Consider the following 70,739-nt stretch of genomic DNA (forward strand, 5'->3'; position numbering starts at 1 on the left):
TAAATTGGGGCAGCAGACCCGCCACTGCCATTTACCTTATAGAAAGTTTATGATTAAATTGGGGCAGCAGACCCGCCACTGCCATTTGTCTTATAGAAAGTTTATGATTAAATTGGGGCAGCAGACCCGCCACTGCCATTTGTCTGATAGAAAGTTTATGATTAAATTGGGGCAGCAGACCCGCCACTGCCATTTGCCTTATAGAAAGTTTATGATTAAATTGGGGCAGCAGACCCGCCACTGCCATTTGCCTTATATAAAGTTTATGATTAAATTGGGGCAGCAGACCCGCCACTGCCATTTGCCTTATAGAAAGTTTATGATTAAATTGGGGCAGCAGACCCGCCACTGCCATTTGTCTAATAGAAAGTTTATGATTAAATTGGGGCAGCAGACCCGCCACTGCCATTTGCCTTATAGAAAGTTTATGATTTAATTGGGGCAGCAGACCCGCCACTGCCATTTGTCTTATAGAAATTTATGATTAAATTGGGGCAGCAGACCCGCCACTGCCATTAGTCTTATAGAAGTTTATGATTAAATTGGGGCAGCAGACCCGCCACTGCCATTTGTCCGATAGAAAGTTTATGATTAAATTGGGGCAGCAGACCCGCCACTGCCATTTGCCTTATAGAAAGTTTATGATTAAATAGGGGCAGCAGACCCGCCACTGCCATTGCCTTAAAGAAAGTTTATGATAAAATTGGGGCAGCAGACCCGCCACTGCCATTTGCCTTAAAGAAAGTTTATGATAAAATTGGGGCAGCAGACCCGCCACTGCCATTTGCCTAATAGAAAGTTTATGATTAAATTGGGGCAGCAGAACAGCCACTGCCATTTGTCTAATAGAAAGTTTATGATTTAATTGGGGCAGCAGACCCGCCACTGCCATTTGTCTTATAGAAAGTTATGATTAAATTGGGGCAGCAGACCCGCCACTGCCATTTGCCTTATAGAAAGTTTATGATTAAATAGGGGCAGCAGACCCGCCACTGCCATTGCCTGATAGAAAGTTTATGATTAAATTGGGGCAGCAGACCCGCCACTGCCATTTGCCTGATAGAAAGTTTATGATTAAATTGGGGCAGCAGACCCGCCACTGCCATTTGTCTTATAGAAAGTTTATGATTAAATTGGGGCAGCAGACCCGCCACTGCCATTTGCCTTATAGAAAGTTTATGATTAAATTGGGGCAGCAGACCCGCCACTGCCATTTGCCTTATAGAAAGTTTATGATTAAATTGGGGCAGCAGACCCGCCACTGCCATTTGCCTTATAGAAAGTTTATGATTAAATTGGGGCAGCAGACCCGCCACTGCCATTTACCTTATAGAAAGTTTATGATTAAATTGGGGCAGCAGACCCGCCACTGCCATTTGTCTTATAGAAAGTTTATGATTAAATTGGGGCAGCAGACCCGCCACTGCCATTTGTCTGATAGAAAGTTTATGATTAAATTGGGGCAGCAGACCCGCCACTGCCATTTGCCTTATAGAAAGTTTATGATTAAATTGGGGCAGCAGACCCGCCACTGCCATTTGCCTTATAGAAAGTTTATGATTAAATTGGGGCAGCAGACCCGCCACTGCCATTTGCCTTATAGAAAGTTTATGATTAAATTGGGGCAGCAGACCCGCCACTGCCATTTGTCTAATAGAAAGTTTATGATTAAATTGGGGCAGCAGACCCGCCACTGCCATTTGCCTTATAGAAAGTTTATAATTAATTGGGGTAGCAGACCCGCCACTGCCATTTGTCTTATAGAAATTTATGATTAAATTGGGGCAGCAGACCCGCCACTGCCATTTGTCTTTTAGAAAGTTTATGATTAAATTGGGGCAGCAGACCCGCCACTGCCATTTGCCTTATAGAAAGTTTATGATTAAATGGGGCAGCAGACCCGCCACTGCCATTTGCCTTATAGAAAGTTTATGATTAAATTGGGGCAGCAGACCCGCCACTGCCATTTGCCTGATAGAAAGTTTATGATTAAATTGGGGCAGCAGACCCGCCACTGCCATTTACCTTATAGAAAGTTTATGATTAAATTGGGGCAGCAGACCCGCCACTGCCATTTGTCTTATAGAAAGTTTATGATTAAATTGGGGCAGCAGACCCGCCACTGCCATTTGTCTAATAGAAAGTTTATGATTAAATTGGGGCAGCAGACCCGCCACTGCCATTTGTCTGATAGAAAGTTTGATTAAATTGGGGCAGCAGACCCGCCACTGCCATTTGTCTAATAGAAAGTTTATAATTTAATTGGGGCAGCAGACCCGCCACTGCCATTTGCCTTATAGAAAGTTTATGATTAAATTGGGGCAGCAGACCCGCCACTGCCATTTGCCTTATAGAAAGTTTGATTAAATTGGGGCAGCAGACCCGCCACTGCCATTTGTCTAATAGAAAGTTTATGATTTAATTGGGGCAGCAGACCCGCCACTGCCATTTGTCTTATAGAAAGTTTATGATTAAATTGGGGCAGCAGACCCGCCACTGCCATTTGTCTATAGAAAGTTTATGATTAAATTGGGGCAGCAGACCCGCCACTGCCATTTGCCTTATAGAAAGTTTATGATTAAATTGGGGCAGCAGACCCGCCACTGCCATTTGCCTGATAGAAAGTTTATGATTAAATTGGGGCAGCAGACCCGCCACTGCCATTTGCCTGATAGAAAGTTTATGATTAAAGTGGGGCAGCAGACCCGCCACTGCCATTTGTCTAATAGAAAGTTTATGATTAAATTGGGGCAGCAGACCCGCCACTGCCATTTGCCTGATAGAAAGTTTATGATTAAATTGGGGCAGCAGACCCGCCACTGCCATTTGTCTAATAGAAAGTTTATGATTAAATTGGGGCAGCAGACCCGCCACTGCCATTTGCCTTATAGAAAGTTTATAATTTAATTGGGGTAGCAGACCCGCCACTGCCATTTGTCTTATAGAAATTTATGATTAAATTGGGGCAGCAGACCCGCCACTGCCATTTGCCTTTAGAAAGTTTATGATTAAATTGGGGCAGCAGACCCGCCACTGCCATTTGCCTTATAGAAAGTTTATGATTAAATAGGGGCAGCAGACCCGCCACTGCCATTTGCCTTATAGAAAGTTTATGATTAAATTGGGGCAGCAGACCCGCCACTGCCATTTGCCTGATAGAAAGTTTATGATTAAATTGGGGCAGCAGACCCGCCACTGCCATTTACCTTATAGAAAGTTTATGATTAAATTGGGGCAGCAGACCCGCCACTGCCATTAGTCTTATAGAACGTTTATGATTAAATTGGGGCAGCAGACCCGCCACTGCCATTTGCCTTATAGAAAGTTTATGATTAAATTGGGGCAGCAGACCCGCCACTGCCATTTGCCTTATAGAAAGTTTATGATTAAATTGGGGCAGCAGACCCGCCACTGCCATTTGCCTTATAGAAAGTTTATGATTAAATTGGGGCAGCAGACCCGCCACTGCCATTTGTCTAATAGAAAGTTTATGATTAAATTGGGGCAGCAGACCCGCCACTGCCATTTGCCTTATAGAAAGTTTGATTAAATTGGGGCAGCAGACCCGCCACTGCCATTTGTCTTACAGAAAGTTTATGATTAAATTGGGGCAGCAGACCCGCCACTGCCATTTGTCTCATAGAAATTTATGATTAAATTGGGGCAGCAGACCCGCCACTGCCATTGGTTTTATAGAAAGTTTAGGATTAAATTTGTGCAGCAGACCCGCCACTGCCATTTGCCTTATAGAAATTTATGATTAAATTGGGGCAGCAGACCCGCCACTGCCATTTGCCTTATAGAAAGTTTATGATTAAATTGGGGCAGCAGACCCGCCACTGCCATTTGCCTGATAGAAAGTTTAGGATTAAATTGGGGCAGCAGACCCGCCACTGCCATTTGCCTGATAGAAAGTTTATGATTAAATTGGGGCAGCAGACCCGCCACTGCCATTTGTTTTATAGAAAGTTTATGATTAAATTGGGGCAGCAGACCCGCCACTGCCATTTGCCTGATAGAAAGTTTATGATTAAATTGGGGCAGCAGACCCGCCACTGCCATTTGCCTTATAGAAAGTTTATGATTAAATAGGGGCAGCAGACCCGCCACTGCCATTGCCTTAAAGAAAGTTTATGATAAAATTGGGGCAGCAGACCCGCCACTGCCATTTGCCTTAAAGAAAGTTTATGATAAAATTGGGGCTGCAGACCCGCCACTGCCATTTGCCTAATAGAAAGTTTATGATTAAATTGGGGCAGCAGAACAGCCACTGCCATTTGCCTTATAGAAAGTTTATGATTAAATAGGGGCAGCAGACCTGCCACTGCCATTTGCCTGATAGAAAGTTTATGATTAAATTGGGGCAGCAGACCCGCCACTGCCATTTGTCTTATAGAAAGTTTATGATTAAATTGGGGCAGCAGACCCGCCACTGCCATTTGTCTTATAGAAAGTTATGATTAAATTGGGGCAGCAGACCCGCCACTGCCATTTGCCTTATAGAAAGTTTATGATTAAATAGGGGCAGCAGACCCGCCACTGCCATTGCCTGATAGAAAGTTTATGATTAAATTGGGGCAGCAGACCCGCCACTGCCGTTTGCCTGATAGAAAGTTTATGATTAAATTGGGGCAGCAGACCCGCCACTGCCATTTGTCTTATAGAAAGTTTATGATTAAATTGGGGCAGCAGACCCGCCACTGCCATTTGCCTTATAGAAAGTTTATGATTAAATTGGGGCAGCAGACCCGCCACTGCCATTTGCCTTAAAGAAAGTTTATGATTAAATTGGGGCAGCAGACCCGCCACTGCCATTTGCCTTATAGAAAGTTTATGATTAAATTGGGGCAGCAGACCCGCCACTGCCATTTACCTTATAGAAAGTTTATGATTAAATTGGGGCAGCAGACCCGCCACTGCCATTAGTCTTATAGAACGTTTATGATTAAATTGGGGCAGCAGACCCGCCACTGCCATTTGTCTGATAGAAAGTTTATGATTAAATTGGGGCAGCAGACCCGCCACTGCCATTTGCCTTATAGAAAGTTTATGATTAAATTGGGGCAGCAGACCCGCCACTGCCATTTGCCTTATATAAAGTTTATGATTAAAGTGGGGCAGCAGACCCGCCACTGCCATTTGCCTTATAGAAAGTTTATGATTAAATTGGGGCAGCAGACCCGCCACTGCCATTTGTCTAATAGAAAGTTTATGATTAAATTGGGGCAGCAGACCCGCCACTGCCATTTGCCTTATAGAAAGTTTATAATTTAATTGGGGTAGCAGACCCGCCACTGCCATTTGTCTTATAGAAATTTATGATTAAATTGGGGCAGCAGACCCGCCACTGCCATTAGTCTTATAGAACGTTTATGATTAAATTGGGGCAGCAGACCCGCCACTGCCATTTGTCCGATAGAAAGTTTATGATTCAATTGGGGCAGCAGACCCGCCACTGCCATTTGCCTTATAGAAAGTTTATGATTAAATAGGGGCAGCAGACCCGCCACTGCCATTGCCTTAAAGAAAGTTTATGATAAAATTGGGGCAGCAGACCCGCCACTGCCATTTGCCTTAAAGAAAGTTTATGATAAAATTGGGGCTGCAGACCCGCCACTGCCATTTGCCTAATAGAAAGTTTATGATTAAATTGGGGCAGCAGAACAGCCACTGCCATTTGTCTAATAGAAAGTTTATAATTTAATTGGGGCAGCAGACCCGCCACTGCCATTTGTCTTATAGAAAGTTATGATTAAATTGGGGCAGCAGACCCGCCACTGCCATTTGCCTTATAGAAAGTTTATGATTAAATAGGGGCAGCAGACCCGCCACTGCCATTGCCTGATAGAAAGTTTATGATTAAATTGGGGCAGCAGACCCGCCACTGCCGTTTGCCTGATAGAAAGTTTATGATTAAATTGGGGCAGCAGACCCGCCACTGCCATTTGTCTTATAGAAAGTTTATGATTAAATTGGGGCAGCAGACCCGCCACTGCCATTTGCCTTATAGAAAGTTTATGATTAAATTGGGGCAGCAGACCCGCCACTGCCATTTGCCTTAAAGAAAGTTTATGATTAAATTGGGGCAGCAGACCCGCCACTGCCATTTGCCTTATAGAAAGTTTATGATTAAATTGGGGCAGCAGACCCGCCACTGCCATTTACCTTATAGAAAGTTTATGATTAAATTGGGGCAGCAGACCCGCCACTGCCATTAGTCTTATAGAAACGTTTATGATTAAATTGGGGCAGCAGACCCGCCACTGCCATTTGTCTGATAGAAAGTTTATGATTAAATTGGGGCAGCAGACCCGCCACTGCCATTTGCCTTATAGAAAGTTTATGATTAAATTGGGGCAGCAGACCCGCCACTGCCATTTGCCTTATATAAAGTTTATGATTAAAGTGGGGCAGCAGACCCGCCACTGCCATTTGCCTTATAGAAAGTTTATGATTAAATTGGGGCAGCAGACCCGCCACTGCCATTTGTCTAATAGAAAGTTTATGATTAAATTGGGGCAGCAGACCCGCCACTGCCATTTGCCTTATAGAAAGTTTATAATTTAATTGGGGTAGCAGACCCGCCACTGCCATTTGTCTTATAGAAATTTATGATTAAATTGGGGCAGCAGACCCGCCACTGCCATTTGTCTTTTAGAAAGTTTATGATTAAATTGGGGCAGCAGACCCGCCACTGCCATTTGCCTTATAGAAAGTTTATGATTAAATAGGGGCAGCAGACCCGCCACTGCCATTTGCCTTATAGAAAGTTTATGATTAAATTGGGGCAGCAGACCCGCCACTGCCATTTGCCTGATAGAAAGTTTATGATTAAATTGGGGCAGCAGACCCGCCACTGCCATTTACCTTATAGAAAGTTTATGATTAAATTGGGGCAGCAGACCCGCCACTGCCATTAGTCTTATAGAACGTTTATGATTAAATTGGGGCAGCAGACCCGCCACTGCCATTTGTCTAATAGAAAGTTTATGATTAAATTGGGGCAGCAGACCCGCCACTGCCATTTGTCTGATAGAAAGTTTGATTAAATTGGGGCAGCAGACCCGCCACTGCCATTTGTCTAATAGAAAGTTTATAATTTAATTGGGGCAGCAGACCCGCCACTGCCATTTGCCTTATAGAAAGTTTATGATTAAATTGGGGCAGCAGACCCGCCACTGCCATTTGCCTTATAGAAAGTTTGATTAAATTGGGGCAGCAGACCCGCCACTGCCATTTGTCTAATAGAAAGTTTATAATTTAATTGGGGCAGCAGACCCGCCACTGCCATTTGTCTTATAGAAAGTTTATGATTAAATTGGGGCAGCAGACCCGCCACTGCCATTTGTCTAATAGAAAGTTTATAATTAAATTGGGGCAGCAGTCCCGCCACTGCCATTTGCCTGATAGAAAGTTTATGATTAAATTGGGGCAGCAGACCCGCCACTGCCATTTGCCTGATAGAAAGTTTATGATTAAATTGGGGCAGCAGACCCGCCACTGCCATTTGCCTGATAGAAAGTTTATGATTAAAGTGGGGCAGCAGACCCGCCACTGCCATTTGTCTAATAGAAAGTTTATAATTAAATTGGGGCAGCAGACCCGCCACTGCCATTTGCCTGATAGAAAGTTTATGATTAAATTGGGGCAGCAGACCCGCCACTGCCATTTGTCTAATAGAAAGTTTATGATTAAATTGGGGCAGCAGACCCGCCACTGCCATTTGCCTTATAGAAAGTTTATAATTTAATTGGGGTAGCAGACCCGCCACTGCCATTTGTCTTATAGAAATTTATGATTAAATTGGGGCAGCAGACCCGCCACTGCCATTTGCCTTTTAGAAAGTTTATGATTAAATTGGGGCAGCAGACCCGCCACTGCCATTTGCCTTATAGAAAGTTTATGATTAAATAGGGGCAGCAGACCCGCCACTGCCATTTGCCTTATAGAAAGTTTATGATTAAATTGGGGCAGCAGACCCGCCACTGCCATTTGCCTGATAGAAAGTTTATGATTAAATTGGGGCAGCAGACCCGCCACTGCCATTTACCTTATAGAAAGTTTATGATTAAATTGGGGCAGCAGACCCGCCACTGCCATTAGTCTTATAGAACGTTTATGATTAAATTGGGGCAGCAGACCCGCCACTGCCATTTGCCTTATAGAAAGTTTATGATTAAATTGGGGCAGCAGACCCGCCACTGCCATTTGCCTTATAGAAAGTTTATGATTAAATTGGGGCAGCAGACCCGCCACTGCCATTTGCCTTATAGAAAGTTTATGATTAAATTGGGGCAGCAGACCCGCCACTGCCATTTGTCTAATAGAAAGTTTATGATTAAATTGGGGCAGCAGACCCGCCACTGCCATTTGCCTTATAGAAAGTTTGATTAAATTGGGGCAGCAGACCCGCCACTGCCATTTGTCTTACAGAAAGTTTATGATTAAATTGGGGCAGCAGACCCGCCACTGCCATTTGTCTCATAGAAATTTATGATTAAATTGGGGCAGCAGACCCGCCACTGCCATTGGTTTTATAGAAAGTTTAGGATTAAATTTGTGCAGCAGACCCGCCACTGCCATTTGCCTTATAGAAATTTATGATTAAATTGGGGCAGCAGACCCGCCACTGCCATTTGCCTTATAGAAAGTTTATGATTAAATTGGGGCAGCAGACCCGCCACTGCCATTTGCCTGATAGAAAGTTTAGGATTAAATTGGGGCAGCAGACCCGCCACTGCCATTTGCCTGATAGAAAGTTTATGATTAAATTGGGGCAGCAGACCCGCCACTGCCATTTGTTTTATAGAAAGTTTATGATTAAATTGGGGCAGCAGACCCGCCACTGCCATTTGCCTGATAGAAAGTTTATGATTAAATTGGGGCAGCAGACCCGCCACTGCCATTTGCCTTATAGAAAGTTTATGATTAAATTGGGGCAGCAGACCCGCCACTGCCATTTGCCTTATAGAAATTTATGATTAAATTGGGGCAGCAGACCCGCCACTGCCATTTGTTTTATAGAAAGTTTATGATTAAATTGGGGCAGCAGACCCGCCACTGCCATTCGCCTTATAGAAAGTTTATGATTAAATTGGGGCAGCAGACCCGCCACTGCCATTTGCCTGATAGAAAGTTTATGATTAAATTGGGGCAGCAGACCCGCCACTGCCGCTTTTCTGATAGAAGCATATGTTATTATTTAATTGGAATAGGAAGCCCCGCCCACTACTCGTGCAACGTTTGCACCTGGCTGCATTCCACAGCTCCAAATTGTTGAATACTAATTAATCATCTGTGCGCTGACCAATTAAAAGAACGCTACGCGTGCTGGACCACGCCCGCTCACGCGCTAATGCGGTCCAGGCTTCTTTTCATTGGTCACAACAATTGCGGTCCAGGTGTTTGCTTTAATTGAGTTGCTTACTGAATTTGGGTCGCGCAGCTAAAGCTAAAGAGAACGTTTTTCTTCTAACACAAAAGATGATTAGGCCTAAAGCCATGGAGGTAGGAAAAAAAGCAACAAAAGGGCAAAAGGCATAGACGGCCCTTTCTTTGAAAAAAAGCGCATTCTGTTCTTATTTACCGACAAAACATTCGCGACTCATGGATTTATCTTTCACGATACTTTAAAAAGAAATGCGAAATACTTTACGACCGTTTGATAATTATTCATTTGGACAGCAGACTCGCCACTGTCACTTTTATTATAGAAATTTATACTGTGACACCCGTTTTTTTCAAAATGTTCTTATTTACCGACAACAAACATACGGCGTAAGGTTTTGAAGCAAACATAAGGTTTTGTAACAAACATACGGCGTAAGGTTTTGAAACAAACATACGGGGTAAGGTTTTGAAACAAACATACGGGGTAAGGTTTTGAAACAAACATACGGCGTACGGTTTTATCTTTCAAGGTACTTTAAAAAGAAATGCTAAATACCTTGACAACCATTTGATAACTATTCACTTGGACAGCAGACTCGCCACTGTCACTTTTCTTATAGAAATTTATACTTTGACGCCCGTTTTGTATTTTATTTCATACGTTTTATATTTTTCAAAATGTTGTTATTTACCAACAAAAAACATACGGCGTACGGTTTTGAAACAAACATACGGCGTACGGTTTTATCTTTCAAGGTACTTGAAAAAGAAATGCTAAATACCTTGACAACCATTTGATAATTATTCACTTGGACAGCAGACTCACCACTGTCACTTTTCTTATAGAAATTTATACTTTGACACCCGTTTTGTATTTTATTTCATACGTTTCATATTTTTCAAAATGTTGTTATTTACCAACAACAAACATACGGCGTAAGGTTTTGAAACAAACATACGGCGTACGGTTTTGAAACAAACATACGGCGTACGGTTTTATCTTCAAGGTACTTTAAAAAGAAATGCTAAATACCTTGACAACCATTTGATAATTATTCACTTGGACAGCAGACTCACCACTGTCACTTTTCTTATAGAAATTTATACTTTGACGCCCGTTTTGTATTTTATTTCATACGTTTAATATTTTTCAAAATGTTGTTATTTACCAACAACAAACATACGGCGTACGGTTTTGAAACAAACATACAGCGTACGGTTTTATCTTTCAAGGTACTTTAAATGTAAAATACTTTGACTCCCATTTTTATGTCTTTTTTGAGATTCGGAATATAATTTAGACCGTACTGCTCCGTACATTTCAATTTCAATACCAATCAACGAAATTTGAATGGAATTCATTTGCTCACCTCGGTTTCTTCTTAGAAAAGATACAACTCACCGAGTCTGTCCATCTCCAAAATCGTCATTCAGATCATTCGACACACAAATCACAAATTCATTCCAATCGCAAGATTCCCATTCCATAGTTGGTTTTCAAGAGTCACAAAATATTCAGGCTCAGTGCCAAATGTTTAAAACTAATAGTAGGCCTACTTTTCAGTTCTGTTTGTCAGAAGTTGTTCAAGTGTTCGAGCCTTTCGAAAAGTACTTGTAGAAATGCAACGCCGGCACTCGAAGTTCCGAAGTGTACAGGGAAGTGTCTCACAAACTCCGCCGAGTTCCCACCGTGCGTTACGGCGTTGGACTGGGGCGTGGCCGCTAGTTTGGAAGCATCCGGCCGAGCATTTCTGTACTTTAAATCCAACACGAGCAAATAAGAAGAGAAACTGCCACTCAAGCCTTGCAAGTGCCAGTTAGTCACTTGCACAGTGAAGGCGAATGGGTAGTGTCTTATTAGCTTCAGTGACGAAAACAATTCAATGCGAAAAATGGCAAAAATATACCCAGCGATACGTGGGTTGCGCTGGAGATCCTTCCCGTGTGAACTCCAATGTGGGTAATGAAGGGCTCATGCAGAATGCAGGCCACGTGCGCGCATCTGAATAAGCTCTTGATTTTGGCGAGTGCTCCATGTATTGCTACGCACGGCATATTCCGCGATTCTCTCGTTTAGTTTTTGGGGAAAACATTTACATAAATTATTAAAGTGAATAATTTTCAAGAAAATATAGGAAATGTCTAACTTACGCAAAGAATCATATTTGTTTTTAGAAAGGGCTGGGCCCTACTTTGATTTAAGGGAAATTATTCAGAGGGAGTAAATGTAGCTGACTGAACTGATGATTAGCCATTGGTCAGATTTTAAGAGGTGACCTCGGCCTGTTTCAGTATCAGTTTCTGGCCAATTTGATTGGATAACCAGGCTATTATTTAAACAATAGACCTTTCTTCTGTCTGTAAACATTGGCGCCATTTATGCCGCAAGCGCATAAATTGAAGCCGTGGTTGGCAACATATTTTTCCAAAATAATAATTAAAAAAAGTCCCCATAACGCCCTCAATACAAAGTAAAAAGGCATGTTTAAGAATTATGTTGTGGCTTTGTTGACAATGTTGTATTTCCATCAATCAAATAATGTTTTGGTTATCTGTAATAACTCTTCTTCATCTTTGCAGTGTTGGACCTTCCGTAGTTTTGCAACCCGTGGTTGGACGTGTATATTTTTGATTACATTTTTTTTTTACTCCAATGATTAGCCTAGTGCGGGACTCAAGAATGTTGCAACCTGACGCCACTTCAGCGGTTGTGTACAAAGTCTATGGAGAGGCCAGACAATTTTTTAAGAATTTCCTAACAAAATTAGAAATGTTTCTCAGTCCCAGATTAATGCCGTCTTATCGTCCGTGATTTTTGCAATTACTGACCTTTATTAAAAGTGTTGTCAGGTTGCAACCATTTACAAGTAAGTGCGCCCTCTTTCGACTACGTTTTCGTCAGGAAACAGTCGTCGAAGATATTTAAGATGGCGACTTCCATACGCAAGCTGGCGAAACTGCGGAGTGACCACGTGGGAGAGGACGATTCAGACGAATTCGATTCCAGTTCGGCGGAAGAAAGCGAGGATTCCGATGCTGAGGTTTATATTTATTAATAAATTACCTTTGTTTGCGAAAGAATGTCGTTTTTGGATCAAAGATTTCGGGGAATATTCGAAATATTTTTTTGTCCATGATGTGCATTATTTACCTTAACCAGTAGCGGTATTACGTAATGTATGATTTTTCATGTCTTTGGATCTGCGCTGTCGGTCGGTCGATTGCACACTGTGCTACCACGCAGTATGCCTATGGTTGATTGCACAAACATGATCAGTTGATGTTGTTTAAAATCCACTGCCACTGAAAAACACTCACTCAGTAACTGTGTTCAGTGTCATGCCGGTAACGGTAAACCCCGGTAACTACTAAAAGAGCTAAATTGCCTAAAAAAAGGAGTAATTGCAGAATACCCGCCACTCAAAAATACACCCCTAAATTCTCTGGCTACGAGGTTGGAATCACTGGAAAAGAAACAATTTAATTTCAAGTCCATTGCCAGCTATGCGGAGTGGGGGCCCCCTACTCCTAGAACTATGGTAGTGGAGCCTCATAGATTTAGAACCCCGCAAAATTGTTGTCAGCACAAAACACTAATTAAGTACAAAAACGTCCATCAAAATGCAGAAATTTCCCACAGAACCGCTGCACAGTTTGCCCCCAAACTCTGTACTACACCTCATGACATACTCACAAAATATGCGCAGAACAAACATCGCTGGATTTTGTCGTTTTTTGGCTAAAATGATGAAATATATGCCCTTTCCGCACTGACATGACTGAGCCAACCTGACACTTGAAACGTGCACGCATATGATCGAGCGATGATTTTCGGAGCGCGCCGCGGGGGGTACGGTACAAGCGAAATGATAGTATGCGCATGCCTACAAGTGCGTGTACCGTACCCCCCGCAGCGGGCTCCAAACGAACCAAAAATCATCGCTCGATCATATGCGTGCACGTTTCAAGTGTCAGGTTGGCTCAGTGCGGAAAGAGCATATTTTTCATCATTTTAGCCAAAAAACAACAAAATCCAACGATGTTTGTTCTGCACATATTTTGTGAGTATGTCATGAGGTGTAGTACAGTGTTTGGGGGCAAACTGTGCAGCGGTTCTGTGGGAAATTTCTGCATTTTGATGGACGTTTTTGTACTTAATTAGTGTGTTGTGCTGACAACAATTTTGCGGGGTTCTAAATCTATGAGGCTCCACTACCATAGTTTTAGGAGTAGGGGCCCCCTTGAGAACGAAGCAACACAAAAGTAATGGGAGTTGCTGAAAAAATTTAAGTCCAAACCAACTACCCTGTTGCCGGCTGCCCGGATATGGAGTGGGAGTGAAGTGGAGCATGACTGCATGACGCATAGTACATACATGTAGCGCTGAGAACGTTTATTGAGGGCATTCAACCGTGACTCCGTAGCCGGCTACAAGGTGCATAGATTGAGTGGCGGGGTATTCTGCAATTGTGCCCTAAAAAAAATCGGGGACCAGTTCACGGTCAAATATACACTGCCATAATTCAACCATGGAGAAATAAGTATGATTCAACTGATCAGGTAGCCAAGAAACTGCTGACTGCTGTATCAGTTGATTGGTAGTTGTGCTGGAACTTGGAAGGCAGGTAATGCAGCCTTGCAAGATCTTGCACGATTGATCTATCATTCAAGCAAACCCATGCCTGCAAGGTCACTATTGAGTTGACAAACATGCTTGAAATCGACATACCAAAAACCAAGTTATATTAGGCGAAGTAAAAAGAAAACCAAGTTTCTCGTCCCCGCCCGCTTCCTTTTTGGAGGCCGCCTGGATTTTTTAATTATTTTTGAAAAATGTAGTAGAAAAACAATGAAAAAGTCTACAAATTCATCGAAAAATAAATACCAATACCAATACAACTCTAAATGACACTGTAAATATGTTCAGTTCTCTTGTCCAACTTGTCTTTCATCTTTAAAAGTTTCTTTGAACAGTGGAACACCAACGGTTGCAGGAAATTTTGAAAAGGCGGTCATCTTGGAAAAAATAAATAAATAAACAAAAAGCCCCGCTTCCTCCCTTTTTAAAAAAAACCCGGACGAGAAACTTTTTTTTTTACTCGGCCTTAACTATGAATACTTACCTTTTTTATAAATGCATTCCTCCACAGTTGCAGAAAGCATTTGCAAAAGGACAGCTGAAGCCTGGTCTAAATGTCGTGACCCACGGACCAAAGAAATGTATCAATGACGTGGTAAGGCAGCAACAAACAGGGTGAAAATTGGATCGTAGGGGCGGTTGTGGCATTGAGTCCACAGATGAAAATGTCTTCGGAAAGAACGTTGCAACCATATGCCACTTTCTTTTCGTATATGATGTATCATCTCAGTAAAAGTCAGTCATTGCAAACATTGTTATAAAGACATGAATCTGGGACTGAGAAACATTTCCAATTTTTTTAGGAAATACTTAAACATTTTGGAATGAAGTTTGCACCTGACACTGCTTTTTCTTCATATATTATCTCAATGAAGGTCAGTCATTGCAAAAATGATGATAGGAATCTGTGACTGAGAAATATTTCCACTTTTGTTAGGAAATACTTAGACAATTTTCTTGACTCTCCATAGACTTTGTACACAGCCGCTGAAGTAGCATCAGGTTGCAACGTTCTTTCCAACATTTTCTTGACTCTCCTTAGATTTTGTACACGACCACTGAAGTGGCATCTGGATAAATTACCTTTCCACTTCTTTTATTATTTCCTGACATTCTTTCCATGTCCGTTTACAAGCACATGCGTCTTCATCAGCTGTTGTGTGTTACCATTCAGCACTCCAGACTAAAGAACCCTCCAGTTTCATGAAAAAGCATGTTAGAATGAAATAAGGAGATTCTTGGATGTCCATGCCAACCTATATATTTGGGGAAGGGGGGGGGGGAATTGAAAGATGCTGACAATCTGGCATGGTAAAATGCAAAAAAAATTTGAAGGGGGGGGAACTCTGTTTTCTATCTATCATAATAATTGAAGGATCCTTTAATGGGATATTAGACTACAGGGTGAGTAAAATAAAACGAAACCCAAATGTCGGGACTATTGTTTTAGTGAAGTGCTTCATGTAGCACTTTGAAAATGTAGGATATGAAAGACCCAATTCATAAGCTTTCTTTTAGTACAAGAATCATTCAAATCACTCATGTACTTTTCAAGTTACGGAATTTTAAACACAACCACCGTTTTAAAGTTCTGTCCACGGATCATAAAAAAGGTGTGCGTTCTTTCAGCAAAACGAAAACAATTCACACACATCCCTATGTGATTTGTTTTCGTTTTGCTGAAAGAACACTGCACTTTTTTTGTGATCCGTGGACAGGACCTTAAAACGGTGGTTGTGTTTAAAATTCCGTAACTTGAAAAGTACATGAGTGATTTGAATGATTCTTGTACTACAACAAAGTTTATGAATTGGGCTTTCATATCCTATATTTTGAAAGTGCTACATGCAGAACTTCACTAAAACAATAGTCCCGACATTTAGGTTTTGTTGTTTTTTTACTCACCCTGTATAGCTTTGATTTAAAACAATTTGAGTTCTTTCCTTCTGTAGTTTAATTAAAAAATAGAAAACCGATATTTTTCTTTGGGGGGGGGGCGGTAGATTACCCCCTTGGAACCCTTTCTGATAATTTGAACCTCTTATCGTACAAATGCAGTCGGGGATTAAGGAGGCCCTCGCTGAGCTTCAGAAGGATCTTCCGTGGATCGAGAGGCTTGACATGGTCAGCGAGGACGTCAGAACAAGCTCCGCAGACAAAGAAGAAGAAGAAGAACAGTTGAAGAAGATGACTTCAGCTGACGATGTACACAATGACTTCAAACGAGAGATGAAATTGTGAGTGAGGTCTGCAATTTGTGATTCAAAAAGATATTGTGGTACAATTTGCAGGCACAAAACATCAAGGCCTGAAAATTTAATTTTGGGTTTACTCTTCATTCACATTATTTCCATCAGCTAAGATCGATGAAAAAAATGATGCACCATTCTGGAAAAACTGTGCAGACATGGCAAAAATAAATCATTTTGTCAATATTGGATTTTGACCTTCACCGATGTATTTTTATTAGCACTGTATGTATACTGTCAGTGTTGCCCCCGAGTGATTGTGAGAAAAAATCGCTTGTGCGGGACTCGAACCCACGACCTCCTGCTTACTAGCGCAGACGTCATACCAATCAAGTACCGAGCTTGCCGGGGTCGGCTGGCTGGATCGAATCTGATATAGCATTTCTGCTTCCACCAGCTGTACAGAAATGTCCCCAACCTTTTATTTTGTCTAGAGCTATGATTTTAAATTCCCCCAAACATGAATAAATTTACTATTGATACCACTGCTTGACAACAATGTTTCACAGTTTCACCGTTCATGACAACTTGTGCATTGAGTGCTAAAGCATATTTGATTATTATTTGGTCCGTTGATTTTGCCAGCTATCGCCAGGGTCAGGCAGCAGCTCTTGAAGCGATCCCTCGTCTACAGAAACTCGGTCTGCCCACGAAGAGACCTGAAGACTACTTTGCAGAGATGGCCAAGACTGATGAACACATGAGAAAGGTAAAAGTGTCTAGAATAGATTGCAGGCAAAAAAATATGGTTGAGCATAGTTTGACTATCTTCGCTCGAACCATTGACTAAAGTTGAATTAGTCTGGTTGATTATTGATTATTCGGGACGAGCCTAATTAGGTTTGTCACATTGTTGGTTAAAGGCATATTAGGATCATTTGCATTTATCTCAAATGTTACCTACTAAATTATCATTTAAAAGGCGTACTTGGATTAATGATCGTACTGATACTAAACACCCCGTGAAATTATTCTGGCTTGCTGTCATTTAGAAGAAATCAAGAAATGTAGGTGATTTCCACAATCAGGCAATTGACTGATCGTTGCAAATCAAGAGTTCTATTGACGAATCGTGTTTCGTGACCAACCAGGTTGAGCATGGTTTTTCACTGTTTTTTCAAAAATTGCAATATCTACTGAGCTGAAACTTCAACGGGTTAGGTTTTGAACATTCTTCTTTGGAGTTTGAGTGATGTTATTATTGGAAATGATGAACAAAATGCATTAACAAAACAAATGATGCTAGATGCCTTCAAACCAGCTGCGGGCATAATATTACAAAGCAAGGAGCCAGGACCTTGTGTTTGATGAATATGATAACGGGTGAATGTTCCCTAGCATAATCACCTCAACGCTCTCAATCTGTTTCTTTTGGCAGGTCCGGAAGAGACTCATAGGCAAGCAGTTGACCATAGAGAGATCTGAGAAGGCCAAGAAATTACGAGAACTGAAGAAGTTCGGTAAAAAGGTGAGTATATTGATGTGTGAACATTTGGCTTAGATTTTCCCATTCATATTTGTGTGCTTTCTGGAAGGGGAAGTGCGGGGAAGTGCAAACAAGGCAAGCGTATATTTGTTATCGTCTGGTTGGTTTTTTTTTCTTCACAGGACCACTTGGTTCTGTTGATGCGTGTGGTTCTGTCCATGTCCATGTTTAAGTATATATATTTTAGTTAAGCATAAATCATTTTCAGGAAAGACTTTTTTGGTTAGATGGACGTTGGAGCTGTCCATTTTCGAATAATCCAGTATTTGATAACTCGACACTGCATTTGAGTGAATATTAAAAAACTTCCCAATCAAGTTTTACACATGCCAGCTGCAACTGCGTGCTCCGCCAGGCAAATGCTGCTCGCAAAGTGTGCTGGTTACATTTTGCATGCAGCAATCAGTAGCATCGGCCGCTAGAGAGTTTTGCAGTGTTTCATAATTGTTAAGAGCTTTAACCCGCTAAAAGGATGGGAACAATGAACCACCGTCGACAAAAAAATTACCTTGGACAAAAGTGGCATCTGACAAAGCATCACAACTTCACGATTAAACTAACATTGCAGTCGTGTTTGTACGTGCGTGGATTTTTTTGGAATATTCGATCAGGCAAAAAGCTATTCAAATATTCGGTTAATGATCGAATATTCAAATATTCAGTGTATTCAGGACAGCCCTAACGGAAATAATCATTGTTAGGCCTATATTTTAAATAACTTTGTTGGAAAGTTAGCCCACTGTATTTTACATTTGAAAGGCCTATATATTGTTAATGTGGTTGTCTATTTCTAGATTCAACACGAGGTGCTCCTTAAGCGACAAAAAGAGAAGAAAGAATTGATGGAATCCGTCAAGAAATTCAGAAGAGGTAAAAATGTGAAACACATCTTATGGAATAAGAGGATCATCACCTAGTGACTGAAAGTCCGCAAAGTGTTTCCTGAAATTTTAAGCTTGCACAGTACTTGTGTAATTTTCCAAAATGTTTATCTTTTTCATAATTCGTGGATATCATCAATCTCCTTGAGATAGGCTGCCCCAAACAAAAGAAAACTGATGTCAAATTTGACTTACTTGCTTATGGCGACTCTGAAGGTCTGACTCCAGTGATAGATCTCCAAACCACTCTATCCATCATACAGGTCTTGATGTCTTGCCCAGTTAAGCCCGTAAGCCCGTAATTTGACTGAAAATGGCTTTTAACCCCAAAACGTGAAACTGTAGATTTGACAGTGTGTGTAACATGCAATTGCAATAAAGTATGTTGCCCATGGACAGCAGTTATGGTTCCCTAGCTTTCCTCCAGTGCCTATTCTGAAGCTACTTCCACAGTGTCTACCAAAAGCCGCATCCGAAATCCAAATTACTTGGCTTGAAATTACACACGCGCCTATGGTAAGCAGCTGCAGCCACTTCCTATAGACTTGTGTACTACTGCTAGCCATAGCCAGGTAGATGCAGCCTTAGTCTGACATTAAGTCTATTTCTATTCCCCTTTCTGTATAGGCAAGAAGGATGCTCTAGACATCTTAGAAGATCTCGATAGAAAACCAGGGAGCAGCAAGATTGGAAAACGAGGAGTTCCAGATGAACACTCGGTCAAGAAATTTGGGTAAGCAATCAATGTCTGGCATCACAAAATGAGCTTTAAAATCAGATTTTTTAAAAATTGAGATATTTGCATATCTGGGGCGGATTGCAATAAACGCGGTCTTAGTCGGCTGGCTAAACCAGTCCGATTTTAGCCGGCTATTGTTTTTAGACGGTCTTGGTTAAGACACCAAACTTAGCCCATTGCAATAAGCTGGTCTTTAATAAGCCCGCTTAGAGTAATGATTCACAAACAAACATTCCATGGTTACGGGCGAATACTGGAGAGACTGCACAATTATTTTTTTTTAGGTTTGTGTGATTCATATCATGCAAAGTCAAATGTCAATTCCGAAATTTTATGTTCAGAAAATTGTATTTGCAGTACAACTCAGTGTCATTACATTTTTCCAGAAGATCCCTTCTATCTCAGTGAATTTTCCTTCCAAGCAGTGTTCTGTTATTTTAAGATTGAATTATCAAACACTCATCAACTTAAAAAAAAAAAAATTTGGGAAAGAATAATTCAACACACCAATGATTTCCAAAAATCCTAACTATAGACCGTTTTAAGCCAGCCCAACCCAGGCTAATTATTTTAAGACTGTCTTAATACTTAAACTGTGTCATTGCAATGGTCTAACTTACAGACTGACTGACAGCCAGAGCTTTTAGACTGTCTAATGCGCATAGCCAGCTTTAAGACCGGTTATTGCAATCCGCCCCTGCAGTAATGGAAATATAGACCACCAACTTTACTTGAGTGGTAAAACCGATTCTTGAGAAAATGGCATTTAAAAACCTTGAACCTGTGGAGAAAGGTAGCACAGGACTTGCAGATTAAGGTTCACTTGAAAACACCCCAAAAAAATTACCACCCCTTCAAATTTTGGCTTTTTCCCACTGTACTGCAAAATGACAATTTCCGACTTTTAGCTCATGGTGACAGGTCACAAATGCTTCTCATTCATTCATCTTGTAATAAATTATGGCTATTAATTATGAAACAAAAAAATTACACATTGCTGACGGGAAATGGATAAAACAAGAACGGTTTAAGAATTTGTTTAGAGGTAAATTTTCAATGTCTCTTAACTATGCGGTCAATCCAGTCAACGTCCTGCCTTTTGATTGCACCAATTTTTTTAAGCCTGTCCTTTTTTAATGAAAAATCTCAGAACAGCCTGAATGTTAAAGTAATATTTTCCTCCTGTGATGTTTTTCTTCCTTTCAGAAAAGGCAAAAAGCGGGAATACAGAGACAAGAAATTTGGCGAAGGTGGAAAGAAGAGAGGAACAAAGAGAAACACGAAAGAGAGCGCCTATGACGAAAGCCGCGGAAATACGTCCAAGAAAATCAGGGAACAGGGATCCACATTATTTAAGGTACAAGTTTTGTTTTACCCGAAGTCAGTCAGAGTTCCTAGCTTTACTTTAGGTTTGAGAAGTTGAAAGCATAAAATATCACATTGACTCATTTTATGGGCTTTACTTGTGCAGAATTGAGAATAAATTTGAGGATGGAAAATGTTATGTGGTTATTAATTTTACATTAAGAAACTATTTTGCATTCATTTGAATATTTAAGTTAAGAGTTTTATCAGTTTTAATGGACTTCTTGTTTTGAAGAAAGCAAATGAATGTTTCCATATATTTTGAATATTGAAGTTAGAAGTTTTATCAGTTTTAATGGACTTCTTGTTTTGAAGAAAGCCAATGAATGTTTCCATATTTTTGGAAATATTTATCACAGTGGAGTCTATTTACATAGATATTGATCATGTGAATTCTAACTCCGAGTTTATGAACTTGAAAATTGAGTTCCCATTTGTGGAATTTGGAGTGGTACATAAAGTCCTAAAGTCTGTTTGATAAGCGAATACAATGAAAAGTGTGAAATTTCATAATAAACTGAAAAATTTGTTTTTCAATCTACAGCCAGGTAAGAAGTATCAGGCACAAATGAAGAAACAAATGAAGCGTCCAGGAAAGGCACGTAGACAACAGGCAAATTCACGCAGGAAAAAGTGAGACAATCGTGAGACTACAAGCCAGGAACTCCAAAGATGACAGTGATAAAAGTGCGATGAACTTTGAATATGAACTTTGACCTTTGGTGTACTCCAGAAATGCTCTTTCTCTGCAGTGTTCCAACGAGCAGACTACAATGCAGTTCCAACGAGTAGACTCCATAAGCCATACATGTACATGACGTATTTACCTTCTATTCACTAACTTGGAATTTTGTTAGGAATGTTTTCTGAATCCTCCAAAAATTGAATTGGATTTGTGAGGCATCGAGTGTAGTCTTGGTTCCAAGACGTTCTTAGCGGTTAGGTGTTTTTTTGCACGCGCACAGGTTATTGGACTAAGCAGTGGTGAAGCGGGCACCTTTTATACACATGCCAAGAAGCTGCACGGTTCGTCGACAGAGTCAGGCTCGTGGATGGCCCTATGACCGGGAACATGCATGCTGTGAATTACCCCGCTAAGAACGTCTTGAACCAAGACTACATCAAGTTCTGTGTAAAAATAATCTCAAGTGATTATGGCTGGGCTCTATGTTCATCAATCCTTCAAAATACTCAAAATCTTCAAATTGATTTTAATGGTTACAGGACAAGTGAATCTAGCTTGCATGTACAGGCATCTTCAGTTGACAGTGTACATGTACATGAAGTGACGTCGTCTTGCATAGAGTTAGCATATAATTGACCTATCACCGTTTGCGAGTTAGCCACGCCACTAAGACAACCCTATGGAATTTGTGTACACAAAAGTTTTGTTTGTCTCAGATTTTGCGCGTTCCGCGTCCATTTGTATATCATTTTTATTGGACAATATTTCACAAGCTGCATTGACGCGATTCTAACACTATTCTACCGCGATAAGTCAATACAAAAAGGTTGAAGTGCCATTTTTAATTTTAATCTCCCCCTTGATAATGTGTCAATAAAGGATATTTGTAATTTTCAGTCTTTTCTCCTGCTGTGAAGTTAATAATTATTTCCATGAGTTGTTTGATTTCCAACAGACTGTTGACAAGAAAAGCCTTTCTAGTTTTATGTATAGGTTTTTCAAGTTGAATTTGCATGGAAATAAACTATAAGACGGGCTTTAGATGCGATTGCCACAGAAGCCAACTCTATGTTCTCGGTAAGGCCACACAAAAAAAGTCTCCGGTTTTTTTTTCTTCAAATGTCGGCCGATGACTGCAAATGGTGCCCGACTAAACTTAGTGCAAATAAGCTTATTCTCGATCGTAACCCCATCTAAAAACACATTAAAATTGTGCAGCAGCAGGATTCCAGTCAAACCAGTGAGCTTGGCACTTTTGAGACATCATCTTTCATTGAAAAAAAAACTGTTTCATTTTGCCGACGCGCACGCATACCAGAAACCGGAGACTTTTTTTTTTGGCCTAAGAGGAAAAATTCAATCAAGTTGTAAATTTAGGGAGTCAGTTTTGTTAAGGCCCCCCCCCCCCAAAAATGAAGAGAAACCAGAACGCACACAATATTTCATACAATTTAACCACAAAAAGCAAAATTTGAACCAATTTACTCCTTTTTATTTACAAAATCTTTACAAATACACAAATATTTTAAAAACTGTATACATGCTCTGCTCTAAATCCAAGATACTGACATGAAAATGCTATCCATACAGACAAGCCAGAACTTGTATTCATTAAAAATTGCCAAAAAAAGATGGCTTTACATTGGAATCAAAGATAAACTAGTGGAGCAACTCTGCTTATACATGTGTAATGCACCAATAATGTGAAACCAGACATCTTTGTACCCTCACGCATATGTATGTACAATGTACATGTACATCACATGACAATTGACTAATCTGGAAATCAGTGAAGATCTGTTACATCTTAAAGGCATGTCCCATGCATTCTTTATTTTAGGTGAACACTTATTTGTAAACCCTTTTGATCATGCGAGCACTGAATGCGCGCTCGCATAGCAACTGTGCACATGCACAAGCTGAAGAACGATGCCACATTCTCTTTGCATGTCGACACTCCAAAAATCTAAATACACATGTACAGTGAAATTTCCATAAGTCAAAACCTGTTAACTCAAAAACCCTTCTAGCTCAATGCAAAAACTCATTCCCGTCAATTGTTGAATAGAAAATCCATAGGATATCTCAAAACTCTGCTTAACCCAAAATTTGAGTCAATTCCCCAGAGTTTTGACCTATCGAGATTTCACTGTACTGTGTCCTTTAGATAGTGACACATTTGAAAAGGGCAACACATGCGCAGTGTACATGAAATTATAAACTGTAGCCACACACTGTAGCCAATAAGATATAGAGTTTGAGAAACAGCTCTCTTATTTTGAAATATGAGAAGGTATGGGGACCGGGGAAGGGTTATTGCAAGTTTTCCTGTTGTTCCTTCTGTCTCCACGCTGCATCCATGTATTTGGTGATCTCGGAATTCTGTCGTGGGAAGTGTAGTCTGCGGTCCTCTCGGTCCTGAGGTAGCTGGGGTAGAAAAATGACAAAAGGAATACAACATTAAAGGGAATGTACAACATTTGCTTCTGCTGCAGTTTTCATAAATAAATGAATTTTAAGGATAAGTATGTTATAGCAAATATTGTTCAACTGACTTGTTTCACGTTTTGGGCTTGTAGATGCTGGAAAAACAGAGAAAACCAATCATGTTCTTGTAGTCTGGTTCCCTGACCCCACTTAAGATGAAACAGAGCAATTCGTAGACTTTGGGGAATTGTAAGGTCAAAGAATCAGTCTAGCAGGCTTGTACCCCTTCACAGGTGTGTAATCAATTGCAAAGAAAATGCGGAATAGCTAAATATGAAAAACTAGGAGTAGTTTTTGAAAAAAGCAAGTTTTTTCAAACGCTGGTCAGCCGACCAGCGTTGGAAAAATACAGTTTTTCTTGAAAATGTCAGCACACCAGGAGCCACGATTTTACAGGATGCTTTAGACTGTCATTCCCTAACAATTCAGTAAGGTATTTCGTGATAATTTGATCATTTCGTTATTTGATGTTTGCAAATGTTGTATCTTCCCTTTAATCAGAAATCCCTGAGCATATCGGGTAGGAAGCGTCCTCCATCTGCCAAAATCACATTCTTTGAAACTCTTTGACAGTGTTGTAGTGGACACCATGACAAGACAGACACAAGACCAATTGTCGAGCAAGCACAAGACCATTCACAAGACCAGCCACAAGTTATAGGGCATGAACAATGGCAAAGGAATGCCTTTGTTGCAGTTCATTTGAATAGCTTGCGACTTCAATAAGCCATTTGTGTGTAACCTATACCCTTTGGGATTTACATTTGAAAAACGTCTGGTACAATAACTTGCTCAGAATGCTTGGCACATTTTAACTGTGAATTCTCCAGACCAAAGACACTGTTGCTAATCACATGATTCGGGGCAAGCTCTTGCATAGTTACGTAAGAGACGCTCAGCACCAATACATCGTTCACAATGGGTGAGAATGGCACAAAGACACCAGACCATGCCGGAGCTGGGGGTTGCTAGCATAAGGCTTGCCCCGAATCACGTGATATAGTAACAGTCTCTTTGGTCGGGAGAATGCTAGGTTAAAACGTGCAAAGCATTGTATTAAGTCAGCGTTCCAGATTTTATTCAAATTTAACACGCAAATGGCTTATTGAGACTAGAGGTCTTGTGGAGGTCTTGGGTGGGTCTTGTGGGGGTCTCGACTACAACATTTTTTTTTTTAACTTAGAGGGTGAACGGCTGTACAGTGCTACATTTCTTTACTTTTACCATGTGTCAGTGGGTGGAGGCAATTCAAATTTGGGTCAACTTCAGATTTCTTTGTTATATTTTTTTTTGAAAAGAGCTTCAGCGTACAGTCAGATCTAGTTATGTTCCAGAATGCAGCTTACCAGTGGGGTGTAGTACCAGCCAACTTCTTGGGCTTCGGTCTGTGGGAATTCAAACTTCTTCACTGGCTCCTGGTAAGATCGCTTGATGATTCGGAGAAAATGATCTGGAAACGGAAGATGTGTAACGCGTCATCAGAAGGGTTTAAACATTGGAAATATCAGAAATTTAAGAGAAAACAGACCACTCTTTCTTCCAAAGTCTAGACTATGCAGTGAACAGGAACCATTCTCTCCCAATGGGTTCTTGTTGATTGTCTTATCTCCGTCTTCCTTGGTCCTTGATGATACTTAAATGTTAACAAATGAACGTCGCATGGGGGCTCAAAATATAATGAGCCATCTTGTTCACAAGCAAATTTGTTCCAAAAGAACACACGTTTCTTTTTGCAAGTTACACATTAAAACGAATGTCAATCTCGATGAATTGAAAATGTGAATTTTCAATTGGCTGTGAACGTCCAGGAGCACGCATCATGGCCCAATGAGCAGGGACCATTACCAAAAAGTGCAATTTAATGCAAGCCCCACCACTTGGGATAGTGATTTGGCTGTATAGCGCCCTCGTTAAGTCATGCATAGAGCCAATAGACTCGTTCTTACCATCTTCTTCACCGTCAGCTGAGTCGTGTAGTGAGTTGGGCTTCCCCGTTAACGTGTACACTGTCAAGAGAGAAAAAAACATACAGGCAATCAAAATTTGATTTAAGTTTCCAAATTGATTTTGCACTGAACAAATGTCAGTACAAAAAAAAACATATTGGAAAGAACGTTGCATCCAGACGCCATTTCTTTGGTTGTGTACAAAGTCTATGGAGAGTGGAGTACATTTTCAAAGTATTTTCTAACAAAATTGGAAATGTTTCTCAGTCTCAGATTCATGTCTTAATTTCAACATTTTTGCAAAGACTGACCTTCATTGAGATAATATAAGATGAAACAAAGAGGTGTCACAATGCGACATTCATTCCAAAATATTTTGTTAGCCCGACTGAAATTACCAAAGTTTAATAAAGAAAGTACAATTTAATTTTCAAAGTTAAAGAAAGAAATCCTATAGCGTAATTTAATTACACTTGTTAAGTTTTACTGTAAAATGAGACGTGTGTGACAAAAGGTTATATAAAAGAGTGCCCTTTAATATAGTGACAGTGACCAGTGGTTCACGTTTTTCAATTTGAAAATTGTGGAGTTGAACTCTAGAAAAATAGCCACCCCTCCCCCCCCCCCCCCGGACCACCCAAATATAAAAGAAAAATACAGAATATTATATATACACCGTCACTACTTGTAACCAAGCCCATCTTCACTTAAAACTTATGCAGGTTAAGATAGCCTATCCCTTGATTAAGTAACTACGGAACATGGAGGAAGTACAAATTATCAGGAAACAGAATGCCAACACGTATAAAGCCAAGAAAGACATGGACTTACTTTTCTTGAACGGGTTGATGCTGTAGTTCGTGTACAACTTCTGAGTTTTGTTCTCCTTTTTTATCGTCTCACACAGGATGGCATTTTGATGGACGATGTTAATTGGCTCTTTCTCTTTCGTCTTCTGTCCTGCCGCTGCAGCCTGGGCCATTTTGTCTTGCTAAATGTGAACTTTGTCTCGATAAACGAACTCGATAATTTCAGCTACTGCGTGCGCGACTGCACCACAAAAAATACTGACGTTCTCCAACAGTACGGCGGCGCTAGCCCTACTACAGGATCTTTGGTGTACATGTACATCATGTACGTTGTATGCACGCACACAGCTGATACAGTAAACAATGGTTGCTATGGGGCGTCTATCGGTATGCATAATGCATGAGTCTCCGTGCAACATTTACATAAACCGTATGAATAAACCCGCATGCAATTTATTTTTGAAGATTTTAAAGTTTTTTTGGTTTTTTTTTTAAAAAGAAGTTTGCTCTTGTACAATATTTTAGGTCATAAAAATAATAATAACCATGTTGCGATGCACGAGAAAATGTAATTTTGTTAGTATAGAGGGCGCACTTTACGTAGGCGCGGTGAAGAACTACGAACAATAATAATTTATTAAAAACTTAGCGGCGTTTCATTTTTCTCGAGGAGTTCAAGATTTCCCAAGAGAGAGAGAGTATGATTCTAGCTTCTTTTATATAAGTCCCAACTTATCATTATTATTATTATTATGTAGTATGATTAGTATAGGCTTAATTAGATGGTATTTTCTAGGTTAAGCTATACATATATACATTTCATCATCTACTTTAATTTGCTAAAATATAACCGCCCCAAACCCACGACAGACCTTTTCAGTCTGTTGGATGATTTGCAGGTCTTTCTATGCCTGGCTAGTTCCTCTTCCAAACCGAGCTGTTTTTCCAAAAGAATAATTAAACATAATTACTTATTGGGAATCTAGTTTGGTGGGGTCCCGTCAATCGACCGCCAGCCCTCAGCTCAGTGGGGCCGGGGTCGATTTTCAACGTTTCACGGCCACATCATGTTTGAGCTCCAAAAAAAACCCCAGCAAACTCTACTCGTAATAAATCTGCATTACACAATTTTTAAAATTATTTTGTTGCCAGAAAATTGAAATCCATATGAATCAGCCCTAAAAAAATTATACATGGAATAGAAAGCTGTAAACAAAATATATATTACAAAATGATTAAGTGAGTCAATCCGAACGTTTGAACGTTCGAACAAGACAACACTCAACTGAGAAAACAAAATAATCAAAGTAGAGTTATTCAAAATCAACTAATCTACAAAAATAAACATGTATATTGTTTTATTTAAGATTTGAAACTTTGAAACTGTACCGATGGCGGTATATAGTGTAAACGTTACAGCAGGAGGGTTTGCGGTAATGTGCAAGAATCTCTTTTAAGAAGATGTGTGGTAATTCTGAAAGAACCGGTTGGTTGTCCGGCTCTTTTCAGAACCACACATCTTCTAAAAATGCAAGGAACGCGTTACCGCAAACCGTTGTTTTATTTGCACAATTATCTATTTATTTGTTGAATTATGTACTTCTGATGTTGCATAATCGTGGATCTTGTCAGTCATCCAATCTACATGGTGAGTAAACAAATAACGAAACCTAAATGGCATAACCAATTTTTGAATGAAGTTTTGCATGTAGCACTTTCAAAATTTAGGATATGAAAGCCCAATCAAGGAGCTTTCTTTTAGTACAAGAATCATTCAAATCATCACTCGTGGACTTTTTAAGTTTATACTGAATTTTGAACACAAACACCGTTTTAAAGTTCTGTCCAGTCCACGGATCACAAAAAGGTAATTATTCTTTCAGAAAAACGAAAACAATTCACATGCATCCCTATGACTGGGATTTCATATCCTAGATTTTGAAAGTGCTACAGGCAAAACTTCATTCAAAATGTGGTCCTGCAATTTTTGGGTTTTGATATTTTTTTTTGCCTTGCTCTGTATATCGTGACCGCTGTGTCTTCTGAAGTGTTTGATCCTAGTGCTCAGTACAGATTTATTCCTGATGTTTCGTATTCGTAAACATGACGTCAGTCCTTATGGCGTACTTCCGGCCTTCCTTCAACAGGGAACCCTCGTGGAACAGCCGATGTTCGAAGATCAGAACCCGTCCTGATTAGGTAAAACATAATATTATGAAAGTTGTTGACAGTCTAAAGTAGGAAACTTAAAAAACAAAACCGTGGATAAATACAGCGTTTCAGGTAGCCTATACTGAAATAAATGATTAGAAAAAAAACACTAAAAAATATGCATGATTAGAATTTAATTTCATCTTTCAAAAGAAAACTGTAAAACAAAAAATTGAAAAAAACTGTGCAATTCCTCAATTTTGTCCCAACAAAATGTAATCTTGGAGTGTTTCTGATCAAAATTTCTCACGGGAAACAAATTCCATCTTCAAAAAATGTAAATCTCACCGATTTTAGGAACACATTCCACTGGTGGGTCCGAACAACTGGAGAGATAAGGCAGAAATGTTGTGCTTCCTCCTTCAAACCCCTGAATGAAAATTAAAAAAATAATTAGTCTAAGCTCTGTGGAAATGATTCTTCAAACATGAACAATATTGATGAATCTTTGAGAAGTTCGAATACAGAGTTATAACTTATATATGATCAGTCCAAAAAAAAAAAGGAAACCCAAATGTCATGACCTTTAATGAAGTTCTACATGTTACACTTTCAAAATCTTGGATATGAAAGCCCAATTCCTAAGCTTTCTTTTAGTTCAAGGATCATTCAAATCACTCATGTACTTTTCAAGTTACGGAATTTTAAACACAAACACCGTTTTAAAGTTCTGTCCATGCACGGATCACAAAACAAGGTAAGTGTTCTTTCAGCAAAACAAAACAAAATCACGTACGTATACGTCCCCTATTTGAATTGTTTTCTAAAAGAAAGCTTAGTAATTCGGCTTTCATATTCTAGATTTTGAAAGTGCTACATTGGCCCTGACATACGGGTTTCTTTGTTTTTTACTCACCCCATGGAGCTATAGCTCCATGCTCACCCTATAAAGCAGCGCTATTAACATAATGCAGGTCACTGAGTCAATGAGATTAGTGACTCGAGTCGAGTAATCGAAAATTTCGACTCGAGCCATTTCAATTTAACATGAAACAAATGGCGAGAATTCCTTCCAAATTAGTCCTCCTTTTATCAGAGATTTGATTCAACACCGATCCTAATGATGTCACACCCGATCTTTACATAGTATTGTCTCACTACCATGCGTTATCCTTCAATCGTGTATAGGGGGTACGAACTAAACTGATGGCCATTATTATCCGGCGTACTTGATTACGATGATGAGGAATTTTCACTGGCGGCCATTTTGGAAGAACAAAAATTCACAAAGGTCGCTGGTTGCAAATACTCCCCCACCAAACGCGAGGGAGTTCATCAAACCGACTTTAAGTATAAAGTTGTGACAAATATACACTCGTTTAAATCGGTCAAAATATGTAGGGGCGATAGACAATGTCAACGTTTGTTACTATACCGGAAAGACATGTTAAAAATAACAACACCAACAAAACACAAACAAACATAACACACACACACAAACAAACAAACCCAACAAACATAAAACAAAGCAACTACCTCGTTGAGATAAATCTGCACGGTGATCTCGGAGTGTTCCACAACTCCTCGTTCATAGGGACCATCGAAGTGCGGTTTGAAGAACTCACCCGGATCGTACCGCAGAAATCGCAGCCTAAAAAGAAAAAGACAAATACAAAATGCGACGACAGTTTCACAAAATAGCAAGACTTGAAATATATCTATCTTTGATAACGCCAAACCAAGTTGTTCCCATGGCAACAAAAATGATACCCACCTCTCGTTCAGTCCCAGGGCTTTGTATTGATTAAACGTCTGCGGAATGAACTCGGCTAGTCTCTCCCAGAAGGCGCCCACCAGCTCAGTCGTGTCGATCAAACAGCGCTGGCAGTCGCGGAACGAGGGAACCAGCTTCTGTCTAAATTTAACAACAAATATAGTGGCGGTTTAAGAAACTACAAGTTTGCTGCATGCAGTATTGTTGTAAGATATCAGAAGATTTGGGGATCAGGTGCCAAAATGTTGTCTTCAAATGTAACACAATATTAAACAAATTATACAAGTAAAAAAAGAAAACAAATATGATCTCTTCTCTTTCTGAATCTGGGATTTTATCAAATAAAATTTTGAAAACAAATGGGTTATTTTTTTAACAAAACAAATGAATGAGATGATTAAATAAAATGCGGGAAAATTCAAAACACTCTGTCCCCCTATACCTTTGCACATCTAGTCATAACTATGTAAACATCCGCCGAATAAAGTAATTCCAAAAGGTCCATTTAGATTTGGAAAAACCCACTGATTTGTACCACGTTGTCAATTTATTTGGCACATGTTTTGGAAACACAATTTTTTTGTTTTGGTATAGCAGTTTAGAGTATTTCGAGTATATAGGTCTACGTTTGAAATAATTTTGTGAAACCAACTTACTTCCCACCACCAATGTTGACCAATGCTTGCTCGTACCCCTTCTCCTCGGAACATCGAATGAGTTCCTTACATTCCTTAGATGGAAAAGCATGAAAACGAAGTAATTTTGAATCAATGATGGCGGCTTTTACGTATAATCCGGACACGTGCACCCACGGCGAGGCCCCCTTCAATGTAGAAAACAATGGGCTCGCTATTGCACAAAACAACTGCCCTGTGACGGATTATCTGAACAATAGCTAGCTCAATGCTTTCGCCATTGAAGGGGGCCTTTGTGATGGCATTGATAGCGTGCCCAGATTAAGAAGAATCCTTAACAAAGCGTTCAGTGTTATTATAAATCGGTCCTGTAACCTTTGTCTACCCTGTATACACGGGAAAAAAGTTGATTCAAAGTTTATGACAAACTTTACGACATCGAGATAATTCGCTTTCTGTTGAATAATTTCGACATTATACCACACATGATATAACTGCTAAATTATCTTAGCTAAAGACAAAAATAATGATGCAATTAAAACAATATTGACGAAGACATTATATGAAGACATGTGATTGATGTTCACCTCTTCCGTGAAGACATTGTCAAGAAAGAACGCAAACTTCACTCCTTCTGCTGATCCCGGCGGTGTGATGTCCGTCTTTACGGGGCGTGGCCGCTCCGAATTCTTCGACGATAGTACCTTCAAAGTTCTTCGAAATGGAAAAGAAAAGTACGTGAAGCAAACAATAACAACTAAATGAAGCAAACGAAGAAACAAGTTATCGTAATGTTTTCCCTAATGTTTGTTTTCCCAAATTTCAGTTTATGTATACGTTTTCTTTCTTCCCCCCCCCTTTTTTTGGGGGGGGGGGGGGGGTCGGCGAGTGGTTCCCTCTGTCACATATCGAGCGAAAGTCGCCCAGCATCCGTAGTTTTGACAATGGAAGCCATAACTTGTACTTCTGACTATATTTATTAAAATAAATTTGGCTGAGAATATTTAATAAATGGAACAATTAAACAAAAAGGCTTACTTTGTTACATCGGCAGTTTCCATGTGACTTGCTGGATAATTTCTGGTGGGCCTATACACGTCAAGTTCACAGGTGGTTCACAATACACCAATTGTGATTATACCGTACGCTTGACTGATTACGTTTGCTGGCACCTGTAAAGCAAACACTTGAGCAATTTACTGTTGACTGCTAGCGTAACTGTTGGACAAATTGTGAGGAACAAATTGACTAAACGTTTTACTAAAATGAGTATAGCACTAGGAAAACATAGCTTTACCCAACTCCAATGTCTTCCTTTTATAGTATGCCCACCATGCGTGTTATTTTTAGCTTTGAACTTTGAGTTGAAAACGCACACGTAGGGCCACATCACTTCATAAAATACTTGATTGTCATCGTCTAAATATAGAGATGAAAGACGGGTATGGTGGGCATTACATCAACAAAACAAAATATTTGTTTTAATTAAGTGTCGACATATTTTGTTTCAAAGTGTCGCCCTCAAGTTTATCCTTTACGACACACTCGTATATTTAGAATATGTAATTCCGGTATGATATTAAAGAATTACAAAAGCTATTTAAATCATAACGTTATATACATAATTATTATCCAATGAAATCGTCTTCTATCACAATTCACAGTGCTCGATACATCTCTGTAGAGCTATAACCATGCAATAAAATAGAATATGAGCTAATCAAACTTTGGCATATCTCTCTTCTGGACAGACTGTTTCGTACCATATTGGCACTCATCAGCAGAATTTTATTATTACATTTTATTATGTATAAAATTATTGTAGACACAATTAATACATTTTGCTTGCGTCAGTGCGGCGCAGTTTTGGGTATTGATAACGTTTGCGCAATGAAACAAGTTATGACGAATCCGGATCTCTGTACACTAAAAAGGCTAGTGTGCCGTTCAATTATATGAACAATAGCTAGCACAATGCTTTCGCCATTGATGGGGGCCTTCGTGAAATAATTGATAGCGTGCTCGGATTGGTCTATAGAAGTTTCAGTTTAAACAAACACTAGGAACGGATTAAGAGAAATCAGCACTATGTGAGGGTTTGTTTATACTCTATGATGATTTTTGTTTCATTCGCTCGCCATACTTGCGTTGCCGTCGGTGTCAAAGTCGGTGAATCCGTCATTGTCAAAGGTTATCGTAGCGCCCGCTAGCGCCGCGCCGGCTTCGATGTTTATAGCTCCATGGGTTTCCTTCCTCCATGGGTTTAGCGAGCAGTGATCGAAGGTTAATCAAGCTGCATGTTTCTCATGATCCGTGTTGCAAAAGCAGTGAAAGATAATATGACGGCATCAGAAATCCTACCGCGCACGACATGATGCAATTAGCTATAGATTTCTGTTTAACTTACAGAATGGAGGTACACTTTCCACAAAGATTCTCACCGTCGGCACTGTGCCTTGACGAGTCGGTGAAAACTCCATCTTTCACACTGGGTTTGGGGTGAAAGGTTGCGTCCGACGGAGGATTATACATCAGGTACGCTAAGGGATGTTGCGGCCTGAATGCGCTCACGGCCATGCGCAACAAATTGCAATTTCCACGAAATGATATTAAAAATGGAAAGAGCATCTAAAAGTAGAATATAAACGTCCACAAAACCACCCTTTTTTACACACGAGTGTTTATGTGTCATTGTTTGCGAGAACCATGCAAGAACGAATTTTGACCCCGAAAAATCGGCGGCTGTTCGGTGCTTTATAGTAATTGTGATCCAGCCGCAATAGACAATCCAAGCTAGGCCGTAATGCCCCGTTAATATTATGGTTGGGAGATCTGCTTTAAATATTATATATTAATAAATGATTTTTTTATTCATCCATCTAGAATTCTCTATACTCATAAGATGGAATTCTCTAGTTATTTTTATTATCTATGAATATTTATTTCTCCTTGTTTTACATTTCAGTTGTAGTATTCGATCGTAAGGAATTTCGCCGGCGGGCCATTCCCCGTCGTGGCTCAAGGGCGAGTGATGGGAGACCACGATTATTACGCATGGTTCCAGGACCGACGGATGCAGCTGATACGGTACAACATGGATCTCCGAATCTCCGTGATACCGAGTGGCGGAATTTCACCGGGCACGGCAAAGACGTCGTGGGGGAATTCGTGCTTCATAACGGCGAGCTGACCCCGGTGAATCGGTCCCGCGGTCTTTGGGAAATCGGCTTCGTGAAGAGGTACAGCACACACGGCGTGGTTTACAGAGGAACAGGATGCTTGATCAATTCGGTGCTGACGGTCACTGGAGACTGGCATTTGGAAAACTTTCATGTCATAAGCGGGAATTGGGAGTGTAACATGCTAATTGCACCTCCAGCTGCATGATCACATGAGAATACATGTACGATCAAATTAATATAATGCTGGGAAATACGTACATGTAATTAGACTCGGGCGATTTTGAGCCTCTAATTCAAAGCCAAAGTTGCCAGAGAACAAAGATTTTGGCTTCATCGTCGCATTATGGAAGAGACAATATCAACATAAAAAAGATACGGCGATGAAATAAAAACTTCATTTTTAATTCACTGAGGGATGAATTAATACTTCTCAGAGCCGTCAGCCGAAGCTGGAGTGATTAACGCAAAATCGATATAAAAATCGTTGATGGATGCAAAAAGGATTGTCTTTTGAACCATTTATATTTTGCCAAGAACTTGATGTTTAGAATGTTTTATAAGAAATCAATACTTTGCCAAGTTTTGAAGTAATGTTAAGGAGTGTTTGGCTAAGAAATGAAAAATCAATATTTTACCAAGTACAATGTACATTATACGCCGTGTTGCGATTATTTTTTTCAATCGTGACTCCGGCCCTTGGCAATGATAGTCATACTAGCACGGGTGTCGGACGCTTCGCCCCATTTCCACGTCGCCCCATGTCACTTCGCCCCTAACCACTTCGCCCCATCCCCACTTCGCCCCATCCCCACATCGCCCCATCTCCGCTTCGCCCCATCCCCACTTCGCCCCATCCCCGCTTCGCCCCATCCCCACTTCGCCCCATCCCCACTTCGCCCCATTTAGTATAAAAAAGGTGAAGGCTAGGGGTGCAGACCAAATAAACTGCCAAAGACCCTAGATAATAAATGCTCCCAATTCTAGAAACTTAGGAAAAATACAAACTCTCGAGACACAGATGAGAGAAATGATGGCTCTATCCCATTCAGAGACGCCTCTCCTATTGGCTTGTGAATAAAATCATCAGCCGATGGATTCAAAAGAATCCGTAGGTATGGGTCAGTGAAGGAACTCACTGCCTTGAGGAAAATGTTCCGTTCACTCTCCAAGAGTGAAATTAGGATGTCAAAGGTATTGTCGTTCTCAGATAAGTGGGAGATGGGTTGGTATAGCCGGGTTGGGAACAAAGTTGGATCTTTTACTTCAAGCTTTTTTCTCGGTAGGGGAGAGCCTAGCTTGAGAGGTTGGTTATGAATTGTTCATTTGGTGATGGGCTAATTCTTTCCGTTGGTTAGCAATGAGTGAATCTGTTGAAATTGTTTTTTTTTAAGCCAAAAAAATAGATGAGATTTTTTTTTTTTACATGTAACGGCTGGGGCGAAGTGGGGATGGGGCGAAGTGGGGATGGGGCGAAGTGGGGATGGGGCGAAGTGGGAATGGGGCGAAGTGGGGATGGGGCGATTTCGGAATGGGGCGAAGTGGTTAGGGGCGAAGTGACATGGGGCGACGTGGAAATGGGGCGAAGTGTCCGACATTCACTACAACCATACAGTACAGGCAAAATGGCCTAGTCTCCGACGAATGCACTTTCAGGCATTTCAACTGCAGAGGTTTCAAATACTGAAAAATTAGGGTCCCCACTCTTTATTGATAGTTGCCAGAGAAACTGCGTAATTTATAACCTTGTTGCCAGTGCAATTAGGCTAGTTCCACGCAAACATTATCGTTGTGATAAATAAGTTGTATTCGGGGGGCGGGAATCAGACCTAGGCTAGTCTGCATAGGATTTTCATACATTACTAGCGGGGTGCCGCGCGAGTTGACTGGTTGGTATTGTTTGTAAAGTAAAATCTGGATAAGTTACACTCTGATATTTAAACACAACTGCTAAGTGAGATAAAAAAAAATGAGACTCTGTGTTGTACACAATCCTGTTTTGACTCATTTTATTTGAGGCGATCAGCCTTGGTGAAATATTTTGGCAATCGGAATCATAAATGAGAGGAATAATCGTCATTGCGACTTTCGGCAAGTTATACACCTCCATAGTTGGAAAATATGTGATAGCATTGCAGCGGTGGCAGTTGTTTAGGTGTTTTCAACCTCATTTTTTAAAATGTCCATCAAAATTCTTGTTACCACTTTAGGGGCGGTATACCTTGTGCCTGTGCACTATAATCATTTATGTTGTGATTTGATATTGACCAAACTCCCAAGCTGATGGCCTATTTGTTTCGCTTAAGAGTTTTGTTGAGGACACAGGACAGCGTTTCCAGTAGAGAGAAATGGACTTTTTAGGAAAGAATGGAATAACAGATTTTTGTATTTGCGGATACTGAAGTCAGGGCCAGGGGTTGTACACATTGTATAGAAAAAGAAGGGATAACATTGGAAAAAAGTAGAGGAGTATGGCGTTTTTTATTACAGAAAATACAAAAGTAATAAATTATAATGTAGAGCGATGAGTAAGTTGTTTTTTTTTTTAGTGGCAGAGTATGAGTTTGAAGGGGATGGCACTGTAGCTGTAATAGGAAATTGTGAATTTGAACCGAGTTTTGAGAAAGAATTTGGACAGCGTGTGTGTGTTTTGTAATAAGGGTTGCTAATAATGATATAAATGGAAGCGATTTTGTAACTGATTTATTTAATAAAAAAGTAATACAACTTTAAAAAACTACGTGGCTAACTACGTTTGTAAGGGGTTTCTAGACGATGTTTGGGGAAGTAGCTTTTGTAGAAGGTGTTTAATTTTCAGTTTCTGGAGGAGTTTCTTTATCGTTGAGTGGGATATCGGTGAGTGGGCTATCAGCAATTTCGTCGTTGAAGGCGTCATCTGGCAGTGCTGGAGAAAGAATGAAAAGAAATAGAGAAAGGTTTTATAAATGTTGGATATCAAGGCAGCAGTATTATAATGCTTATTGTTTTGTGTCCTTGAGATGAGTTGAAGTTATAAATATATAAATACTGAATTGGGGATTGTAAAATGGTGGAAGAGTGGATTTGGGGGAAGTTGTGGGTAAAGATAGGGTAATTGGTAGTATGTGTATGGGAGGGTGGGAAATGTGTTTTTTTAGTTGGAAATGAATATTTGCAGAAGTAATTGAAGTATATGTATGGAGTTGAGTGTAAGGTGAGTAATGAAGATGGGAATAGGGGTATTGAGATATAAAAAAATTGAGATGAAAGGAAGATGGTAAGGAGATTTTTTGACAATACCTTCGATGTCGGACCATCCTGCCTCAGAAAGAATGTCATCACTTGGGTTGTCTGGGGGATGAGAATTAAACGGATTGCAAGGAATTAATTGGGTATGTGGTGGATCTATATTGTGGCAATAAGTTACAGTAGGAAAGTTGTGTATTGTGCATTGATGTTGGAGAAGTGTGAGAAATTGTGTTTTGTGTTGTGTGTGAAATAGTTTGTAAGTTGAATGATGATTTTAGGAAACCATTGTATTGCGTTTAATGATAACAGTTATGTGTAGTGAGAACAGATGAAGTTTGGAGTAAAAAGTGCGTGTGTTACCTGTTTGTTTGTTGAGGGACTTTGAAAGGAGGTACACCTTTGTTGGTTGAGAAGGAGGAATGGACTCGGGTCTCCTTTTGGGAGTAGTTGGAGACAGTGATGTAGTGCCTTGATGCTGGGCCTTGGCCTTAAGGCTGCCTTAAGGCTGGATTTTAGGGCCTTGGCCTTGGCCTCAAGGCTTGAGGGCAAAAGCCTTGGCCTTGGCCTTGAGGGTTCAGGGCCTTGCAATTTTGAGTCAAGGCTCTTCAAGGCCCATAGATTTTTGCATTTTCCAGATAAATCTGTTCGAAATTTTGCTGTTACCATTTTAATCGTATTACCATGGAGGAGGGAAGCACCCTATAGATTTGTGTGTTGGGCACACTTCCACTTTTGTAGCATCACATTTTTGTGACCATTGTAGTAGATTTGCTGCAAAAATATTCCGTACACTTGTGGGGCTAATGAGATGATCACTTTAATTGCATATAACTATGGAATAGATCTGATTGGTTGTATATGTCTCCCTGATAAGTGCTAAAAATTTGCATGTATCTGTTTTAGATAATGCTGATATTTCTGAGCATGTTGGGCCAGCAAACAAAAAATTCCCAAATCAGTTTCTTGGATCCCCCTTTTGTTACACTTGTGTGTCAATATAGAAGTAAATCATTGTTTTGTTTAGTTAAACCATATTGAAGACCTGAACTTATACTTTAATAGATACAGTGCAGTCGTAAAACGGTGTAGGCCTATGCAAGCATGTTGATTGCAATTAAAGAAATGTTGTTCTTCGTAACGAGCAATTCGTGATGATAAGGGCGGATCCAGGGGGGCCAAAAGGGGCCATGCCCTCCCCCCCAAAAAAAACCCAAAAAAAACCACCGAAACCATTTTTTTTATGTGACGTCGTAATAAAGGCAGGCAATGAGTACACCACCATCTTTTCCTCAAAAAACATCGGTTAAAATGGTCAGAAATTGCCTCAAATCGCACCACAGAGCATCTCGAATCCAAAAATTTTTCGGGGCCCACTTAAGGGCCCCGAAGCCCAAGCCGTAATTTTTTGACCCACTTTTTTTGGGGGGACCAAATTTTCTTGGCCCCCCCCCAAATTGTGTTCTGGATCCGCCCTTGCGTGATGATGTGTCACTCATGTGACTATAATTAGTTCTATATCAGTGGTCATTTCATAAAACAGGGCCTTGGCCTTGGCCTTGGCCTTGAGGGTTAAGCCTTGGCCTTGGCCTCGAGGCTTGAGGGTCAAAGCCTTGGCCTTGGCCTTGGCCTTGAGGGTCAAAGCCTTGGCCTTGGCCTTGGCCTTGAGGGTCAAAGCCTTTGCTCCAACACTGGTTGGAGAGGTTGCAGGAAACAGTCTTTTTTTGGCTGGAAAGGTTTGAAATAAATGTATTGCAAAAATTAAAAGTATTCAAAGTAAACATATATGTGAAAGGATTTGGAAGGAAGAATTTGTAAAGAGTATGAGATGAATAACTGATTGTAAATGAGGTTAGGGAGGGGAGTTGTCCTGAAAATGTAAGTTGATGTTGTAAGAAGTTTAGAATTGCATTGAATGTTTAGTGAGGTGTTTGAATGGGAATAGTGAAATGTGAATGGTTTATAGTGGTGAGGGCTGTATTGTGAAAGGAGTTTGTGATGGAATTGAACTGGAGGAGGTTTAGAGGAGATGATTGTTTTAACATGGACTTGCATAGAATAGTTGTGTAGATAATGTGTAGGTAGTATTTAATGAGTGAATGGTGTGGAGTTTGTGTTTTGTTTGAATGCTTAGTAAGGGGAAATTGAATGAGGATGTGTGTGAGAGAGTTGTGAGGTAAAGAAAGGAAATTGAAAGGTGGAGAGGTTTACCTGGTGATTGGCGGAGTGAAGCTGAAAGTTTGTTGAGTGCAGATGGAACTTCTTCGCCCAGTGCGGTGATGTGTTGGCGTGCTTGCAGTCGAAGCAGGGGTTTCGGACTATCCATGTGGCGTAGTGCGAAGTCCACAGATGTCTGTATTTGTGTGCTAACTTTGGCAATCTGATTAGATTGACATTGGAGAATGTTCTAAGAAAGTTTGTATGTAAGTAGGTGAGTTGGAATTGTTAAGGATTGTGCTGTAAATGGTGGAATTGTGAGGGGAGGCATCCACTGTCCTGGAATGGTTTGTTCATTGCAACCTAACGATGTCATGGCTAAGGCATTATTGTATGTGCGTATTTGTTTGCGAAAAGCAAGGAGTGATGGTTCTGAAGAAGTTAAGAACGTTTGGAGTGGTTCAGGAGGTGTTGGTGTTGGAGTCAATTTCACTTTACCGTTTCTGCAACAGAGATTGAACTTGTTGGTGGATGAACGCTCCTTGGAATATAGAAGTGCATGACAATGTGGGCATTCGTGAGACATTTGGCCAGAATTATGTGGCCATGCCAATACAGATGGTTGATTTGGATTGCAAGGAATAGTCTGCTCTTGAAAAGAATCAATATCAGACAAAGCAAAGCCAATAGACGAATGTGAAGGTAGTCTTGATACCTGCGTAGTTGGTGAAATGGTACTTAAACTACTGTAAGCGTGATCTACAGCAATCACACTGGGAATGATGCTTTGGTCCTGTACTGCTGTAGAGCTTTGTGTTGAGATCTGTTTGTTTGACACAAATGAAATAGCACATGAATGACTATAAGTGTGATCTAAAGCAATCACACTGGGAGAGATATGTTTGCTAGACACAGAGGGAATAGCGCATGAAATGTGGTAGGTGTGATCAAGAGCAATCGCCATCTGGTTGACTTCAAAGGAGGAATGAAGAAGTCTTTGTTTTTTCCTTGATGGACTGGAATCCAACTCAGCCATTGTGTGTGGGAAAAGGAATCGGATCAAGAAGGGCAAATGACTGCAGGCAAGTGAAGAAACAAAAGATGTAGGAAAGGTCTTGTGCATTCCAATTCAGTGTGACACAGGAATGACAGGATTTGGTGTACTTTGATTGTACAAAATGCACTGTCATTTGCACAGGGCGATATGGTACTATAGAGTCAAAATGTGTGCAAATACATGCCAGAAGTAAGAGATGTACAATATGATGTAAAAGCATGTTAATGATGTGTGCATATTAACAACTGTTGTAGATGTAAAGATAGAAATGCTTCTTGGTGGTTCTGTAAAAGGAACATAAAAAGAAGAAAAGGTTGGCAGTAATTATCAACAATTATTTGTGACAATTGATAAATGTGCGCAAGAAAATCCAGACAACATAACAACAAAGGACGTCAAATGAACACAACAAAACAACACAAAATTGAGAACATTTAAAGATGTCATTGTGAACAATATGACAATGTCATGCAGTAATTTCCCCTTGACATGTGAAATGTGGAATTTCTCAACATTGTAATGTGTGTTGACAGATTAACAGTTGTTGGTGGTAAAAGAAGGTAATACATAAAGGAAGAACAATTTCAACAAAGTTTGAACGTGATAATGAGATGGGACATTTTGAACACTTTGCAATGAATACAGACTTCCTTGTGGAATGAGTATACGTACCTGTCACTGGTAGTAGCAAAGCTAGGTTTGGTAATGAACTGAGCACAGAGACAATTGATGATCTAATATATAGAGAGTAAACAAAAAGAGATATGGACCTAAATGTTACAATTAATTCTGCAAAGAGAGAATAGACAACACTGTTTTAAGGTTGCCTTAAAATTAACCAAAAAATGAAATGTATTGAATATGCAGACCTTTTAATTGAAGAACCGAGATTTCATGAGTATACGTACCTGTCACTGGTAGAAGCAAAGCTAGGTTTGGTGATGAACTGAGCACAGAGACAATTGATGATCTAATATATAGAGAGTAAACAAAAAGAGATATGGACTAAAATGTTACAATTAATTCTGCAAAGAGAAAATAGACAACACTGTATTAAGGTTGCCTTAAAATTAATTAAAAAATGAAATGTATTGAATATGCAGACCTTTTAATTGAAGAACCGAGATTTCATGAGTATACATACCTGTCACTGGTAGAAGCAAAGCTAGGTTTAGTGATGAACTGAGCACAGAGACAATTGATGATCTAATATATAGAGAGTAAACAAAAAGAGATATGGACTAAAATGTTACAATTAATTCTGCAAAGAGAAAATTAAGGTTGCCTTAAAATTAGCAAAAAAATGAAATGTATTGAATATGAAACCAAAAGAACAAAATTGAAAAAAGAAAGAAATGTATTGAATATGACACAAAAAGAACAAAATGAAATCATTTATAGACACTTGATTGTAAAAGATGTCCATGGTATTCTCAACCGAGGTGCAAAAGACACTGATGTGAATATCTGCTGAACCTAGAATGAAATTGTTGTGTATTGTGTGTCTGTTAAAATTAACCAAAAAATGAAATGTATTGAATATGCAGACCTTTTAATTAAAAAACCGAGATTTCATGAGTATACGTACCTGTCACTGGTAGAAGCAAAGCTAGGTTTGGTGATGAACTTAGCACAGAGACAATTAATGATCTAATATATAGAGAGTAAACAAAAAGAGATATGGACTAAAATGTGACAATTAATTCTGCAAAGAGAAAATAAACAACACTGTTTTAAGGTTGCCTTAAAATTAACAAAAAAATGAAATATATTGAATATGAAACAAAAAGAACAAAATTTAAAAAAAAAATTAAATGTATTGAACATGTTGAATATGAAAGAAAAAGAACAAAATGAAATCATTTATAGACACTTGATTGTAATTGTAAAATATGTCCATGGTATTCTCAACCGAGGTGCAAAAGACAGAATGAAATTGTTGTGTATTGTGTGTCTGTTATTAACAGTAACAGAGTCCAGCTTGCTGAGTGATAGTTGTTAGTATCTGCATTAATAGACTGAGCTTGGTCCAGTCATGGTCCAGTCATGGTCCAGTCCAGTCATGGTCCAGTAAATAATGACCACCAGACTACGCAATCGGTCCTGCTAAAGCGCGTCAACAAGCGTCAACAAGCGTCAACAAGCGTCAACAAGCGTCAACAAGCTTTGCGAAACCTCGTTTGGTTTTTGCATTGGGATTTTTTGGCAGACATTGTGAACAGTGTCAGTCGGCATATTTTTCACATAATTAGCTAAGTACCGTGACCAAGTTTTGCATAATTTATAATTGAAAAAAAAATAGTTTTCTTAATTTCGTAACGTATATAGAAACCCCTATGCGTGAATGGTACACTCCACGCATGCGTAGTATGTAGATCTCAAACAAGATGGCGGCCAATACTAAACCGAAAAACCCGTCGTAGATTTCGCGCTGGAAAACCACTTTTTAAGTAATTTTAACTTTAATTGATATGCAGAAGATGTTCATTATTGCTTTTTCTACCATATAAAGCTGTTTTTATTGTTCAAAGGCCTATACAAAATTTGTTGACGCGCACTTAACGACTACTAAAACTTGTTGACGCTTGTTGACGCTTGTTGACGCGCTTTAGTAGGACCCCTACGCAATCATTGGAGTCACAAACTGGCACTTTTCACAAACAACAATGCTTAATTCTCATTGCCAGTGGCGTTCGAAAGAATACCACTTTTCACAGTTCGAAAGAATACATATCATAAATGAGACTTACCGTTCAAAGAGAAAACTGGAGCAAGGAACAGATCAACAACGCTGTGCTGAAGAGATGTGGGGCAAATCATGGGCTGCATGCTCATAACGAACGTATACATGGCACGTCAATTATCCGGCCCGTACGCGTACGCTGCATGCTCATACGTGTCATAACGAACGTGCGCTGCATGCTCAATACGTGGCACGTCAATTATCCAGCCCATGCTCATAACGAACGTATACGGGTACGACGTGGCACGTCAATAATCCGGCCCGTACGCAAGATGGCCGGCGCGGCCGGCTCAATGGGGAAGGGAATTATGGGAAATGGGGTGGAAATAGCCGGGCCCCGTTCCGCATCCCCGCAGCCAACGGGCGCGATGGGGACGGGAGACCGGTCGGGAAAATGGCAGCGCCCCCCAATCATTTTCGTGATTGTAGTATAGAGTGATTGTAGTATAGATAGGAGGATCATGTATTCGGGATTTATTACTAGCGACCCGTCCCTATGGGTGCACTGAACTAATTCAATTTCTTTTGAAAACGGAGACCGTTTGGCTTTAAAAACGGTGGAATTGTTTAAATATACCCAAGGATCAACTCCTTGGTTTTGGGGCTTCCATCTGAGGGCAGGCTTGATAAAATCACGGATGAAAAAAAGGGTCCTATTTGCCTGTGAAAGTGGAAGGGTGCCACTCTTCAAATGGCTAAACGGTGGAATTGTTTAAATATACCCAAGGATCAACTCCTTGGTTTTGGGGCTTCCATCTGAGGGCAGGCTTGATAAAATCACGGATGAAAAAATGGGTCCTATTTGCCTGTGAAAGTGGAAGGGTGCCACTCTTCAAATGGCTACATTCAGGCTTGGGAACTATCACTTTTCGGGAGGTGATTTTATTTGGGTGTGAATATTTAAAAATGTAATTGGCTAATGTACGTAAAATTGAAAAGAAATGAAAAGATGAAAGACAAGACAATAATTTAATTTTTGTTTCAGAAACCCCAGTGATGTTGGCTTGCATGTTACTTGGCCCTGAACTTTGTTGATTTTACACTGTTTTCAATGGGGCTTGAATTAGTACAGTGGACCCCTATACATTCGAATTCCGGAGGACAATGGAGGGACAGGGAATCAGTCTAGTTTCAATACTGGTCTTGTCACCGAGTCACACTGCAGGCCTAACGGTATTTGCAATACATAATGAACGCGGAACCAGACTACAAGAAACGTTTATTCGAAATTTAACGGTATTTAATTCGAAAATAAAAACAGTGCATATAAACCAGCTAATTTACTCCTCAGTTGTGTGTCTTGAAATGAAGATTGGGAAGCATGTTGTTTGTAATCATAACGATCACACGCAACAGTAAACAATGGTTGCTATGGCGTCCAACATTTACATAAACCTGCATGACAGAATAAACCCGCATGCAAATCGCAATTGTTTTTGCCTGAAGCCTTGATTAGATTCTCAAGAAGTTTGCTTCTATGAAATATGTACACAGAGCATTAATGTCATAAAAGTCAGCCCCATAGTTACATGGGTCAAGTGACGTGGGGGAAGGTACCCCCGGGTCCCCCCCCCCCCCCATTTAAATTCCTGCATTGCACACAAACAATATACGTTGCCCTCAGTGCCCCCCCCCCCTAAAATTTGGTGCATCCCCAGGTTCCCCTTAGCAGCTTAACTCTAGTTAGGCAGCTGCGTGATACAAATTAGTACCATTGGGTCGACTTTCAACTTTTAGTTTGTCGCATCATGTTTGGGCCCCCAAAACCACGAACTCTAACCGTAATAAATATGAACGACTAAATTTTCAAAAGAACAAGTTTTCCAGAAAATGGAAATCGAAATGAATCAAAGAAAAAGATACACTGGAATTGACAGCTGTAAAATATTACGAAATGTAACTTAATAATCATACATCAAACAAAGCAACTCTAAACTGAGGAAGCAAAGCGGCCAAAATATAAAATATATAAAAAATAGATTAATATAATTCATTACATTATTTATAAAAACTAATACACAAATAAACATGTAGGCCCTACTATGTGTATTGTTTTATTATTTACACAATTATCTATTTATTAATTCATTATACTTCTGATGTTGCATAATGGATCCAATTTAGCAATATGGATCTTCGTGTTCGACGTCATCCTGTTTCTCACTGCTATACATGACGTCCGTCCTTATGGCGTACTTTCGGCCATCTTTCAGCATGGAACCTTCGTGATACAACCGATGTTCGAAGATCAGAACCCGTCCTGATTAGGAAAAATGAAGAAAAAAGTTTGCAAAAATTATGACAATTGGTGATCAAAAATTTGAAACTTTAAAAAAAGACAGTGAAAATACAATGTTTCGTGAAACCTATGCTACTGAAGCATCTGAGTGAAATGCACCTTAGCACAATTTAACTTGACACAAAACCTCATCTTTCTAACTTAGAAAATCATAAACAGCAACCAAACAAAAATTAAAAATACACGGAGTAGAAAAATTCGTCAAGTTTGTCCACTGTAGGGGAGAAACTAATTGTTATAATATCAAGCCAACTTACGAATCAAATCATTTAACATTTTAATCTTGGTGTGTTAATGTTATTGATAAAAAAAATAATGTTTTCATCGCCAGAAAGAAATTCAATGTTCAAAAAAAAAGAAAAAAAGAAATGTGCTATAAGCTAATCTCACCAATTTTAGGAACACATTCCACTGGCGGGTCATCATCACTGTTGAAATAAGGCAGAAATGTTGTGCTTCCTCCTTTAAATCCCTGAAGGCAAAAAAAATACAAATTCATTATCTTAAGCACTGTTAAAGTGATTCTTCAGATATGGAAAATTGACGAAACGTTAATTGACTTGATTAAGGTAATTCGATTGAGAGAGCTGTTGCAGTGTTTTAACAGGTCACTGAATTTTGAGACTCGAGTCTTGCATCGAAACCTCGACTCGAGCCCGCCATTTCAACTCAACGTTACAAATCCTTCTAATCGGAGATTGATCCTAATGGTGTTATACCGGATCTTTGCCAGACTTTTTTTCTGATAAAATGCAATTCATTGTTTTTGTCAATTGGCCTCTCAACCGTGTGGTACTTCAAGGCGCAAAGAAGCTGGGAGCCATTATTATCCGGTGCACTTCAGGAATTTTTACTGGCGGCCACTTTGGAAACATTTCCATACTTGTGACAACTGACAATTTGGACAATTTTTCCACCAAACGTAATTCATCAAGCATTTTCAGTGATGTAACTACACACTTTCTGGAAAGGTATTGTTTTTATTTTTAAAAACAAAATCGGGTTTTTGACTGCAGTGACCCCATGATGACCTTAGACCCCATTTTAGTCATGTGACATGTTGGGGCCGGGCTACTGATACTTTTGACAAATTTGGTTGAAATCGGTCAACATTATGTAGGAGCACGCAATAGACAATATCAACGTTATAACTAACAGACTACGTGATGATATGTTAAGCTGCTATCTAGTAGGTAAAATTTAAATCTCCACCGATAAACGAACAAACAGCCCAAAACAAAGCAATACCTCGTTCAGATAAATCTGCACAGTGACCATGGAGTGTTCTCCATTTTTGCGCTCATAGCTTCCATCGAAGTGCGGCTTGAAGTATTCACCCGGATCGTATCGCAGAAATCGCAGTCTAAAAAGGAAAGAAACAGATGAAAAATCACCAAATTGAAAGACGTGGAATATTTCGAGATTATAACCAGTTGTTCCCATGAAAACACACATGATGCTCACCTTTCGTTCAGTCCTAGGGCTTTGTATCCGTAAAACGGCTGCGGAATGAACTCGGCTAGTCTCTCCCAGAAGGCGTCGACCAGCTCAGTTGAGTCGATCAAACAGCGCTGGTTGTTGCGAGCCGAGAGCATCAGCTTCTGTCTAAATAATTACAACAAATATAGCGGCTGTTTATAAGACTATAATTTAGCATTACTGTGTCTTGTGAGATCAGATCATTGGATCGCGTTAACGGGTGCCAAAATACTCAAAGAGAAAGGGATGGAATCGATCATATAAAACGCAACTTTGAAGAAAAACAATGGGATCCTTTCTTAACATAACAGATAAAACTACTATGCGAAACTTTCAAAACACTCAATGCCTTGGCACAAGTTAGTCCAAATGTAAACATCCGCCTAATAAAGTAATTCCAAAAGGTCAACTGGCAACCATTTAATGTATTTTGGAAAAATATGTTGGAAACACAGGTGTTTTTTTTGCAACTTGAAGAGTATTTTTAGAGTAGTGTGAAACTATATTGCGAAACATTGCAAATTACCTCCCACCACCAATGTTGACCAAGGCTTGCTCATACCCCTTCTCCTCAGAACGTCGAATGAGTTCCTTACATTCCTTTAAGATGGCAAATAATGAAAATTAAGTTAGAACGTAAGATGAGACAACTTTCAAGTTCGTGGGTATAGGCTGGACATTATTACAGGGCCGATTATTTTTGCTGAACGCCGAAGCGAACTTTACTACATGGAGATAATTTACTTTGTTGATTCATTTCGACATTTACACATAACTGTTTGAACATTCCCTTGACTAAACGCTTTATACATGTAATGATATCAAAAGGGCTAAAAATTATAACGAAGACGGATTATGTAAGACTGTGATTGATGTTCACCTCTTTCGTGAAGACATTGTCAAGAAAGAACGCAGTCTTCTCTCCTTCTTTTGCTCCCGGGGGTATAATGTTTGTCTTTACGGGTCGTGGCCGCTTTGAATTCTTCGATAGCACCTTCAAAGTTCTGCGCAATGAAGAAGAAAAATATGAGTATAGGGGGCCTAAGCAAAGCGAAATTATATGAAGCAAACTAGAAACAATTCAGAGTGAAAAGAAGTTGGATGTTATCGCAATGGAAAATGAAATAAACTTCGTTTTTCACTCATTGTTAGTGATTGTACGTTCTCTTTCTGTTTTTTTCTTTTTATATTTCCTTGAGTTCCCTTATTTACCTTTTTCACTCTGGCAAACTACGGTATCGAGCAAGGAAATATTGGCCAAGCCGCATGCGTGCAACCAAATTGATAATGGCATCCCTACATTGTCTCGGGCAAAATATGACCCCTTTTTTGACCGTAATTATCAAGTCTGCCCTCAGATAATAGCCCAAAACCAGGGAGTAGATCCCCGGCTATATTTTCACAATTCCCGGCTTTTTAAACCAGACGGTCTCTTTTTTCCAAAAAAGTTGTGGGGGCACATTTGATGCAAATGAGCTCGCGTATAAATGTTGTGAACCCTCATCAATCGGGAATTTATTGCGCCCGCTGTTTGCTTAATCGCGCCAGTCGGATATATCGTCTGTCTAGCCCCCCCCCCCCCCCCTCCCCCCCCCCCCCCCCCCACCACCACACCGAAAAAAATAATTGTAATTAAATATTGTTGCTCGCCAAAAATGTGCTCGTTTGTTCAGAAACTCATGAAGTATAATGTCCAAACTGATTGGATATTTTCAAAGTGGTTTTTGAAAGCTATATCGAGATGACCACCGTACCCTACACGTCAGCAATTGGCGTGGGCTCTTCCCGCAACACAGATACTATACAATGTATTTCATGTAGGCCAAAAAAATAATAGATATTGACCAATGTCGGATGTGAGTTATGTCCTTTCAAGTAAAATTCAACGTAGACATCCTCTGAGCCGTGTTACGAGACGTGATGACCTCACCGTCCACACGTGTGTTTTATATTGATGGGGTAATGGGCGGGGATGTCCCATCAGCAATAATGTAAATCATGAAGGTGTGTCGTGTCGCTGTTACGTCTGAAGGTCATTATTAAAACAACTTTCAGGTTTAGGGGAATGCATAATGATATTAAATAGTACTCGACTATACTGTGCTCTTTACAGATCGTCTGAAATCTAGATCTCAGTATAATATAATATTCAGAAATTGTCTTCAGAAAATTCCATGTTCCTTCTTTTTACTAGTGCAGGTTAATGTTGCGCAAACTCGCGACCCCAAACCGAAACCGACCCGAAATCGCGTTCGGGTTTGGGTCGTTTTTTTTTTTTTTTTGCTTGAATGTTTGTCGGGTCGGCCCTGGTCGGCCTATTTAGTCTAACCCGATGCACAATACTACTGCACGTAACATTTTGTTTAACAGATCATCGTTTCAATAATCAAGAACAGAAACAGTTGATGAAGACTAACGATCTGAACTAAAATACTATAGGCCTAGCTATCTTAAAAAAAAAAAAGAAGGACGCTGCTCACACTGTACGCAGTGCTCTGAAACGACAGCCGGTTTTCTCAAAGTTAAAAAAAAAAAAGATCCCAAACTATAGTGAACATTTAACTGTACATTAAAAAGCGTATAGAGCAATCATCAATGAACTGTTCAAATTATTAATCACCATCATCATTAACATAATTATATTCAAGTATTACTCGATCGCTTTAAGAAACTGCGGACGTGTTGTAATTTTTTTTGTCGCCATCCGCAGCTTTGAAAATGGAAGCCTTAATTGTACTTGTGTCTTGTATTATTTTATTAAATAAATTTAATTTTGGACACTAATTACAACGATGGTTCAACGAATCAGAAAGGCTTACCGTGTTAAATCGACAGTTTCCATGTCGCTTGCCATGCTTGCTGGATGTTTCTCCTCAGCCTTTACGTCAAGTCGACCGTGGCTCACAATTATATCGGACGCTAGACAATATTATGTGTGCTGTCAGTGTCACATGTAAAACAACAAGGTTGAGTAATTAAAATTACTATCCACTTCTGTCGATCTTCTTGTAAAAAAAATACGCACAACTGTTGGATAAATTGCGAGGAACAAAATGACCAAACGAAAAGGTGTAGCACGTATCGGGAATTCCAGCTTTTATAGAACTGTCTTTCCTCTTGTATGTGTATTTCTTATGAGCTTCCGCATGCATGACAAACGTACATGCCATTGTGTACACGTACCCGTGCACACGTACACCGTGTCAACATAACAACACGTCATCATCTAAAAATAGGGATGAAAGACGGGTATGGCCGGCAATGCATCAACAAAACAAAATTGTTTGAATTAGGTGGCGCCCATAATCTCAAGTTGACACACAACACTGATCGAAGTATTTTGTTATGTAATCCGGGAGTGAAAAGTCAAGGCGTGCCGAAGTCAGATTAGGGGTGCACAGAGTCTTTTCCCAGGAAAATGTTGAACTACGATAAGCTCCAGGATTCTAAGGTAATTTCAGAAAAAAAATAAAACTTTAGCTTTACATTTACTATTTAGGCCCCATTTTACTAGTATCATAACATGAGTCACCAACAGCTGGGGGGGGGGGCTTGCGACCCCGGCTCCAAATCCCCTCCCGCCCAGTGGATCCGCTACTGGATTTCAAATTAGCATTGAAACCGATCGAGGCTCAGTGCTAATTAAGCCATACTGAGGCAATGGCCGTTTTTCCAATGCTCTGAAGTTGAGCACCGTACGTAGCACTGGGCCCTCGAGTTTCATTGCCAACTAGTCGATAAGTAGTTTGGTTTGTAAATTCGGCGCAGTTTCATTTCATTCGTTTGCGCATTTTTTTCTCGCAAATCACGAACGGATTTATAATTATCTGAACTTTAAAAGCAAACATGTACAACAGCATGTTTCATTCACTCGCCATACTTACGTTGACGGTCAATGTCAAAGCATTATGCACACAGTGCTACGGTTTACAGGGCAGGTGTAGCGTGAATTTATGACTTCATAAAAATACGGACTACGTACAGTGCTGGTAATTATGCGCGTGCCTAGCCTAGGGAGAAGACTGGTCACGTGACAGGGTTTAACGAATAATGGGGTAAAAAAGGTCCAAATAGGAGTCTGATTTTCATATGACACCGGCTAGGGAGGCGGCATAGGGGTGACAATAATTTCTACATGTCCGTATCCGTTTGAAAACACCATACAATGCAATGCATGCTGTGAAGCTATAGTACATGCATATGTGAGTCCGATCTTCCGCAATATTGAGGCAGACATTCTCGCGATGATTATGACAACAAGTCGGTAAAAACGTCATCTTTTACAAAGTGTGACGAAAGGTTGCATCCAAGGAAGGTGGGTCTATAATGTAGTATATGGTTTAAAATATACGCTTAATTTATTATTAAACATGTAATGGCCATGACTAGGGGAGATATGATCGAAATTTATGATACTTTTTAAATTCCTCCATCGTAAGCCAGGCTCAAAATGTGCCCGTACCGTGATTTATTTCCCGGTGTTTTTTGATTTTGTAGCGTTAGGATACTCCACTGACCGTCATGGCACCCGTTCAAGCAGGCAAGCAGGATTATTATGCGTGGTTCGAAGACCCACGGATGCCAGTGGGGCAGAGGAGGTACAATATGGACCTTCATGTCTCCATGACACCGGGTGATGGAATCACCGGGCACGGCAAAGACTCCGCGGGCGAATTCGTGCTACACAACGGCGAGCTGCGGTGGTCCTGCGGTCTTTGGGAGATAGGCTTCGTGAAGCGGTACAGCAGACACGGGGTGTTGTATAGGGGGACTGGATACCTCGTCAATTCGGTGCTGAAGGCGACTGGAACATGGCATCTGGAAGACTTTCAGGACGTATCTGGGGATTGGGAGTGTCATTTGCCCATTGCACCTCCTCCGTATGAGAATTAATGACCCATTTCCCACAAGGGCGGGTCAAGAGGGGGGGGGGGGGCGGGGCAAAAGAAAATAAAGTGGGTCCAAAAAAATACGGCGAGGGGATCGGGCCCGAGCGCCCGGGAAAATTTTCGATTCGAGTCTGTGGTGCGATCTCAGGCAATTTCTGACTACATTAACCAAATTATTTTGATGGAAAGATGGTGGTGTGCACAGTGTCTACTTTTATTGCGACGTCACTTAAAAAAAACCAATTGGGTGTTGTTGGTTTTTTGGAGAGGGGGCCTGGCCGCCGTCCCCCCCCCCCCGGATCCTCCCATTTCCCCGGATTCACGATCAATACTGACCGACGGAACAACAAAAAGTGACCGAGGGAAGAATTACAGAGCCGAAGCTGGAGTGAATAACAGTTGTAGCTACATCAGCCGTAACATAAACAGACCCGCCAGAGACAAAATAATGTCATAAAAAAATCAGATTGAGTTTCATGACTGCATATCCATGTATAAACTAGATATTATTTTTTTTAACTGAAATCAATATAAAATGTTGAAGATATTGATAAAATGTTGAAGTTGACATGTCAAACAAGTTTGAGCAAAATTAACTGTTGTCCACATGACTTCTGTCCGTCGATCTTTTTGTGAAAAAGCTGTTGGGTAAATTGTGATCGAGGAACAAATGACCAATCGTTTGACTAGCACGTATATCGGGAATCCCAGCTTTTATACAACCGTCTTTCTTCTATTCTTAGCTTCGCATGCATGTAAGCGTGCATTCTGTACACGTACTCGCGTACACCGCGTCATAACAACACGTCATCATCTAAAAATAGGGATGAAAGACGGGTATGGTCAGCAATGCATCAACAAAACCACTTGTTGTAATCATACGTGTCGCTCATAATCTTTTAAAATCTAGGACATGAAAGCCCAATTTAAAAGCTTTCTTTTAGTACAAGAATCATTCAAATCACTCATGTACTTTTTAAGTTACGGAATTTTAAACACAACCACTGTTTTAAAGTTCTGTCCACCGTGACGGATCACAAAAAAGGTGTGCGTTCTTTCAGCAAAACGAAAACAATTCACAGACATCCCTATGTGATTTTTTTTTGTTTTGCTGAAAGAACACTGAACTTTCTTGTGAAAAATTGCTTGATTCTAGAGGCAGTGGTGCGATCTGAGGCAATGTGACCACTTTAACCAAATTATTTTGAGGAGAGATAGTGGTGTGTGCAGTGTCGGGGCCGTATCAGAAGTCCGACGCCTCATAGGTCCGACGCCTCATAAGTCCGACAACGGAAAAACGAAGCGTTTAATTTGTCGGACTATATAATGAGGCGTCGGACCTATGAGGCGTCGGACTTATGAGCGGACCCCGCAGTGTCTACCTTTATTGCGACGTCACTTAAAAAAATAATAAATTAGCTTCATTTTTTTTGGGGGGGGGAATTTTCCCGGAATCACCATAAATACTGACAAAAAGTGACAGAGGGAAGAATTTCAGAACCGAAGCTGGAGTGAATAACAGTTTTAGCTACATCAGCCGTAACATTAACAGACCCGGAAGAGACAAAATAATGTCATAAAAAAATCAGATTGAGTTTCATGACTGGATATCCATGTTTAAACTTGTTTTTTTTTCTTCTTAAAATTAATGTGGCCTGACGTTGCGAACTTAGCAAGTTCTTCTTCAGAGGCTAAAACAGAAATGACAGAGGTACATACATTAACATGGGGGTGCACACAAACATGCAGGGCTGAAAGAAGAAACACAAAAGGAGGATTAAGTGGGAAAGGTGTAGAAAGATGCAGGGGAGGGTGGATGAGAGAACAAAGAAACAAAGGGAGATGGCAAACCACAAGGGGTCTGGTGTGAACAGGGGAGGGACCAGAAAGGGGAAGGATCAAAGGTCACAGGGAGTGGGAACGGACAAAAGAGTGTGAGAGTGAAGGGATAATGGGGGGGGGGGGACAGTATGGAGGTGGAAAGGGATGAAAGGTGGGGGAAGATGGGAAAACACAAACAAGGAAGACCAGATGGATTATCTGTAACAGAAGACAATGGAGGAAAAAAAAAAAAAAAAAAAAAAAGGGGAAAAAAAGGGATTAATCATTTCCAAGTTGGATGTTGAGACCATGTGGTTGAATAGTTCGAAGACGATTCATCCACACTTTCTCTCTGCTGAGGCGAACTGAGTCCTTGCGATGGCCAAGAGATTCAATGCCCTGCAAAATCATATCAGAAATGGAGTGGTTAGGCAGGTTGAAGTGATGACCAACAGGGGTGTCTAGTTTCTTGGTGTTGACCGTTGACCGGTGGGCATAGAAACGCTTCTTGAGCGTATTCTTAGTCTCACCTACATACTGCACTCCACAGACCCTGCAAGAAATGAGATATATGACATTAGAGGTGTTACAAGTGATGTTACCAATGGTTCTGTGGGTAGTGACAGAAGAGTGGCCAGAGAAGGAGTCAGACTCCTGGATATGAATCTGGCAGACAACACATCTGGAACTGCACTTGAAAGTACCATGCTGGGTGGGAGGGGATGCATCTAAGGATGGGACTTCAGCTCGAACAATCAAGTCCCGTAGATTTCGAGGATGCCTGTAAGCCAATGTGGGGCCGTTTTTTTTAATTGAGTAGGCCTAGTATGTGTTTGAGTGATCAAAGGAAAATGAAATCAATGTCAAATGTTGAAGATATCGGTTGTTGATGGATGTCAAAATGATAAATAATTAGAATGATCTCATGAACGAAATTATAAAACTACATGACTAATTATTGTAAGTTGTATATATATATATAAGCTGATTTACCCAATCATAGATCGGGTAGGGCGTATTTGTGTTAGAGTTGAACATGTGGGGAGTTAAATGTAAATGGGGATTTAGTTGAGAAGACCGTATGTAGTTATAGAAAAGCAATTTCTGACCACGATAGTAAAACCACTGTATTGTTTGAACAACTTAAAGATCATCTTTTAAACATCATTTTCGAGTTTGGAGTCATCAGCTATTCTGAACAAAAGAATATTATATATATATTGTGGTAAAAAATATTTTGCCAAGAAATATGGAGGAATGTTTTGCTATGAGATGTACAAATTGATTTTTTTGCGAAGTAAAAGTCATCACATGAACTTACATTGAATGCCACGGCGATGATTGATTTTTAACAACTGAGTAATTTAAAGAGCGCCCTCTGTGGGAGGCTTGGTGCATTTAGACACTGGTCGTGTGATCGAATCATCTTAATGACATTTGCATAACATAATGGACGCGGAACCAGACTACAAGAAACGATTAAATTTGTGCATTCGAATTGTGTTTTGAAAAAGAAAGCAAGAAGGTTCGTTTTTCTCTACACAGCACAGAACTCATTTTATTCTTTGAAAATGTAAAGATTGTGAAGCATTTTTTTGTGATTGTAAGTAAAGCCTTTTATTCTTTAAAACTTTTGAAAAATTGCTGGAAGGAATTGAGAACATGATAATGAACGCAGTGCCAGTGGCTATTACTATTGTTACGGCAGCCGTAACGCATTTCCCATTTTCTATCGTTACGGTAGACTGCAACTTTTATAAAATATGAGAAGAAAATATAAAATTAGAAGGAAAAAAGTGAATTTGAACGTTATGAAATTCTAGTCCGAGTAACTTGGACCTAACTTATCGCCTTTTTTAACATTTGGACATGGTCTGGCGATAGTCGCCAGACCATGTCCAGATGTTAAAAAAGGTAGTCGCCAGACCATGTCCAAATGTTAAAAAAGGCGATAAGTTAGGTCCAAGTTACTCGGACTAATGAAATTTGGACTATAGGCCTATTTCCCTTTAAAAAAAAATCCTCCAAAGCCTTAGTCCGAGTAACTTGGACCCAACTTATCGCCTTTTTTAACATTTGGACATGGTCTGGCGATAGTAAGCCAGACCATGTCCAAATGTTAAAAAAGGCTATAAGTTGGGTCCAAGTTACTCGGACTACCAAAGCCTCAGGTTAGAAAAGGAAAAGAATTCGAGTGCAAAACTGAGATGCGAACCCACAACCTCCCGGTGCAAAATCCTACCCTCTATCGACCGAGCTGTCGCACTGCTCGCTAAAACGTGGGGAAACAAATAATTATAATATATACCTGCGGGCGTATCAAAAAAGTATCGTAGAGGGCGCTAAACAACGAGTGCCGTAACGATAGCCACTTCGTATTGATAAATAATGAAATAAATTCTCAACTGTGTGTTTTCATCATAGAATTACAATTAGGGTGATCGTGTAGTGTATAGCCCCATAAATGTGGCCTATTTACTGGACTGCCTCCGTAAACATAGGCCACACATCCACATGTACAAAAATCGTGTCGACGGAGCCAAATTTTGATTTTCACATTTAGGCTTAGTTTGTAGGTTTTTTTTGCTTTAGAAGCATACTCACCCTCTTTATAGGCTAATCAGAAAGTGCTGCCTTTTTCAGATGTATATTTTTCGTGAAATTTCCAGATTCATTTTTACACGTTTGCGTATCAAAATTTCAACATGAAATTTCACAAAAATTAGACATCTGAAAAAGGCAGCACTTTCTGATTAGCCTGTAAAGAGGGTGAGTATGCTTCTAAAGCAAAAAAACCCTACAAACTAAGCCTAAATGTGAAAATCAAAATTTGGCTCCGTCGACACGATTTTTGTACATGTGGATGTGTGGCCTATGTTTACGGAGGCAGTCCAGTAAATAGGCCACATTTATGGGGCTATGTAGTGTAGGGCCCGGTTCCTTAGTAATAGTAGGCCTATAAGGTAGCCCAGGTTGGACGAAGTCTTCATTGCAATACGACTAACGTAGGGAGGAAAGGGAGTCCACCAGGGCTAGCCTATAAGTGAACAAAATCCACTTTAAAATTATTGGACCTACCAAACTAGTTGGTGACATTCTCAATAAACAGGTATGTCATAGATAGAGGGCAGGGTTTTGATTTTTTGAGGGAAATTTGGGGGTAAAATGACGATGACAGCGCGGCGACAACACGCAACCCGAAAAATAAAGATGGTGATCACCGCGCAATGTACCATGAGCATACTCCTAGAACTACAGTATGATGCTCCGCAGAGCTCTGTGCACGCGGAGCATAGTTCTAGGAGTACCGAGAGCACGCACAGCGCGCTGAATCGCAAGGCACAAACCGCGCAGGAGCATACTCCTATGCAGGTATGTCATAGATAGAGGGCAGGGTTCTGATTTTTTGAGGGAAATTTGGGGGTAAAATGACGATGACAGCGCAGCGACAACACGCGACCCGAAAAATAAAGATGGTGATCACCGCGCAATGTACCATGAGCATACTCCTAGAACTACAGTATGATGCTCCGCAGAGCTCTGTGCACGCGGAGCATAGTTCTAGGAGTACCGAGAGCACGCACAGCGCGCTGAATCGCAAGGCACAAACCGCGCAGGAAAATCGTACCCCAAGAATCTGTTCAAAATTGCAAAACGGGTGTCATTTGAGAAAAGTCTGCTTTTGATTGTAAAGGTGATTTTTGAGCAATAAAAAACATTTTTGACTCTAATTTGATCAAAAGAAAACAGGGGCTCTACACTTCACGATCGCCAGAATTAGAAGTCACCTAACAAGAGGTGCCTTCTAAATTTCTAGAAGTTCTCCGTGGGCACACCCTGGAGTGTTGAAAAATATGATGTTGTGGCAAGAAATATCGTACAAATACTGTTGAAATGACTCTTGCAAATCAGTATTTGTGGTGTTTCACCCAACTTATTTTTGTAACATTTTGACATGGTCAAATGCTGAAAAATATATGACCTGAAAAGTACCAAAAGTTGTAAATCTGATGAAGAAACACTGTTTAAAGATGTAGTCCATCATTTGTAATTTGTGCATTTATGTTCGTTTGAAGCAACAAAAGTGTTCAAAATCTAATGAAGGATACTCAACAACTAACCTGATGAAGTTTCAGCTCAGCTTCAGCTGTATATTCCGAGAAAAACAGCATTCTAGGATCTCAATTTCAAATCAAAAGTTGCTGAATCATGTTTAGAATTGTTTTGAATTGCAGCTATACACGATGTCGCGCACTGATCCGACGAATTATAGCAACCGCGCGCGCCTGTGCGTCGTGCCAATGCTTGCGCGCGCTGCACCGAATAACAAAACGAACTACCAATTTAAATTTTCCTACAGTGCGTCTTAAGACGCACCGTTGGAAAAGCGTTCTTTCGTTGATTACTTCAAAATGATAGCTTGCCAGAAAGATTAATTTCACAGGGAGTTTAGTCCACTTACTATCTTTCAACCAAGTATGTTTTTCAACAATAATACGCCAGTTACTTTTTCAGATGGCTGCAAATGATGGACTATAGCTTTAAGGAGTGCAAAAATTCTTTGATAATACTTTAAAATGTTCTGTCATGGCCCATAGACTTTGTGCAGGAGCTCTGAGTGGTGGCCGAGTATGGAATTTTTTCCAAAATGGCTATCAGTTGAGTCCAAGTTCCAGATCCAGATCCAAGTGACTCGGTCTAATAAAGATACATGTACCTACTCAACGTGTCAAAGATGAACTACTGGAGTACTGGGCTTCCAATGGTACTGTCAATGGCATGGTGGTGGACGGTGAAACTACATGTATGCCTATTTGGCTTACCGAAGTCACAGGAATCTCAGCTCTACCTTCTTTGTTGTTTTATCCAGATACAAAAAAAGAATTCCTGGCTGGACTGATGAGGGGCACAGAACAGCGTTCCAGTCAGTATATCGTCAAGCTCAAAGCAGGTGTATTGAAGACGGATCTCTACCCAAACCTGCTCCATCATCAAGCAAAATCAAGACACCGTTAGTTCAGAACCGGGCCTTGTGGAATTTTAAGCTCTAAACTTGATCCTAATTTAAAGGTTTCAAGTAGTGTGAACCTTTAAAACAAGATGGTGTAGGGCACGTAAGTTATCTAAGAGAAGATCATTGGGATAATTTTTCCTACATGGAAATAGGATTATTAGAAGCAGCGTTCTCTCATTTTCGTCACCGGACTTTATAAGCACAAAGATTTGAAGCAAAGTGGCGTTTGTTTTGGGTTGATTCACCTGAGAGCACTTCAAGCTGAGCAAAATGGATCAGGAATATCAGAAACGGCTGTTAAGACAACAAAATGGCGAGGGATCAGTCGGATCGCCAACGTTAATGGTAAGAAGTAGGACCAGACTACTGACCATGTAGGTACATGTATGTACCATGTCGCAGTTGTTGACTGTTGAAATTATTGGACATCTTGTTTTCTAATGTAAAGACTCATGGCTCCCAAAGCCAGGGGGGGGGGGGGGGGTAAAAATGTCGCTGTTGTAACTTCTACATCACAAAAGTTAGTACTTTTCTGTAAGAAGTGTCAAAGATAGTCATAAAAAGTACATGAGTTACTTGTTGGTAAAGAAAACGTTTTGTTGGTTTAAGGGATTAGAGTTCAAAATGTTAAGTATTGTGTGTTGTTCAGGGATATTCGATTCTGTTGTTAGAAATTAGAAAATGAAACATGCTTCTCTTTTTCGCTTTGTAATAGTCAAGTATGACAGAATGGTTATGAACATTGCCTAGGGTTGCAAAGTTCACATTTGGAGAAAAAAAAAGGAAAATAAATAACAATACAGCATTTCTTATCTTTGAACATGTGAACCAAAAACCAATTTTGTTTTCTTGCTGTTTATTGTTACAGCCCCTGTCTCCTGGCCAGGCTGCTTCACCCAATAAAGACAGATTCAGTGACCGGTAAGCAAATATCGGCCAAGTGGGAACCTGCTGAACTCTTACCCCCCTTCCCCCCCCCCCCTTCCCCTTAATAGAACTAACAACGTATGCTGAGGCTACCAACCTATGTACATTACCATGCACAGACATATTTCATAACAGTAAAGTGGACGCAAGCCCAGTGGAAGGCACGTGTATCATGACCCATGCCCTCAAACAGATTACAAGAATATGGACGCCGCCGTGTTTTTTTCTGCCCGAAAACTGTATGAATTTTGCCTGAAATTTCAGGATAACTAGACCTCCGAGGGTACGGAATTCAACGTATTTTGCTTATAAGCAGAGCGGTATCCACCTGGGTGATCGTCAAGTAACTAAATCATTCCAATCTTGATTTTGTATCTGCTACCCCAGCAACGGACCTTTCCACACACATAATGTATCATGGTTGTGTGGCTTACTATACGGAGGAAGTCCAGTATTTGAGCTATTAAAGGGAATGTACATCATTGGCTTTCGCTGTAATTTTCAGAAATGAACTAGTTGAGGGGTAGTATAATAGAACAAAATATTGTTACACTGATATGTTTGAAGTTTTGTGTCCGAAAATGCTTGAAAAACCAAGAAAAACAAAATGTTCAAGTAGTCTGGTTCCCTGACTCCACTAAAAATGAAATGGATCAATTTATAGATGCCGGAAAATTGTAAGGTATAAGGAACAAGTCTAGCTGGCCTGCACCCGTTCATGAACATGTAACCAATAGCAAACACAATTTGGACTGAAACAAATGGTAAATATGAAGCAGTAGTTGAAAAATAGTTAGGTTTTTCCAACGGTGGTCGGCCGACCACCGTTGGAAATGTATACAAAAATACCATTTTCTTGAAAATGACTTCACATCAGGTGCCATAATTTTACAGAATGCTTCAGACTGTCATTTACCAACATCCTAGTAAGGTATTTCGTAAAAACTTGGTAGTTTTATTTTTCGATGTTTGCAAATGTTGTATTTTCCCTTTAATGAGGCTACGATGAAACCAGCTTTGTTTCATATCATCAGAATTAGTCAGACGTCAGCAACGTAGTGTCAAACGTGCTGTTAGATGCCTGTGTGAAGGCGAGTACGACTGCATGCAAATGTCTTGGCTACGGCTCGTAATTAAACATGAGCTTGAAGCAGCCCAATGCACTACCCATTGACATGCGTGTTTATGCTGGCCATAGCCATAGTCATTACCAGTTAATTTGGAGAAGTCTTCTTTCTGGTAATAAGAATCTGTTGTCTAGAGCTATTGGCTTGGTCCTTGTCCATTGCAATTACGAGGGAAAATACTGACAATAGACATAGCTAGAATTCTGGAGGCCTGTTTCGGACATGGCCTCAGTCAGTGAACTAGGCATTTTCTCTGTATTGCGCTGACTGTGCTTATCTCGTTTGCAGGTTCATACCCAGCCGAGCAGGCACCAACTGGTACGTCGGGTTCAACTCCAAACAGGAGCAGAATGAGGAGTCGCCCTCCGCTACGCGCAGGGCAAAAGACGAGTCTGACGCTAACAAGAGTGAGTTGATATTCGTGACTGGCTTCAATGAAATGAGGCTGCATGGGCTCCACGCACGATTACTCCCTCTTTACATGTAGTTACAACGAGAGCGTTGTCACCATACACATATGGGCAATTCCACGGTAACGGAAGGACGTTTTCACTCATTAAACAAAATTTCAAATGTGTGTATCACAGACACTGTTCATAGTTACAGCAAACAAATGTCACAATTGTATTGCTATAATGCTACTTTCATTTTCCACACTTTTGAGGGGGAAAGAATGCCTCCCGTTTTTGAATTATGAATATTAATGAGGTCGGTAACGGAAGGACGGTAAAACGGACAAGGGTTTTTCAACTTACTCGCGTTTTGCGTAAACTCTGTGAATTTTATGGGGCAATTATATTTTAAAGGTAAGAAATGGAATCCCTGAAGCTTTATCTATACTATACCGCCTTTCATTTGACTTTAAGTGTTTCGGTAATATAATTACAACGTTTTAAGCAGATTATGATTTGGTAACGGAAGGACGGTAACGGAAGGACAAAAGGTTTCCTCAATTACAGCATGAACAAAATGTGAATTTACACTAATTATACAAGTGAAACAAATTGCTGAAATGTGTAACTGAATGTGAAATCAACAATATGCAGACCTGGCATAAATAATTATACCCAAGAAACTATTGAGATAAAGATAGAAGCCTGCTAATTAATGATAACAAAAGAAAAACGAAAACAACCCAAAACACATAATTCACGAACACAAGACAACTACAGAAATGGACTTCAAACCCATCACCTCAATCCTTAAAAGTTTAAATACACAGTATTTCAACTCTTGAGTATATTGGTTACATGTTCACCAACAACTTTTAATAATAATACCGGTAGGTTCAGTGGTTTACCTAAAGGGTGGGGGGGGGGGGGGCGACCAGCCTACATGTACATTTAAGGTAAAAACATCTACCGGTAGTACTGATGGCTTCAGTTAGGTGTTGCTTTTAATTGAACTCTAAAATCAATGTTTGAAATCAAATTACAATGATTTAGAGTAGTAACAATTAATTTATAAACATCCAAACTGAAATTGTTAATTTGGGCATAATTTGTCAAAGATTGCACCTCACATGTCTTACACATGTAAATTGAATGAAAGTGCCCCAAAGTACCGGTACTTTCTGCCATCTCATTTTTGACTTAATTTGCTTCTGTAATGGCTTCACAGAATTCGTATCTTTCTCTATTGTCCATTAATGCTGATGGCAGCAACTTTATGATTTGATTTTCTGCAACAACTCCATACATGTACAAGTACTGGTACATCAGCATATATGTACATGTACATTGTACATGTTGTACATGCCTGTGCCTTCCTTTGTAATAAACACCTTGCCCTGCTTATCCCGCTTTTGTGAAGATGGGTCACATGAATGTCCTTTCAATGCTCATTATACATGCATGTATTTGCAGTGATTTTCATTTTTCAAACATGAGCGCAAATATCGTAACATTTGATAAAACTACGATTTGTCCTTCCGTTACCGTCCTTCCGTTACCAATTTGGTAACGGAAGGACGTGATGTAATTAATTGTAATTAAAAAACGAGAAGAAAAGCAGTGTCAGTTATAATGTCATATTGAAGGCCTACCTAAACTTGCTTTGCACAATAACTTTCAATGCATTCATACTGCAAGTTTTAAAAATAAATTAAAAATATGTATATTTTCGGTAATGGAAGGACATTTTCGAAGGCTGAAATATTAGAAGTCACTGAAGCGAAGCAAATTACGCAGAATGTTAAAAACAAGTTTTAGTCGGTTTTTCAAGACCAATACTTTCTCATGACAGAAACTGATGGCATTAGTACATATTTTTGTGTGTGTTTTGGTAGAATACTTTCATATCACTATTAATCACATTTTTAGGATTAAAACAGGATTATTACATAATCCTATTTTTTGGTACTGAAATGTATAAAAAATAAAATTCCGACTTCAAATCTTGAAAATATAGACTTTTAGCTTTCATTTGATGCCAAATTTGTTTAAGTCACATGTATTTGAATTTTTTGGTGTCATGTCCACTTTGGTGTGGAATTGCCCATATGCATGGGTTTGTGCATACTTTGCCATACACATGCAAACGCGTGCACAGCTGTGTTTAATTGTACTTCATTTGTCCCAGTGGTCATGAAGCACTTACTGGGAACCAGAACGCATATTTTCTGTACGTGTAGCTGTTTAACCCTAATTCCCTAGGCATTATTGTTAGGATGCAACCTCAATCCTGCAAAATCCTCCAACTGCCTCCATGTTAAAATTGCATACAGCCTCAATCCTCCCAAATCCTCCGTTATTTCTTGAATGTGGTCCTTGGAGGGGTGACCACTGCCTCAATCCTCCATAATTCTCCAGCAGTCACTGTCAATGTGTTGAGGCAGAGCCAGTGACATCCTGGAGCAGTGCGGAGGATTTTAAGTTTAATCTAGGCTTGAATTTATGCATGACTTGGCATAAATTAAACAGCACAAGATCCAGCCTAATACCTGGACACAGTGCATCCTCCAAAATCAGCCACACATTTTTGCCAAATAGCCTCAACCCTGCAAAATCGTCCATTTTGTGAAGAGGATTTCCGAGGATTTGAGAATTTTAGGGTAAACAAAATTTGTAAGTCAACCTCCCTCTGTCTCACCGACAGCCACAGACATGCTGGCCTACCACTGCCTCCTCAAGAACGAGCTTCTGGGAGCCAACATCGACAAGATCAAGGATCCGCAGTGCGAGGACCGTCGCATGGTCAGTCCACAGAAGGCTAAACGCAACCTGTTCCAGTACAGCGTCCAGGCCAAGAGACCCAGCATGGCCAAGAGCGAAGACTCCTCATCTTACTCTCTCTCACCGGTCGGAAGCAAAAGGTTTGTAAGTTGGATGTGATGTTAGTAGTTGGTTACGTCTGTGCTAGTAAGCAGGAGGTCGTGGGTTCGAGTCCCACCCGAGTGAGCTTGTAAATTTTATCCATAGTGCTATATTAAAGCTAGAGTCCATCATTTGCAGCCATCCGAAAAGTAACTGGCGTAATTATTGTTGAAAAACAAACTTGGTTGAAAGATAGTAAGGGAACTAAACTCCCTGTGAAATTATTCTTTCTGGGAAGCTGTCATTTTGAAGTAATCAACGAAAGAAGGCATTTCCAAGGGTGATTCTTAAGAAGCACAGTAGGAAAATTTAAATTAGTAGTTCGTTTTGTTATTCAGCGCAGCGCGCACAAGTATTGGAACGACGCACACGCGCGCGCGGTTGTTATAATTCGTCGGATCAGTGCGCTACGTCGCGTATAGCTGCAATTCAAAACAATTCAAAACATGATTCAGTAACTTTTGATTTGAAATTGAGATCTTAGAATGCTGTTTTTCTCGGAATATAAAGCTGAAGCTGAGCTGAAACTTTATAAAGTAAGTTGTTCAGTATCCTTCATTAGATTTTGAACACTTTTGTTGCTTCAAACGAACAAAATGCACTAATTACAAATGATGGACTATAGCTTTAAGCAATGCAGTCACATGATTCACCTTTTCAAAATTCACATTCTCACCAAAAGTTTTCAAATTTATTTTCCTCCCAGCCAAAAGTTGTTACTATCGCCCCGTAAGCCGATGCGCAAGATCTCCAAGATTCCCTTCAAAGTACTGGATGCTCCTGAGCTGCAGGATGACTTCTATCTCAACCTTGTCGATTGGTCATCGACGAATATACTCAGCGTGGGTCTAGGAACCTGCGTCTATCTATGGAGTGCCTGCACAAGCCAGGTAAGGGAGCTGACTTGTGTTACGGTTTTTGTACATTTCAGCCTTTGAACTAATTACAAATTTGCGCTATTGCCTTATATTTGGTCGTAAGTAAAATATGAAAGAGTATATTTCATTTACAGATGTTGTACAGTTCTCAAACACTAAACACTCAATTGAAATATCACTTGTTCTGAGGACTCACTGTTGAATTTGTTTAATTTGTTGCAGGTGACAAGGCTGTGCGATTTATCAGTTGATGGCGATACTGTCACATCGGTATCGTGGAATGAAAGGGTGAGTAAACATTCCTTGATAAATCACAAACATTTTTTTGGAGGCACATTCAGGTGTCCTGTAAACAAAAAGCAGTCTCTCAATGTATTAGATTCTTGTGTTAACCTGGATATTTTGTACCTTAAGTTACCATTGCTCTATCTGTTTGATGCAGGGTAATCTGGTCGCTGTAGGAACGCACAAAGGACTGGTACAGGTCTGGGACTCGTCTACCCAGAAGCGGGTCAACACTCTGAAGGGTCATTCAGCAAGAGTAGGTCAGTACAGCAGGTGGTCCAATGAGAGGGGCCAGAATAAATAGACTGATTCTTTAGGCTCCACCCACTGCGTATGTATAGACAAATCCGGCAGCAGCCGTTTTCTGCGGTTGCGCAATGATCACGTGAGTCATGCTCAGGTACTACACAGCACTCCGTGCTCCTTCCACCAATAGGAATAGCAAAATGTGCATGCGCCTTGTCTTTAAGAACGCGTGCAGCTAGCGCGTGATCGTGACACCGCTGGTCGTCACATTCCACTACATGTATTTAAAAACATTGGGAGTGTGACCTATGTGAATGTATTTGTTGTCCTTAACCCTCCTTGTGGGAAGTCAATATTCAGAGTAATATGTAAAACCCTGTAAAATCCTGCAGGTCAGTTTCAGGTGAAGGGATATGAAGTGTTAAAGTATTATTAAACTGTGTCACACAGAAAGTCACTGCACAAAACAGCACTGTGGAGAGCAGTGAAGCGTGACTGAATCTGCCTGCTTGCCCTGAGCTTAACCAAAGAAAAGAATTGTGCAGGAATTTGAAGTGTTATTTATCCATACTCCACTGAAGATTACATAGGAATTTGAAGTGTGGGTGCTAACTCTATGGGTAAAAATGGTTTTGCCAAACTGGAAGGCTTGTGAAGTGCAGAAGTCTTGGAGGGTTAATCTCGCTGTGTTTGTGCTTAGGTGCCCTGGCATGGAATGCGGACATGCTGTCGTCAGGTAGCAGGGACCGTATGATACTCCAGAGAGACGTCCGTACCCCGACCACTCCCGAGAGACGATTGGCTGGCCACCGACAGGAGGTCTGCGGGTTGAAATGGTCACCTGACCACCAGCATCTGGCGTCAGGTGGTAACGATAACAAGGTATGAAAGAGAGGACCATGGTCCATAATCCCTAGTCCTGACACTGCTCAAACCACCCGGTACTGCCTGAATCTACCCAAGCACTCTGTGGTTTTATTGAGTCATTAAGTAATTTAATACAATGTAATACAATGCAGTACAATTAAATACAATGTAATACAACGTAATACAACATTAATTCAATGTAATAAAATGTAGAATGGGTGCCAATTTGGTTAAAGGTAATGGACACCTTTTGCAAGAAAGAGAATGTAATTTGCTGAATCAAGAAGCAACAATATCAATAAATCTGAAGCAGGTTTAAAAAAAAAAGTAACCAGTCGAAATATCAGCTCAGTAGATATGATACTTGAAATAACTGTGTTGATAACTGTGTTGATAACTACGTTGAAATATCTGTGAAAGTGCACCTTCATTTTCTCAGCGCAAAAAAAAACAAGTTTCTATTGAAAGCCCTCCCTTTGGAGCAGCTTTTTGAAGATTTTGTTTTTTTCTTCTCACAATGAAGCTGCGGACCAAACTGTCACGAGAAATAATGGTAATTTCTCTTTTCTTGAAAATAATAGCATACTAGGCGCAACGATTACACAGGATGCTTGATCCTATCATTTTATACTGACAATGAAGACAGATACTTCATATTGTGGCAGTTTGGTTTTCGAATGTGTGCAAATAGCATCAATTACTTTTAAATCCATGTACAGTTGACTCTCATTATAAAGAGCACTTTTATAAAGAGGTTCTGCTTATAAAGAGCAAATTCTGCGGTCCAAAATCTCAGGTTCTCTTTGTGTTTCTTTGTTTCGCTGTCCTTTTATAACAACATTCCTGTTATAAAGAGGTAATTTGGCTAGTCCCATTGACCTTGTTATAACTAGAGTCGACTGTAATTTTATCCGTGTAGCTATTCGTATGGAACAACTCCAGCCTCAGCCCAGTCCAGCAGTACACGGACCATCTAGCGGCAGTCAAAGCCATTGCGTGGTCACCCCACCAGCACGGCCTGCTAGCGTCCGGAGGAGGTACTGCTGACCGCTGCATTCGATTCTGGAACACGCTGACCGGTCAGCCGCTCAATTCGGTGGACACAGGGTCCCAGGTCTGCAACCTGGCGTGGTCTAAACACGACAACGAGTTGGTAAGTGCCTGTATTGGAAGTCTTGATTGCAAAACTTAACATGAGACATTCTGTCCAAAAATAGCAACTTCTGGGCAGTGCCTGAAATGGCGGTACACCAAAAAAACGATGGTGAATTGACTTTGTTTGCCCAATTTTCAGTGGTTTTTGCAAATTTGTGATCCGGAAAAAACTGTGTGTGCTTAAAATAAAATTTGCAAATCTCGACAGCAATTTTGCCTCTAAAAGTGAATTTTGGGGGGAAGGTTTGTAGAGGTGTATCACTTTAAGAAATGCATAACCAAAAACTGAAAAATCTGTAATTTGTCCGTACTCAACTTTGTGACGTGAAAAAAGAAAGGAGGGGGGATTAAAAAAACTTGTTCGGGGAATAAAAAGTGCATTTGTGATATGTTCTTCGGCAAAATTATTGCCATTTGAGTTTGTGATGTCACAGAATGGAAAAGAGAAATTTTAGTGAAGGAATCATGCTTTAAAGAGGCATTGTTTTAAAGACATTGCTCAACTTCATACTCATAAACCTAGAAAACAACATCACTGTAATGAGTGGATTTTGTTCAGTTGAACTTTAAACTTTTGTGTTGACATTTATCCACGTGACATTTCATATTGTTGGTATAATTGTTTGGTTACAGGTTAGCACCCATGGCTACTCTCAGAACCAAATCTTGGTGTGGAAGTATCCATCGCTGGTAGAGGTAGCCAAACTAACAGGACATACATACAGAGTATTATATCTGGTAAGATTATCACCCTCTTAACCCTGTATCGTACCCCTTATCTGAATGGACCATGCCGGATTTTATCATAAGCCCCGCCCACCTTTGGTTTGTGAACATGCCTCACAGTTCTTGTGACCAAGTTTGAGTGAGCTACCCTGGTCACGTGACTGAAAATCTATGATCTGATTGGTCAATGTGTTTGATTGACGGGCAGGAAGGGCCCATTGTCTTAGGAGAAGTGTTAGAAAATTTCACTTTTGATTTCCACTGAATTTTGATTTGTCATGTGGCGTTTGTTCAGTTTACTCAGTGTAAAATGGAGTTCACCTCTTGATATGAGAACAGTTGGACCAGAATTTGTTGTTAAGAGTTTTTGGTGTGCTGGATCGTCTTTTATTCTTAACATGACTTCACTTGGAAATTAATTAGATGTTCTGGGAGTAACAGCTTAATTTCCCACTCCAGTTATTTTTTTTAGATCCCTAAAGTTAGAGATCAGAGTCAGTGACAACATTTGATGTAAAATTCGTAGAGTCCATGATTTGAAAAATATGTTGTAATTTCATTGGTCAGGCTGTGTCACCTGACGGGGAGGCCATCGTTACCGGAGCCGGGGATGAAACTCTTCGTTTCTGGAACGTCTTCAGCAAGTCACGGTCATCCAAGGTAAGATGCCAAATGCTTCATTAGGCACTGATTAAAAAAAAAGGTTCTCACTTAAGTTTGCTGTGAGTGCTATAGACACAGTGCACAGGTACCCCCTCAACGGCTACAAAGGGAGAGTTTTGGGGACCACTGGGAGGGACATTCAGACAGATTGCGTTATGCACCTGATACTTGCGCAAAGACCCCCCATTTTTTTTCGCAGAATCAGTATGCACACACTGGGTTTCCAACTGAGGTTCTCAAAAGTGGCCGAAAAATGCCATCTATTTCGCCTCAAGGTCCTTTCACACTAGAGCCTCTCAACCCAGGTTGAACTCGGCACTAGGCGAACCCAGCGCTGCCCTGGGTTGAGTTTTGAAGTTTTTTATTTCAACCCCGCGTCGTTTAACACTTGTTTCGTGTAACCGAGCTTATTTTGCTCGGTTACTACTGTTTTGACCCTGGGGAGAGTTTCAACTGGGTTGAAAATCTCAACCCTGGTCTGGAGCAGGGTTGAGTTCAACCCGGGGCGAAATCAATCTCAGGGTTGACACAGGGTTGGCGTGGGGTTGAACATTTGCAAGTGTAAAACGGCGGATGTTTTCCACCCTGCGTCAACCCGAGATGTGTTTAGTGTGAAAAGGCCCATAGAAGAAGACACTTCTGTCGTGTGCCCAATCTCAGCACTAATTCTCTCACATCAAAACACTTTAGTCTAATACACATTCAGTTCAAATTTGATTGCACGTGCTCCATGTCATTAGCCTTTTGAGAGTTGTCAAATTTATTTATATTTTTTTTACAGGAATCAAAGTCGGTCTTGAATCTGTTCAACCACATCAGGTGAAAGAAGCAGGCAGTTGGAGCTAGAGGTACAATCAAAAGGCAAGCTTGCTAAATCTCTGTGAAGCTTATCAGCGTAAGATTGGAGAGTAACTCATACGTAAATCATTACTATTCTGAATTGAAGAAAATCTTCACTGAGCTCTAATGCATCATTTGGAAACAGCATTGTTGATGTCGTACTGGAGAAAAATTCTTCAATATTATAGAGGAAAGAATTAATACATATGAGAACATCAATGGAATATGTAACGTGACGGCAGAGTATTTCTCTCCTTTTTAAAAATAATTCAACGTGGTCCACTTTGTTTCCTTATAAAACGTGGGAAGAAAATGTCTTACTAACCTTATTCGTTGGGAAGAGTTCAGTTTTTCAGGACAGTGCAGCGTCATTAACAAATCTTGTTTTAAACGATGATTTTTTTAAATTTGTTGAATTTTTTTTTTACATGTGGAGAGATCACATGAATCGTCGGTATTGATTTGTCTGCTTAAGTTTGCAATCATTTTAACATAATTTATCATTGTTTTTACTCGTTGCAGTATTGTTTTACTTGTGGCCGACAAATCAGTGTGGTAGAAGAAAAGCTCTTTGTTAAACACAAGTTTGTTTTGTCCAAACACATGCAAGTA

General features: G+C 40.2%; 5 protein-coding genes and 1 long non-coding RNA gene across 7 annotated transcripts in view; 2 read left to right on the forward strand and 4 right to left on the reverse strand.

The window, feature by feature from the left end:
* Window positions 1-12,258: 12,258 nt before the first annotated feature.
* On the forward strand, window positions 12,259-22,330 carry LOC119738105 (probable rRNA-processing protein EBP2). The gene is made up of 9 exons (XM_038212845.1): window positions 12,259-12,431; window positions 14,541-14,624; window positions 16,088-16,266; window positions 16,864-16,987; window positions 17,657-17,746; window positions 18,559-18,634; window positions 19,273-19,378; window positions 20,591-20,741; window positions 21,294-22,330. The coding sequence occupies exons 1-9, from the start codon at window positions 12,318-12,320 to the stop codon at window positions 21,384-21,386; spliced, it is 1,017 nt and encodes a 338-aa protein (XP_038068773.1). The 5' UTR covers window positions 12,259-12,317; the 3' UTR covers window positions 21,387-22,330.
* Window positions 22,331-22,904: 574 nt separating this feature from the next.
* On the reverse strand, window positions 22,905-27,012 carry LOC119738296 (protein FAM183B-like). The gene is made up of 4 exons (XM_038213138.1): window positions 26,699-27,012; window positions 25,868-25,927; window positions 25,268-25,371; window positions 22,905-23,861 (listed from the first exon to the last, which is right to left on the reverse strand). The coding sequence occupies exons 1-4, from the start codon at window positions 26,847-26,849 to the stop codon at window positions 23,748-23,750; spliced, it is 429 nt and encodes a 142-aa protein (XP_038069066.1). The 5' UTR covers window positions 26,850-27,012; the 3' UTR covers window positions 22,905-23,747.
* A 1,606-nt stretch (window positions 27,013-28,618) lies between these two features.
* Window positions 28,619-33,721, reverse strand: LOC119737607. The gene is made up of 8 exons (XM_038212069.1): window positions 33,644-33,721; window positions 32,275-32,408; window positions 31,824-31,950; window positions 31,258-31,331; window positions 30,602-30,742; window positions 30,364-30,478; window positions 29,176-29,257; window positions 28,619-28,867 (listed from the first exon to the last, which is right to left on the reverse strand). The coding sequence occupies exons 2-8, from the start codon at window positions 32,295-32,297 to the stop codon at window positions 28,752-28,754; spliced, it is 678 nt and encodes a 225-aa protein (XP_038067997.1). The 5' UTR covers window positions 32,298-32,408; window positions 33,644-33,721; the 3' UTR covers window positions 28,619-28,751.
* A 2,689-nt stretch (window positions 33,722-36,410) lies between these two features.
* Window positions 36,411-43,725, reverse strand: LOC119737608. 2 transcript variants are annotated; one of them, XR_005272396.1, is made up of 8 exons: window positions 43,605-43,725; window positions 42,443-42,504; window positions 41,999-42,060; window positions 41,763-41,824; window positions 41,527-41,588; window positions 39,852-41,138; window positions 37,695-37,745; window positions 36,411-37,320 (listed from the first exon to the last, which is right to left on the reverse strand). It is a non-coding gene; the product is annotated as an uncharacterized LOC119737608 (long non-coding RNA). The 2 variants fall into 2 exon arrangements; XR_005272397.1 differs by lacking the exons at window positions 36,411-37,320; window positions 37,695-37,745 and adding an exon at window positions 39,332-39,368.
* Window positions 43,726-44,811: 1,086 nt separating this feature from the next.
* LOC119737609 (probable prolyl 4-hydroxylase 10) lies at window positions 44,812-50,550 on the reverse strand. The gene is made up of 7 exons (XM_038212070.1): window positions 50,195-50,550; window positions 48,256-48,379; window positions 47,902-47,975; window positions 47,361-47,501; window positions 47,145-47,259; window positions 46,287-46,368; window positions 44,812-45,857 (listed from the first exon to the last, which is right to left on the reverse strand). The coding sequence occupies exons 1-7, from the start codon at window positions 50,227-50,229 to the stop codon at window positions 45,718-45,720; spliced, it is 711 nt and encodes a 236-aa protein (XP_038067998.1). The 5' UTR covers window positions 50,230-50,550; the 3' UTR covers window positions 44,812-45,717.
* Window positions 50,551-55,552: 5,002 nt separating this feature from the next.
* The window catches only part of LOC119738012 (fizzy-related protein homolog), a 15,464-nt gene continuing 277 nt past the window's right edge, over window positions 55,553-70,739 (forward strand). Inside the window, exons 1-13 of the mRNA XM_038212723.1 lie at window positions 55,553-55,688; window positions 58,956-59,444; window positions 59,968-60,020; window positions 61,442-61,560; window positions 64,250-64,466; window positions 65,174-65,357; window positions 65,568-65,633; window positions 65,788-65,890; window positions 66,577-66,758; window positions 67,663-67,896; window positions 68,532-68,636; window positions 69,192-69,284; window positions 70,069-70,739. The exon at window positions 70,069-70,739 is cut by the window's right edge and continues 277 nt beyond it. Of these exons, the coding sequence (XP_038068651.1) occupies window positions 59,370-59,444; window positions 59,968-60,020; window positions 61,442-61,560; window positions 64,250-64,466; window positions 65,174-65,357; window positions 65,568-65,633; window positions 65,788-65,890; window positions 66,577-66,758; window positions 67,663-67,896; window positions 68,532-68,636; window positions 69,192-69,284; window positions 70,069-70,110 (1,473 nt within the window). The 5' untranslated portion in view covers window positions 55,553-55,688; window positions 58,956-59,369 and the 3' untranslated portion in view covers window positions 70,111-70,739. The remainder of the gene's footprint in view (window positions 55,689-58,955; window positions 59,445-59,967; window positions 60,021-61,441; window positions 61,561-64,249; window positions 64,467-65,173; window positions 65,358-65,567; window positions 65,634-65,787; window positions 65,891-66,576; window positions 66,759-67,662; window positions 67,897-68,531; window positions 68,637-69,191; window positions 69,285-70,068) is intronic.

The sequence above is a fragment of the Patiria miniata genome, unplaced genomic scaffold, assembly GCF_015706575.1.
Source record: "Patiria miniata isolate m_02_andy unplaced genomic scaffold, ASM1570657v1 HiC_scaffold_3, whole genome shotgun sequence".
NCBI classification, from domain to species: Eukaryota; Metazoa; Echinodermata; class Asteroidea; order Valvatida; family Asterinidae; genus Patiria; species Patiria miniata.

Bases quoted from the DNA above. Each gene is read 5' to 3' on its own strand.
- LOC119738105 (XM_038212845.1), top strand. From the start codon at position 12,318: ATGGCGACTTCCATACGCAAGCTGGCGAAACTGCGGAGTGACCACGTG. The intron at 14,625-16,087 runs GTAAGGCAGCAA...GTACAAATGCAG, and splicing joins AGAAATGTATCAATGACGTG to TCGGGGATTAAGGAGGCCCT. The intron at 19,379-20,590 runs GTAAGCAATCAA...TCTTCCTTTCAG, and splicing joins CACTCGGTCAAGAAATTTGG to AAAAGGCAAAAAGCGGGAAT.
- LOC119738296 (XM_038213138.1), bottom strand. From the start codon at position 26,849: ATGGCCCAGGCTGCAGCGGCAGGACAGAAGACGAAAGAGAAAGAGCCA. The intron at 25,928-26,698 runs GTAAGTCCATGT...CTCTCTTGACAG, and splicing joins CATCAACCCGTTCAAGAAAA to TGTACACGTTAACGGGGAAG. The intron at 23,862-25,267 runs GTAAGCTGCATT...TTTCTACCCCAG, and splicing joins GCTGGTACTACACCCCACTG to CTACCTCAGGACCGAGAGGA.
- LOC119737607 (XM_038212069.1), bottom strand. From the start codon at position 32,297: ATGGAAACTGCCGATGTAACAAA. The intron at 31,951-32,274 runs GTAAGCCTTTTT...TCCATTTCGAAG, and splicing joins GAAACTGCCGATGTAACAAA to AACTTTGAAGGTACTATCGT. The intron at 30,479-30,601 runs GTGGGTATCATT...TTTTCTTTTTAG, and splicing joins GCCCTGGGACTGAACGAGAG to GCTGCGATTTCTGCGGTACG.
- LOC119737609 (XM_038212070.1), bottom strand. From the start codon at position 50,229: ATGGCAAGCGACATGGAAACTGTCGATTTAACACG. The intron at 47,976-48,255 runs GTGAACATCAAT...GCCATCTTAAAG, and splicing joins ACAATGTCTTCACGAAAGAG to GAATGTAAGGAACTCATTCG. The intron at 45,858-46,286 runs GTGAGATTAGCT...TTTCCTAATCAG, and splicing joins GGAATGTGTTCCTAAAATTG to GACGGGTTCTGATCTTCGAA.